Raw genomic sequence first — 71,535 nt, 5'->3', positions numbered from 1 at the left:
GCCATCCCCTGCCCACGGGGACTTAACCCTGGATGAGGCAGCCCACTGTGGCTGGGCTCTGAGGTCAGAGGGTCTGGTGGCTGCAGAGGCTCAGCGTATTCTGAATATGCGTGAAGGGAGGGACCTCAGGTGGGCAGTGCCAACCCAGGCGCACCTCAGGGACGGAAGGATCCTCTGCAGAAGTTCAGGATTTCACACCTCACCCCAGAATCTGGCTTTTGTGCTGGGTGGCCTGGTTGTCCCTACTTATAATCTCACAAGAGTGATGATCCACCAATCAGCTCACGTGCACAGACTAATGCTTACACGTAGAACAGAATATAGAAAAGGTCCCCATGCAGTCAGAGTTGGCTTGGGATTTCAAGGGCTTTTCTGACGCAATCAAGATGAGAGCTGCCCCTCTGCCCCCGCCTCCCCTCCTTACCTGCCCTGCCAGTACCAGGGCTGCGGAGTGCCAGCTGCCAAAGGAAGGACCATCCCCCACCACGTGCTCCACCCACTGGAGAAGCCAAGCCCAGGGTCCCTCTGTGGCTTGGGCCACTTGGCTCTCAACTATGCCAGGAGGGCACTTTGCCAGGTCACTGAGATGGCTGGCCACCAGCCTGGAGTAGCCGAAAGGTAAGGAGTAAAGGGGTCCATTACCTTCTAGAACGGTAGTATCTCTGTTCCTGACTCTGGTGGAATGGCCAGGAAAACCTGTGATGGGGGCCCTTAGGTCCCAGCTTCTGTTACTGCACTCTCGCAGATGCCACTGTGGAAGTTGGCGTGGGAACAGGCCCTGCGAGGTGCTGTCTGTGGAGTCCTCAGTCACTGCTCAGAGAAAACCCAAGGGGCAGGAGCTCCTTCCCATCTGCTCTTCAGGGAGACTGGTGGTTTGGCACGATGCCCCATGCAGCAGAGCCAACAGTCACAGCCCCGTGCTCAGCCTCAGGACCACACACCGCAGAACCAGATCCCCAAGTCCAGCCACCTCAAGCCCACACAAGGGGGTACCTGAAATCCTGATGAAGATCTTTCCCAAGTTACGCTTTGGGTCTGGGATGTCCCCCAAGAGCTCACATGTTGAAGGATTGGTCCCCAGTGAAAGAGTGTCCAGAGGCATGCTTTTCAGAAATGATTGAATTATGAAGACTCTGACCTCATGATTCATTTGATAGATTAATCCATTTGCTGGATTAATAATCTGAATGGACTAGAAGGTGGTAGAGACCACAGGCAGGTGGGGCAGGGCTAGAGGAAGTAGCTCACTGTGTGTGTGCCTTTGGGGACTCTATCTTGTCCCTGGTTCTCCTCTCCTCCCCTCTCCCCCCCACCCCGTCCCTCTCTCTGCCCACAGCTGGTCTCTCTTTGTATGATGTGGGCAGGCTGTTCCCTAACCCTGAGCCCCTGATCCGTGGTGCTTAGTGAGAAGGCCTCTCCTTGCCATGACTGCCAGTGCCACTGTCTCCTCCCAGACGCACTGTCTCTCTGCTCTCTGTCCTGGCTACCATGAAGTGAACTGTGTTCCTTAGCCACACCCTTCCACCACGATGTTCTGCCTCACCGCAGGTCAGAGCAATGGAGTTGGCTGACCATGGACGAACCTCTGAAACTGTGAGCCAGACCTTTTCCTCCTCCTCTTTGTGTCAGGCGTTTGGTCACAGCAGTGAAATCTGACTAGCACACAGGTAACTCTCGTGTGAACAAGACACACTGTGAAGAGCTCATCTCGTCCCTGTCTATCCCCGTACACCACACCTCCTTTTGCATTTGTATTTGCATGTCGACTTCAGGTTTGCAACCAGAGTGACTTGGTCAAGTTGGGAGTCTGATTTCCTTGAGAAATGCAGGTACCTGAACAATACGTGTGTGATTTCTACGGGGATCTGTTACTCCAAATAAAAGCTATAAAGTGAAATGAACGAGTTCTGCTCATTGGAGTTACAGCCCTGCACTCCAGGGAGAGGACAATGTGACCATGTGGCCCCCTTGAGCTGGGACCTGGATGGTCCCATCGCGGACTCTGGACCTGCCTCTTCTGGGCCCCCCAAACCCTCACAATTGGACTGTTTGATTTCGAGGCCTTTCCCCTGCCCACCCTTAAAGCTCCTGCGGCTTCCGTCCATTCTGCAGTCTACAACCACAACGTACTGCTCATTAGGTACTAGAATTGTTCCTGTGAAAGGACAAACCCCCAGCTCCGTAAGTCAAGCCCTTTGGGACCTCTCCAGGGATTAGATGGCTCTTTTGGGGTTTTCCCAAGTCAGAGAGCTTGAAGGTCACAGTGGGTGTGGTAACTGAAACACAAAACAGGCGTTGTTCCCCCAGTGAAGTGGAGGTACCCAAGCGGTCACTCCTGGCCTCCACGACGGCTGGCACTGCGCCACAGCATGACCTGCAGACCCTCATCATGATGGATGGAGGCCTCAGGTCCTTGGCACCATGGCCTGAGTCCACCTGGAGCCTGTGGACCATTTCCATCAGAGACCAGCTGGAAGTTCCAGCACCAGCCAACCCGTGAGGCCAAGCCAAGGCTGCCCCAGGCTTCCTACCCCTTCCTACTCTCCAGAAACAACCAGACCGAGGGAAGTGGGAGGGGCTGAGCACAGTCCCCACGGGCTCTCTGGCAGCCCAAGGGGGTCGTGGCTGTCATGGCAAGGATAGGCCCTCTCCCAGGGCAGGGAATGGGGCACTCAGGGCAGAGCATGGCCTGCCCAGGTCATCCAGAGAGAGACCAGCTGGATGACCTGTGAGAGGGACTTAGGACCAGCAGGCCAGACACTTGCGCCCTTCAGAAGGTACTGCAGATGGGAGAAAATGGAGATTTGGTCACGGAGAGAGGCACAAGTCCACCAAAGCTCAGCCCTTCTGTGCTCAGCTTCCACAAGACTGGGTGGGTGTCTGATGTGCTTTAGGTCCCTCTTGAGAATGCCAGTCTGCAGTCCGGGAATCCGTGGAAGCACAGAGGTCTGGGGTGGCCCAGGGAGGCCAGAGGGGGTGGCAGACAGGCCAGGCTCTCCCAGGACTGTGCTGCGTCAGGGCTCCTGACAGCTGGCCCCCAAGCCTTCCCTAACACTGTGGGCTCCAAGCTGTTGGTGGAAGGCCCGGCAGGGGGCGGATTCCTCACTTCCTTGGTTACAAACGAACCATGGCACCTGGTTTATTAACTGAAGTGCTTGTGAGATCTTTGGCCAATATTTAATTGAAGACGCTGGCAAAGGGGAAATGCAAATGAAACACTGGTGAGATGGCGTTCCTATCAGACTGGGATTTCTGGAGTGGCCAAGATGAGAGTGGTGACATCTTGTCCTGCCTGTGGCCTACGCCCACATGCCCTCGGGAAAGCAGCGTGGCACCCCTGCCAGTGCCGTCAGGGCAGTGCCCCCTCTTAGGTCCAGACTGTCCACTCGAGAAGCACTCCAGAGGAGATGAACAGAATGAAGTGCAAACCCCTGAGCATGCTGGCTTCAGAGTTGTCTGCCATGTTTAGGAGCCATACTGGGGTGCAGAGGCGCACATTGCAATCCCAGCAGCCTGGGAGGCTGGGCTCCTTCAAGGCCAGCCTCGGCACTTGAGCAAGGCCCTAAGCAACTTAGTGAGACCCTGTCTCTAAAGAAACAATAAAAAGTTCTGGGGTGTGGCTCATGGTCCAGCACCCCTGGGATCAATTCCTGGTACCAAAAAAAAAGAAAAAAGAAAAGAAAGAAACCCTGAAAAACTGCACCAAGAGAACGTTTGAACACAATGTAGGCCCTGAAATTATAACCTGCACCTACACTTATTGGAGTGGGGTGATAGTGTAGAGCTGAATACAGAGAGCGGGTAGAAAGCTCCACCCACACTCGAATCTTTCTTTTGTCAAAACATATAAATAATAATCATTATGTTAAGCACTTCACATATGCAGCCACCAGGAAGTTTCACAGCATTTGGGCATTTCTTTGATTTCCCCCCCAATTCTATCCTAGATGATGAAACAGAGATGCCAGCAGGTGATTCTCGCCTAGCCTTGACAGGCCGCTGGTGCACCTTATGTCTGGGACCCACAGAGGCCTGAGTGAGCACCACTGGAGGCCAGATCGTCCAAGCCAGGGCCGCCCCCTAGTGGTGGGAGCAAACATATCCTTTCTTTCTTTTTTAATTCAACAATGACTCTGCACAGGATGTTAAAAGAGAAAGGGGCTGGCACATGCTGCAGCCCCTCCCCCACCTAAGGCTTATGGGGCCCTCCCTCCCCACCTAAGGCTCAGGGACTCTCCCTCCCTCCCCATGTAAGGCTCAAGGGCTGTCCCTCCCTCCTCACCTAAGGCCCCAGGCTCAATAAATGTTGGTCCTGGCCTCCTTCCAGCCAAGTGGACCTGCCCCTTCTTCCTAGGCAAGGATGTGGACGGCATTGAGTGACTCAAGCTCCAGACACTGAGGACACCTGCCCGTTTCCTTTGCATCAGCCCCTGCTCAAGGAGGTCAAGTTTATAGAGAAGGGCATTGGTGTTCGACATCAGAGGAAGGGCACCCTGTGGACAGAGCCCAGCTCCCATGTGGGAGAGTCTGGTTGGCCTGGATAATGAATGATACTGCAGGAGGCTAAGGGTGCAGCCTCCGCACCCCCAGGGGCAGCCAGTCACATGCCTGGCATGGGCTCAGGGTGCTGAGTCTCCGCTGCCTCCTGCAACACTCTGCCACTGCCTTAAACCAGAAGGACCTTGTAAAGAAAAACTGCTAGTCTCCCTGGAGGGAAGGAAGGCCTGCAGGAGGCACAGCAGGGGAGCCAAGCTAGAGGGGGAGGGGAGGGGGAGGGAGGGGGAGGAGGGAAAGGGGGAAGTGGGGAGGGGAGGGAGGAAGAGGAGGGAAGAGAGGAGGGGAAGAGGAAGAAGGGGGGATGGGGGAAGAGGGAAGGGGAGGAAGGGGAGGAGAGGAGGAAGAGGAGGGAAGGGGGAAGGAGGAGGGGAGGGGGCAGAAGGGAAGGGTAGAGGAGGGGAGAGGGAGGAGTGGGGAAGATGGGGAGGAGGAGGGAAGAGGGAGGAGGGAAGAGGGAGGAGGGAAGAGGGGTGGGAGAGGAGGAAAGAGGGGGAAGGAAAGAGGAGGAGGGGAAGGAGGGAAGAGGGGAGGGAGGAGGAAAGAGGGGAGGGAAGGAGGGAAGAGGGGAGGAGAGGAGCAGGTGGAAGGCAGAAGGTGCTGTGGGGAGACCAGCCTGGAGCCCACCAAGCCAAGCCCTGGGCACTCTGCAGGGGCCTATTCCTCTGGCAGTTCTGGCTGGCCTTTTGGAGAAGACTCAAGAGTTAGAGACCAAGAAGGCTTTTTCTAAAGCCAAATAAAACCGAATCATTAATGCATATATTTCCAAGACTGGAAAATAGACACATAAAAACCTCACTAAATACAAGTGGCCTTTGTCTACTGGCTCTTTCGCTGTTCACTCATCTCCTGGCATTTGGTACCATCTGGATCACAGTGATTTAGTAAGTGCATTCCATCCCCACAGAGGAAGGCGGCACAAAAACAGGCACCTGGAGCTGTGGCCAGCCCTGGGCAGCTCCCTCTGTGTTTCTTGGCCAGGGTTGGCCTGCTGCGGCCAGCACATTCTCCTCCCCGCCCAGGGGCTGCCCAGAGCCTGACCTCCCTGTGGAGGCCGCCAGCACATGTGCAGGGAGGCCCTGGCCTCCCTACAACACTCGCCATGCGGTGGGGGACACAGGACAGCAGTGTTAAACTGTGGGTCCTGCTACCTCAGGCACCCAGCCTCCTGCAGAGCAGTGAGCCCTGCAGGGGGCAGCTCCTCAGCCCCCCCCCCTCTCTCTAGAGGCCACAGCAGGTCAGAGCAAGCAGGTTCTGTCCCCTACTGCACTCAGAGGACCTGGGGTTTGCAGGGGGCAGGGACACAGAGGAAAGCCCTCTGGGGCCAGTGTGCAGGTATGGTCCAGCTGAGCTCAAGAGAGGCCCTTGGGGACAGCAGTTGCCCAAGAGCCTAACCACATCCCTGCCCCAGCCAGAGCCCAGGGCAGAAAGCTAGGTGGAGCTAGGTGGCTCCACAGAGGCACCAGGGGGAATGTGGCCATAGGATTCCAAGGAAGAAAGGGGACTCTCAGAGCCTCCCGAGAGCCACCTGGGGTCATCCCCAGGGAGGGAACAGGCATTGCTGCTGCACTAGCAGCTGCTTCCTGCTTGGCCCGAGGGGCTCTCTCCCAGCACGTGCAGGACCTCACGCACTCTGGGGAGGAGAGAAGTGGCTGCCTGTTCTCTGAGGGAAGGAGAGCTTCACAGGGAACTTCCAGTACAAGAATTTGCACCACAGAAGTCCACCAGAGCTGTGGGGACAGTGTCTTGTATTTTTCTGAAGACAGCATGGTCAGGAGGGAGTCCAGGTCTGGAGGTGGGGCTTGGGAAGGGCAGGTGTGGTTCGTCCTCCTGGGTCTCCATGCACTCCGGAGTATAGGAAGGACATGACTGCAGTCGTCCAGGGACATAAAGGACAGGATGGTCACGTGCGGTGACCACCAGTGTCAGGTCCAGCCAGTGTGGGAGCTCGCACACTCTCCCATCAAGGCCAGGACCACTCCTGACAGAGAGCAGGCCTGTGTTCTCACAAACTGGAGCCCAGCTCTCGCTTCCACGCCCACTGCAGGGTGAAGGCCACAGGAGCAGAGCATGGCCCTGAGGGAAGGTCACAGTCAGTGCCAGTCAAGGGAAAGCAGGAGAGACCCAGCAGCCCAGTCAGAGTCGCTGGCAGGTTATTCATAGATCTCAACCCCCTGCAGATAGAAAGTGTATAAACTCTTCAAAGATACAGGGACGACTGCAGAAACTGGCCAGGAATGGCTGAGCTCTGGTGCCCGCTGTAGAGCGCTGGGTTGGCCCATGCACACCCTGATCCATCCCCAGCACGGGGAAAGGCAGCTAGAACTGATGTCATCATACGAGCTGGCCCAAGCTGCCTCCGTTCTCCACTCCACCGCACCTTGCGTGTGACTGTGACAACCTGGCCCACCATCGGTGGATTAATCAGTGGATTAATCCGCCGATTAGGTTAGTTCTCCAGAAACTAGTTCTGGCCTGTAGCACTTCCTGTTCCAGGGGACCCTCCCTCCCTTGCCTGACCTGGCTCTGGCAATGTTTGATGACTGCTCCATCAGCCTGGTCTCTAAGCAACAACCCTAGCAGTCCCCACCCGCCTGTGAGAGCCTGTAAGACGCCAATGTTGTTTTAAGCCGCAGACATGTGGGGGTTGCTTATTATTGAAGCATGTTCTAACCAATCCTGACTAACAAGTTCTTTAACCAATATCAAATTAAATTATAAATGACTAACCAAAAATAATTTTTAACTTATGGTAATAACATATAAATTCCTAAATAATTTATGAGTTTAAAAAAGTGACATGCAAAAATTCTAAACTCATCAAAAATGGAACTGCTCATCTATGTCTTGGTCAGTTTGAGCAGCTGTAATAAAGTCCCCTGGATTGGGTGCCTTTTAAACAACAGAAATTGGCTTCTCCCTTCTGTAAACTGGAAGCCAGAGCTCAGGCACCTTCAGAGCCAGCTCCTGGACAGAGCCCTCTGCCCAAGCTGGGCGGTCAGCCTCCCCTTCAGCCTCACATGAGAGGGCCCCAGGCTCCCTTGAGGACCCCACCCCATTGCTGAAGGCAGAGCCCTTAGGACCTCATTGATGCCTGCTCACCTCTGTAGCCCCCTCCTAACACCAGCACACTGATGGGGGAGCTGCCCACATTCAACCTTGGGGAGGCAGCAAACACCAGGTCCATCCGGTAGCCACATCTGTAGAAGGTCAGAACAGCTGTGATTCTAAGTGCATGCCCTCACCCTCAGGCTGAAGGTTGATAAGTTGAGCACTCAATTGAAGACAGAATACATATGAGAGAGAACTAGAACAGAGAATCAGTAAAGCAAGAAAGGAGAAATACACGAAGCACAAAACCTCCAAAGGGTAACACTAATGTCAAGTTTATTCTTTTTTTCTGTTTTACTTTTTGGTACTGGGATTGAGCCCAGGGGTGTATAACCACTAAGCCACATCCCCAGCCAAGTTTTTTTTTTATTCCTTTATTAAGAGACAGGTTTCACTGAGTTGCTTAGGGCCTCACTAAGTTTCTAAGACTGGCTTTGAACTTGTGATCCTCTTGCCACAGCCTCCTGAGCCACTGGGATGACAGGTGTGTGCCACTGTGCCCGGTTCAAGGTTATTCTTGAAGATAATAAAATAAAAAACAGAGCTCCTCTAACTGCTCAAAAACTTTTTTTTAAAAAAAAGGAAAAGCATAAATAAAAAGCAATCATAAAGAAATATTGTCAATTAGTGTATGTCTAATACATGTGTAATCTTACACCAAATTTTAAAAGTTTCTAAAATGTCTGTGTGAATATCAAAATCATTCTATCCAACTCAAGAAGAAATTGAAGAGTAGAACCAGAATAGAGCATTGGCCATTTGTTCAAGTCAGCCTTTTCATCACTGTGACCCAATGACCTGACAAGCAGAGTTGATCTGGGCTGATGATTTCAGAGGTGAAGTCTGTGGTCATTGGACTCCATAGCTCTGGGCCCAGGTGAGGCAGAGCACCATGGTGGAAGGTTGGGGGAGGAAAGCAGCTCACAATGTGGAACCAGGAAGCAGAGAAAGCTCCATTCACCAGGGAGAATATAAGCCCCAAAGGTGTCCCCCCCCCCGCCGCCCCCTCCAGCCATAGCCCACCTGCCTACAGTCACCACCCAGTCAATCCATGTGAGTGGATTAATCCACCGATTAGGTTAGTTCTCTCATAATCGAATCATTTTGGTTCTTAACACTCTTGCATTGTCTCAGACATGACTTTTGGGGAGTCACGTCCTATCTAAACCATAACACCATTTATTAAATAGTCAAATTTATCTGATAATCAAAACCCCTCCCCCCAAAACAGAAAATAAATCAGTTTCGTGAAGCTTTACCAGTGAGCCCTGCCAAAGCCCCGAGACCTGATCTGCTTACACCAAACAATTCCTGATACAAAACAAAGATCAGCTCTGTAATCCACACAATGAGGCTAATATGGTCCAAACTGTTTTCAAAGAACAAAACCAGCTCAAGAAGATCATGAAATTTTATTTATAATAAATGGAGAGATTGCAACAGAACATAAAACGGAGTGCCTGTATGTCTTAAAGGGACAGTGTGCTGTGACCAGAAGGGTGTCCCCCAGGAACTCCAGGACCATCCCACTTCGCCTAAGAGCAGAGAGCCGTCTGCAGAAGAGAGGCTCTAAATAAAACTCAGCCCTGCTCGTTACTCGTAAAGCTGTCTTCTAAACAGGAGCAGAAAGGAAGTTCCTTCAGAGGACAAAGGTTCTCTAACAAACCTGGCAGAACTGGGGAGACAATCCAGCCAGGGCAAGGGCGGGACCTGGATAGCACAGCTGGACACCCCAGGGATCCCTGCCCTGCAGGACGAAGGAAGGTGGTGAGCCAGAGCAGCCAAAGGCAAGGAAGCCTGATGTGAAAGGTGGTGCTGTGACCATGGCAGGTCTGCCTGGAGGACGCTCGAGGACCTGCCAGAAAACCAGCCCAGTCAGAGCAGAACCTGGGCAGGGAAGGAAGCAGTACCTGCCGACGTCGGCAATGTCCTGTCACACAGAAGTCACCGGCTGGGAGACGCCAAGGGAAGAAAGGATGACACGCAGATCCCACCATACGGGGCGAACCTGCAGCAGGAGGAGGCCAGCGGCCATCGCAGAGGTGGGAGTCCACCCACGAATGAAGTGCGACACCCGCTTCAGACCTGGAGTGAGGTCAGAGGGAGGCGGGCGCTGGCCGCCCTATCAACTCACAATCGCAAGCGCTCATTCTTACACGATGGGTTTACAAAATAGACTCCTTTTGTAAGCACCGTAGGCCAACAGAACCAAATAAAGGCAGAATTTTAAATGAGTGAACTGGAGGCAGATAAATAGAAACTATCAATGGGGTGGGGGGCGGACAACAGGGTTGGAGAAACAGAGACACCCAGAAGCCTATGGCACAAAGTCCAGCGGTCAACATAGTCCCAGCAGTCCTGGAGGGCGGGAGGACACTCGAGGACAGAATGGCTCAGCGATCACCAGAGCTGATGAAAAATGCTAACTTCTAGGTCCAGGAGGCTGAAGGTCTGAAATGGGCCAGCCACCAAGGAAGACTTGGCTGGGCATGTGATAGGGAAACTTCTGGAAGCCAAACTTAAAGTAGAATCACCTAAGGAGCCAGAGGGGAAAGGATTCAGTACAGAGAACCACCATAGAGTTAACAGCTGGCCTCGCCTCAGAGAAGCCAGAGGGAATCTCCAGGGTGTTAGGAAAAGTCGTCCAACAAGAACCTGATCCCACTCCAGGTGCAGTGGTGCTCAGTGCTCGTCTACAAACACAGCAGATCGGAGGCAGAGGCTGGAGGGCTGCAAGTTTGAGGCCAGCCTCAACAGCTTAGCAAGACCCTCTCTCAAAATACAAATTACAAGAAAGGGCTGGAGATGTGGCTCAGTGGTTGAGCACCCTGGGAATGATCCCCAGTACCAAAAAAATAAAAATAAAAAGAAGAAGAATTCTGTCCTTTGTCCCTGGCTGGGCTGTTGTGGAAACATGGAACATGTCTTCAGTGACATTCTGGAAAATCATAAAATAAAAATAAAGCACCAATAAAATGCTGAAACAAGGAAAATATATTTATATGATTTATCGTTTTATGGGAATAAGTGATCGAGTCCTATGGTCATTTCAACAGATGCAGAGACGTTTTAAACTGTCCAGCTTCCCTACAGGGTCAAGAACCCCTTAGTGAACGAGAAAGAAAAAAAGGTTTTCCCAACCTCAGGAAAGTCCAGAGGATCACACCCTGCCCTTCAGTCCTACCTGGCAGTGGAAGACCCACCTTCCCTGGGGACAGCGCCAGGCAGGAAGCTCAGCCAGCTGGCCCTTTCTATTCACACACTGGAGTCCTCCCTGAGGAGCAAGGGGACAGAGCTGTGCAGAGGGGAAGCCCTGTCTCCGTTTGCTGGGAATCTCATTTTGTACATAGGGAAATCCCAAGTCCTCTGTCTTGAAAGCTGCCAGAGCTAATGAGGAACTAACAGGGTTCCGGATACAGCTCCATAAACAGACTCGATTCCATTCCCATGCGCCAGGAGTCTGCAACTGAAGATGGAAACTCAAGCACTCAAAAGCCCAGTCTTGAGGGGAAATGCGAGGTCTGGCCTCTGCAGCAGCTTCTGCAGGGAGAGGCTGGGCAGTGGGGAGGCCGGAGCATGGGGAGGCCTGGGTGCGGAGCTGGCCTTTGCTCCTGCAGGGTCTTCGGGGTGCCTGCACTCTGCTGGGCCACAGGCCCCCGCTGCTCAGCCAAATCCTCCTCTGGGACATCACCGTGCCGTCCTCCCTACGCATGCGCACGATCCTCAATGAGCTGCCTGAGCGTGGACACTGAGGTAACCCACCAGCCTGTCGGCCCTGAGAAAGGCCTCAAAGGAGCTGAGGCTGCCTGGCGGCCGGGCACAGCTGCCCTGCCGCCCTCCTGCCCAGGCTCCCTGTGCCCAGGGCTGGCTCTGCTCCCCTGCTGAGCCCGGAACCACCACCCTCACTGGCACCTCCCCTTGGTGGTGGGCGCGGTGTCCCTGCTGATGGGTGGCGGGGGGGGGGGGCTCCATCACCCTCGTCCCCGACAGCCTCTTCTTACCAGGATCTGCTGCAGGAGCCCCTGCTGTGCCACCCAGAGGCGCTCTCACGTGCCCTGCTGTGCCACCCAGAGGCGCTCTCACGTCACACGCTTCCTGAGACAGCCTTCCTTCACCAGGGCAGCCCTGGACCAACCCAGAAGCAAACGTGGCCCTTGAACTAGGCCCAGCGTGCCAGAGAGAGGGGTTTCGTCCCTTTACTTGACACAGCCATTTGGAGACTTTGTTCACAACCTAAACTGTAATTTCGATTTCTTTAGCCTCATCCCCAAAAGGAAAAAACAACATGGTCACTCTGTAAGGGACAAAAGGTCTCCTTTTCTGGCCCATCCAGCTCCACCACAGTCTCTCCCAGGGTGGTTGGGCTCTCACGAGGCTGGCCAGCCTCCCCAGTCGGGGTGTTCCCAGCATCCCCACTCCCTGGACCCCGATGCTCACAGCCCTGGCTCCTGGCTCCTGGGTGGAGGCACAGTGGTCTGGAGGCCCCTGGACTCTCCTTCTGCTACGTGGGAACCACTGGGCAGCCATCCTGTGCCAACACACAGCACAGAGCAGACCTCTGCTTCTGTGTGGTGGCCACAGGCTGCACTTCACCCTGTCCCTAGGACCAGGAGAGCAGCCAGGAGAGGCAGGGCCTCGTATTCTCCTAGAATTGCCCTCCGTCTGGGGAGAGGCCAGTGAGCTCCCACCCTCTGCAGGAAACCGCAACTCACTGGGGAAAACATAGGGCAAGGGACGAAGAGGAAGAAAAGGGGGACACGTCCCAGAGGCACCAGCCAGGGGACAAACTCAGGCAAGTTCAGGACAAGGAAAGGCACCCTGCAAGCCGTCGCCCTAGGGACTTCAGAAACCACCATCCTCTGGCCTGGAGAAGGGTCTCCAGCCAGGAGGAGGACGCTGTAAAGACAGTGGAGAAGGCGAGTCACGGGGTCAGCATGCAAATGACCTGCGCAGGGCCACTCAGCCCTGGCACAGGCAGAGCAAGCCCAGTCCAAGACGGAGGACTGACCGGAGGGCAGGACGGCTGTGCTGGAGACAGGGTTGAGGTCAGGGTGGTCAGCCATACCCCACACTCGCGAGGAAGGGGCCGGAGCCTGAGGACTCACAGCAGAACACTCGCTGCCATCACCAGGGCACAAGTAAAATTCCTTCATGTACACAGGAGTTGGAAAGTGTGTGAGCAAAGGACACTAAGGACCTCCTGGCAGTGACACCCAGGTCAGAAGCATCTGGAAGGACTTAAAGGAAGCTCAGGTGACTTCCTAGGTGGATACTAAATCGCTAATGAAGGACTCGACGACTGTCTCAAGCAGCCCAGGCAGGTGACCGTCAGGCAGAGAGCAGACAGACACCGTGGTACCCTACAACAGGACACTAGGGACAGGTGTCAAGTGACAGGCAAAGAGGGGTCTCAGACAGACACAGCGGGAAGGACCCGAGTCTCCCGAGGCAGACAGGAGGGGAGCAGGCCGTGCCTGAGCCCCGTGGAGCATGGAGCACGCCTCCAGGGGACATCCCCTCAACCTCCTGAGCCAGAGGTTGTCCCCCTCACTGGCTCCCCGACAGGCAGGCCCTGCAGTGGCAGGCCCAGCCTCTCTGCCCAGGACCCGCTATTTCCATTAACGGGGTGACCTCTGCCCCCCGAGACCACAGGAGACCCTGCTTCCTAAGGACAATCCCAGTGGGACCCTTGGCACAGGCTCATGGCCTGAGTGTGCAGACGCTGCGCTTCCATTTCCTCTCATCAAGACTCTCCCCAGCCTGGGGCGAGGGTGAGGAGGCTACTGGGGAAGGGACGTCTGGGGGTGCTGTGTAGGACTGGGTGCTGCGTAGGACGGGGTGCTATGTAGGACGGGGTGCTGCCCAGGATGGGGAGCTGCGTAGGACAGGGTGCCGTCTAGGACGGGGTGCTGCGGTACCCTGTCATGCTCCCAGCAGGACGCCACCTGCCCACAGATGCCCCAGGGCAGCAGGTGCAGTGACCAGGAACGTGCTGCTTAATGTCATAGGCGGAGATGACCTAGGGGCTCAGCCACTGCCCTGGGGCCTGCTGTCCACCTGCCCCACAGAAGCCCCTGGTGAAAGCCATGGCCACTGCCGCTCGCTCCTCATCTGCCTGTTTCCCAGCACACACTGAGTGCCTGCTGTGTGCCAGACACAGTGTGGGAGCAGAGCGGTGAGATGGTGCTGTCCCCAGTGTCACAGTCTGCTGGGGCACAGGGGCACAAAGAGCTGTGCCGTAGTTTGAGGTGGTCAGTGGTCCCTGACCTTCACAGGAGGCCCCCAGGGAAGGACGGTGCTCCAGCAGCTCAGGTCTCCTCTCCGGGAGACCCCAGCCCTGCTGCTCCACTACCCCAAAGATGCCCACTCAGCCTCAGTCTGGTGTGCGTGGGTCCTGGGGCCTCTCTGACCAGCTTATGTCCTTGGAACCTGAGGTTCCCGAGTTCTTCTGGGTTCCCCAACATCTCCAGGATGAATGAGGACGGATGAGTGGAAGGCACCAGGCCCACTCAGCTGTGGGGGAGCCCTGGGCTGTGGGGTCACTGTAGGAGGAGGTGGTGACCCTGGGGTCACGGAGGTAACTCTAGGCTGATGGAGTCAGCTGCCATCACTGTAACGAATGCCCCAGGTGACCATCGACGGGGACAAAAGTCACTCCTGCCCTCCAACTGGAAGACTCTGGTCCACAATTAGTTGGCGCTGTTGCCCCGGGTCTCTGGCAACAGGGTACATAGGGCAGAACTGTGTGGCAGAGGAGACCTGTCCCATCACAGTGGCCAGGAAATCAAAGAAAGGGAAAAGTCGGCACCCAGTCCCCTAAGGCCACACCCCAACACCCCCAAAGACCTGACACAAGGCTCTGCCTCTTAAAGGGCCCACCATCTCCTAGTGGCACCATCCTGAGGACCACGCCTGTAAAATGTGGGCCTTTGGGGACAGTCGAGATCCAGACAGGAGCAGGGTAGCTCTGTGGACTGGTGGCACTCTGAATGTGGTGACACGGCGTGAAAGAGGAGGAGACAACCGTGAGGAAGCTCTCCGCGCGTTTCTCCACCTTGGCCCCCAGCTAGGGCTGTCAGGCGTGCAGGGACCTTTCCTCACGTCACAGGGTGCCCAGACCAGAAGGCTGGTGTAAGGTCACCACTCGTCTTTATTCTAGAAGACAGAGCTGCATTCCAAAGTTCCTGGGGACCCCCTGTCCCCAGTGATCAAGCACAAAGATGACCAGCATTAGTGGCAGGCTGTACAGAAACACCAATTTTGCTTCAGTTGGTTGTTTTGTTCATTTGGTAGTTTTTTCGCACCGACCCGAGTGTCATCTGACAAGCATGAAGAGAAATAGAGGAGGCAGAAAAGGGATGAAGGGGAACAATGGAGGGAAGACTGAAGGAAGGGGGAAAGGAAAGATCAGAAGACGGTGAACGTTGCCAACAAAATTGGGATCATCTAAACAGAGTCCAGCTGTCTAAATCTAAATATACTTTCTTTTTCCAAAAAAAAAAAGAAGACGGTAAGAAGCAGCGGAGGGCCAAGGGAGGCAGAAGGTGGAGGCAGGAGGAGGACGGAGCCAGGAGGGGCTGGGAGAACCAGGCTTGGTCACTCCTGCGGGTGTCCAGGCCACCGGCCTGGGAGGGGCTCTGCAGGTGACCTGCACCCTCCCAGGCCTCTGTACCTGTGAGTCGAGGCCTCTGAGCGCCCATGACTCACAGCCCTGTCAGCTTGTTTCTGATGCCAAACTCGGATTTGCCCTGAGGAACTTTCTAGAAGGAAAGGAAGACACCTAGCTCGTGCTGGTGTGGTCCACATCGCCCTGCTGACTGGCACCTGGGGGCCGCATAGCCTCAGGCTTGAAGATCATAGTGCATCTGTATTTTCCAAATTACCCAAAGGAACGTCATGATCAGGGGAGCTGACATCCTGGTCACCATCCCAGGATGTCCAGGAGAACCCCAGAGTGATGGCCAGAGGCAGCAGAAGGCCCCTCCCGACCTGGCCATGCTCCCGCCCTGCGGCTGGCTTTCCACCCTGGTCTCCAGGCCAGGTCCTCCCAGGAACAGGTAGCGTCCTTCCTCCCTGACCAGCCTCAGGAGACCCCCAAGGGCAGCCCCAGGTCTGCTAGGAAAAAGAAGTCACCCTGCCTTCCAAGGACACCAGGGAGACCAAGCCCAGAGCTGTATGCCAAGCGTGCATTTGGCGCTTCTTGTGGGAGCTGTTTAGTCCCACAAGGCTCTCAGTGTTGGGGTGGGGGACACTTAAGGACGCTTCCTCTGATCTTGGAAGACAGAATCCACAGTGTCCTCCCATGGCTGCCATGACCAGGAGGACATCAGGGAGGACCTGGCTGTTCTGCATGCCGACCTCAGCTCACCCCTCTCCCCGGCGGTCACTCCGGCCGGACTTCGCATTGGACACAGTGAGGGAAAGTGGCCTGGGGACCTCTGAGCTTAGGTTACACTGGCTTCAAACCTCCGGCTGGGTCCCCTGGAAAGACGGCTCTGGGGACATGCCTGTTGAACACGGCTGACATGACGTGGGCAGGCCAAGCCACGCAGGGAGGCCCCGTGGGGATTACAGCCCTAGGGAGGCCTCTGGGCTTTTGCCCAGTTAAGCTTGTCCTTGACTGCCACATTGTCCTCCCTCCCCTGCGCCCCAGGGGATCCTGAGGGGGAGCCCTGGCCGAGACCAGCCAGTCCATGGGGTCAGGAGAGACGAGGTGTGATGCAGGGTGTCCCGGTCAGTCCCACGATCAGTCCCACACCTCTGTGATGCCGCACAGAGGCTGGGGCTCTGAGGAAGGCGGTCTTGTTCGCGGCTCGGAGGCACGAGGGCAGGGCTGCCCGGGCAGCAGCTTCTTGCGCAGTCCTGAGGCTGTGAGTGGCACCCTGTGAGCGTCCTGGTCTCTCCCTCTTAGGACACCACCGTGGCTCATGGGCTGCAGCTGAACCCCGATCTCACCCCAACCTCCTCCCAAGGCCACCTGCGAACCCGAGTGGCCCCAGAGTCTACCTCCTAACCTCAGCAGGGGTCAGTCTTCATATATGACCGTCGGGGCCACTCAGGCCTCTTCCAAACCACAGCCTGGTGTAGCAATCCAAATGCTCTGTGGCCAGTATGGTGGCCAGTAGCCACAAGGGGCTAGTGAGCACTGCAATGTGACTAATGTGACCAAATAAAGCGAATGTTTTATTTTTATGTGACTTTAGTGGACTTCAGTGGCTGCTGGCTGTCCTGTAGGTGGCACAGATCTCAGTCCACATTGATACTGCCACATTTAGAAGATAGGGCAGAGGGAACGGGAGAGGTGCACGGTGTGCTCACATCTACCTGTGGTCCCCAGTAAGGGACACTACCCCTGCTCTTCATATTTGAGGACATCTTGGGTCCATCAGTTCTTGAGGGACACTATTGGCATTTCCTGGGCAAGGGCCAGGATGCTGAATGACTCCAGAAGCACTGACCAGTGCAGAGCCTGAGATCGGACAGCAAAAGCAGGAAATATACCCATGTGTTTGCCCTCAGTGGTGTGTGCAGAGGTGTGTGTGTGCACACACACACCTGTGACTCTGACACTGCCACGTGCTCACCTGAGTGGGCGTGTAAATCACATCCACCCTCCAACAGTCGGCCCTAAGTCTCTCCTGGGAAGCAACACAGCACCTGCTCAGGGGCAGCCAAGGGCTCCGTACTGACCCTGCGGCGCCACCAGGTGGCGAGAAAGTTCTGGCCCTTGAGTCCTGGAGAAGCTGGTTCTCCAACAATGCCTTCTGCCAAAGAAAGGGAGGGCAGAGATAAAGGACACAGGTCTGTCCACTCCTACACGCCTTCTGGTTGGAGGAGGCCCAGGAGCTGGGGAGGCCTCAGACACGGGAGGGCACTAGGAGGTCCAACCAGACCATCCCTGCCCGCGCACTGCCCCTCAAGGGCCCAGCCTGCCTGGCCCCAGGAGAGCCTGCAACAGGGCTGGGGATGGTCCTGACCTGGCCCCTCCCACTCCTCACCCTGCTCAGGACCTTCTGTCCCTGCATGTCCTGTGTCCCTCACCTCTATCCCTCACAGCTCTCTCTGGAGCTTGCATGTGCTCTCTGCCTGGTCCTTTGGTATCACCCAAGCAAGAGGCCCCTGTCCCTTCTGGCCACTCAGTGTGGGTCATTAGACCTGGGCAAGGACACCTGCCTTAATGATATGACCAATGGCCAGAACCTGGAAAGAAAACTCACATAAACCACAGCCGTGCACCCCCCAGAGAGGGCAAAGTGCGGGCGGGCTCTACCTCCCTCAGAAGCGTGAGTTGCCCGTGGGCCTGGGACAGGCAGACGTGCTCCTGGCACCCAGCTGAGGCCTGGTGAGGGCTGAGGTAAAAGGGAAACTACTGTGGTTTGAGATGCGGAAGTCCTCAAGATAGCTGGCCCAACTAGGGCGATTCATGGTCTTCCTCCCCAGAGCCTACTGTCCCCATCCCCTGAGTAGTACTCATGGAGAGCCCACTGCCTCCTGCCTCTCCCGCAGGTGCCCTTCTCTGTGACCAGGGCTCACAGTGCCCTCAGGCGGTGCTGCTGTCAGAGGAGGCCAGGGGCCCAGGACGTCCCTGCAGGTGGTCTCCCGGACCCCAGCTCTGCAGCATTGCTCCTCTGGGTTCCATGGCAGGGCCAGGTGCACTTATTAAAGGGCAGTGAGACAAGCTGACCATAGGAGGAGGGTGGGGACGTCACACCAGGGTGCGCGCACAGCCGGGCAAGAGGAATAGGTGCTCATGTCCCACAGAACACTGCAGCTGTAGCTGTAGCCAAGGACAAATGGAACGCTTCAAGACTGCAGGAGGAGCGTTGGGCTGGGGCACGCACTGTGCGAGGCCCTGGGCTCGAGCCTCAGCACCACATAAAAATAAACAAAAAAAGGTTTCCTATCCATCTACAACAGAAGCAGAAAACAAAAATCCACCAGTGGAGACAGGAACGATGTGTGTCTAAGTGACGGTCATACCGTGCTGTGTATGAACAATCACTGTGTCAATAAAAACAAATTGCATTCTCAAACGCTTACGATAAAAGGTGCCTCACTCCAGGTCTGAAACCTCAAAGGCAATGGAAACTCCTTTAGTGAGTAACAGGCAGATGGTGTCCCAATCCTGGGGCCACCTGCACGGCTACACTGCACTGAAACCCTCCCCTTAGGACGCCCACTCCCCAGGCAGCCGAAGCTCCGCGCCCTTGTGCGCCAGACCAGGGGCCTTGACTACCTGGGCTGGGATCCAGAACAATGCTGAGACGTGACAGGAAAAAGCCTTAAATATGAGACATTAAAAAGGAGAGGGAGGAAGAAATCCTAACGATGACAGGGACACTGCTTCTACTCTTCACAGAAGCTCTGGTGCCCACGCAGGTACACGCAGGCTGCACAACCCCCCCCCCCCCCCCCGTGAAAGCCACACCCCCACCTGAGCACTTCCTGCTCTCAGCACCTGGCCACCCACCTCCTGCCCTCAGCACCTGGCCACCCACCTCCTGCCCTTAGCACCTGGCCGCTCACCTCCTGCCCTCAGCAACTGGCTGCTCACCTCCTGTTCAAGCATCAGGCTGAAAGCTGGACCCCAGGTTGGCCCAGGGAAAATGCAAGGCCAGTGCAGGCAGCACCCCCTGCAGTGGCCTTAACACTGAAACTCTCCAGACAATGACTATCTAGATTTGCTCATCAACCTGGAGACAGAGACAGCGGAGGACCAGCGGAGGATGGCACACATGTGAACCCCCGAACACACGTAACAGGGCAAATCCTATGAGGACGAGGGGCGCTCACCACTGCAGCCCCTGACCTCTGTGCCTGCAGACACAGTGGACTGTGCAGTCCCTGCTGACTGGTGGTCTGGCCCCATAAGACAGGCGGGTGAGTACATGAAGCATGTAGCCAGCTGCTGGTGTGAGGCCTCTCAGGTTCCGGTCCCTGCCACGGGATCCACACCGCCCCCATCCTGCCCTGGCAGTGGAGGTCACATGCAGAGCCTCAGCTGACCTGGGACAGGCACATAGCAAGAGTGAACATGAACTTGTGTTTTTGAGGGTTTTTTTTTTTATATTTATTTTTTAGCTGTAGTTGGACACAACACCTTTGTTTTATTTATTCATTTTTATGTGGTGCTGAGCATCAAACCCAGGGCCTTGCACGCACTAGGCGAGAGCGCTACGTTCAGCCCCAGCCCCATGGACCTGTGGTTTTAAAGCAGAGATCTGGAGGCAATGACTGCAGCCTACCACGGCCCTGCTGTTGGCCAAGTTTACAAACCCTCCCCGGACCTGCAACCCAGACCCCCGTCTGCCCTGCGGGTTGGTTGGGACCACATAATGCCTGCTGAATTATGAGTATCAATAGGACTACGGAGTCTGGCCCAAAACCCACAAAGTACGAAAAGATGCCGAAACCAATGGAGCAACAAGGACACTTTCAGTCAAGCAGGGAAAGACGGTGACTTCAACCTCATTCTAGGTGCAGACTCCTTCCACCAAACTCTGACTACAAAGTGCTGGAAGGGGATACCCAACAAACAGAAGACCCTCCCCAGGAGGGGATCTTCAGAAGGTCACAGTCCACTGCTCTGTGCCTAGAATCCACACTCCTGGTGGGGTCTCATATCCCCCTGACACAGCACTCACCTGCAGGTGGGCACCAGACAGAACCAGTGCACGCCTTCAGCCCCAGGCCACGTCCTCAACTCTCTGGGCCCAACACAGAGAACCTGTCCCCTGAGGTGGCTGAATTCAATGGCTTACTGGTAACAGGTAAAGAAATAAGCATTTCGTATCAACAAAGGAGTTCAACTTTAGTGATAATTTAGTTTTAGCAATGAGCTTCATAGGATTTTGATAAACTGGTCTGTTTATTCAAACACTTATCAGAATTTGACATACTAACCTGTTTTTATTCTACCTGATAGTGACTGAGAGTTTGAATCCACAATATTTGAGTACTCTATGTCCAAGTTGGACTTGTTAGCTTTGTTAGTTATGTGCTTAGGAGAATTCTGAGTGTTAAGTTTTATGAGTGCCCAAATGAGGTTCCTTGAAAGTTGAGGGGAATCAAATATATAGAATCTGTAAATGTGATCTAAAACGTTTAAGTCTCAAGCTCTGTGGGGATTTAATTCACCAGCTGCACACAGAAACAGTTATGTAAGGAGATTTAATATTCCTGAATATTAATTAAAAATCATGTAGGTATTCTATGCAGGAAGGTCACCTGGCGATAAAACCACACACCGAAAGGGAGGTTCACGCTCCTTGATAAAAGTGATGTCTGCTCAGTGCTGTGTTCTCCCAAGGCACTGCGTGTACTTCAGCTGGACTCACCATATTAAAGTAGTGAGAGGCTGTTACTCCTATGAAGACAATGGGGGGCGGGGGGTGGCTTTTCTTTGTCCCTTCCAGCGTGGCATCTTCCACCTCCTCTAAGGTCCCGAGAGAAACACAACTGCCTTGTCTAGGAGTCACTGTCTGGTCACCGACTCACTCCAACTCCTCCTGCACCTAGATACCCACTCCCATGATGCACTTCCCCTCCATGTACACAGTAAGTGTCAACACATTTAAACTACTTGAAGTGAATCTAATGGTGATCACTGTGGTGCTAGTCACACGTGACTGCAAAACAATCTCATCCCATCAGCTTCCTCAGTCTCCTAATCACAAGGTCTTACCTCATTTAACCCTATGGAAAACCATCTTCTGGAAGATGCGTTAATTAGTCTTCTAGCTCACCAGGTAGCAGATTTCACAGGAGTGTCACAGTAACTGAATGGCATTTTTAAAAAGTCAAATAGTTTAAAGTAACTTCCAAAAGGTGCCCGACTCTTAAAGAGCAGAACATATAATTTAAGATAAAGTATTATTCTTATAAAACATAGCTGACTTCAAATAATTAAGAGAATGTGTCCTCAGAGAAAAGAAAATGATCAGACAAAAAAAAATCGCATATAAACATATAGTTTCATTTTATTTTCATAATTATCTTCCTATAGAAGCAATAATCTGTATTTCTATAACAACACATTTAATATTTTACTTGTCAAAGAGCTGGAAAAAATAGGAATAAAGCACAGATTCCATTCACAAATACCATACTCTGCATATGTATAAGTAAATTCAATATATTAACTATATCCTGCAGACCGACTTCACTTGCTGCATTAACAGAAATTGAACACTGGGTTCTGAGCATCTCATGCAGACCCTCATTTGGTGGAGGGAGGACGCTGAAGCCGGGGAAATTATGTTTATTGTAAACACCAAATTTTCCACTTGTGACCACCTCAGGATGAAGGGCTTTATGCAGGTGGAAAGAAAAAGTGAACCAATGCTCTTCCCTGGATTCCAGGAAGAACAGCCCTGGCATCCAAAGACTCTCTCTGTCCTGCACACCTGTTCCTAAGGGCAGCCGGGGGGCTCTCTGTCTCAAGCCCTGCATGCTGGTCCAAGCCCAGCTGCATGCAGCCACAGGATCCACTGACTCATTCCTTTTCTCTTCAAGTTCTCAGTATGAGGGAAAAGTCAAATTAATTTCCCCCTGCAAGGGGATAATGAGTAATATGGTCTAGAGATAGACAGTCTAAAATATCTTTGAGTACCACCAATCTGTCTAACACAGCTAACTCGCTCAAATGAGCATTAATATAGGACTCCAGAAGTTTCTGACTGGATCTTAGAGTACACACAGCAATAATAGGACCTTGGAAACATTGATTTCTCTTTAAATAAAAATGCCTAGCACAACTTCATTTTGATTGCTCATACTCTCAATACTTAATGAAAATGAGCATCAAATTCATGGGTGTTCTGCGTCAGCCCCACAAAACAGAGGATACATTGACCTGTACCCACTCGAGCACACCTGCCCAAGGGTGCTCTTCCAGCTGAGCTCTCCCCAGAACTGTGGCCAGTCACTCCGATACTTCTCCTAGTGCTTCCGGAAGTCCACACTAAGCACACTACAGCAAACAAGGGGTGCCCTCCAGGACAGGGTGTGAGTGAAAGGAACCTGCTCTGGGCATATGGCCTGCGGAGTGTGCCCTGCTGCTGCTGCTCTTCCTCCTCCTAGCCTCTTTCCAATTAACAGATTATGAGATGGGTCTAAGCCACCCGGGGTGCAAAAGGAATGCTTCAAAAATAATATTTTAGTAAAACACTATGAAGTATGAAAATATCGGCAGCCCTGGGCTTTAAATACGTGTCACTCAGGAACAACTCTTCTCTCTCAGCCACATTTTTGCAGTACACAGCATTTCCCACGTCAGGAAGAGCTGGTCAAGTGGCAACTCTAAATGAGCAAGAGATCATCCCTTCAGGGAGAAGCAGCCATGGGTGCAGACTGATGGAAACAGGGCCTCTGTCTTAATGCACGGAAAGGTCTCCACTGGCTGCTCCTGGTCAAGACTCAGGTAGGGTTACAGACAATCACACTGTATTGATTTTTTCTTTTTTGATGGAAGAAACACTCACACTTCAGAAAGAACTAGAGACATTTACAGTATCATTTTAACAGGCTACCTTTAGAATTTGGTAAAATCACATTTAAAAGCTTAAATGCATCTTTTACTGGGCTAAATAATATTGTGAGCCTCAAAATCATTTCAGTATCAACCTTGTCTCTTAAAAGATTTAACAATTAAAGATATCTAATATCATGGGAGAAAAATTTCCTCTTCTGCAAAACAAAACAAAAAAGGTTTCAAAATAATCATTTCTACCAGTAAACATCACTTTTAGCAGCAATATTAAATAAAATGCCAAGAAAATGTTCTAACAATAAATTATAAAAACCCAAGAAAGAATAATATGCCTATTTCTCCTTTGGTTTAGGATAATTTGTCTAGAATTTAGCTTGAAAACTTTGAAATCAACTGTATTAATGTGTGACAGTATAGTTTCAGCTAATTTTTGCTCTTACAATGCTTCACAGGGGAATTAGCTGATTCAGGAAAATGGTAACTAAAATTTCACCTTTGTTAGCATTCAATATCCTGACTTCACTGGAGTACAGGTGCCCCCAAGCCAGCCCCAGGTCCATGAACATGCGTGCCAGGGATTCTCCTCCTCCTCCTCCTCCCCGCTCCTTCCGCAGGTGCAGAGCTAGCAGAGTCCTCCTGAATACTCATCCTCCTCCTCCTCGGCAGCTGCCGTGCTGACGCCGTCAGGCTTGGCCTGTGGAGTTGCTGGCGCTTTCTTCTTGATCCCCCCTCCTGGAACTACCAAGCTCAGGCCCAGCTTAGCGTACTGTTAATGGCAAAGCATGATCTTAGAGCTGGAAAACCAGAATCCCGACACACGCTGTCTCAACAACAGTTAACTCCCCTCCAGAACACCAAGGCCACCATGAGATAGAAAGCACACGATGCTGCCATCAGATGTTTCATGATCAAGATGTGACAGCTGCAAAAATATCAGCTCCCTGTCACACTTGGAAATCTGAGATAATGTGGACATGCAGAGTTAGGTACTCCTCCTAGTACCTATGAAGTACAGCTCGCCTGAATAAATCAGAGTGTGAGCTGGGGGCAAACTGTGTTAAATATTATAAATTTATAAAAGCACACATAAGAATTTACCTAGAAAAAACTGGCTTCTCCACATTTATCATTTTTTAAAAAAATTAAAGGTCTTTAAATGATTGAATTCCAAAGTTATCAGATCAAATAAATGGGTGCTCACAAACCTACTGAAGAAGGGAAACAAGAACAAGCCACGGATAGCCACAGCTCGTGTGTGAAAGGTGTCACGTGAGGCTGTCCCCATAGTGACTGGAGCATTCTTCACAGCTGTTTGATAGCTGAGATCCCTGAGGCTTAGATATGGCCCATTAACAACCTGCTTCACACAGCTGGCCTCAAAGATGTCCATGGGCTGCAAGAGCCATTTCATGATGGGCCTCTTCTGACAGGGCACCTAAAAGCAGCTTATTACATTGGGAAACCGACAGAGGACAGCAGATGGAAGGACAAGGTGAGAAGCGAGGCTGGGTTACAAAGTGTGCACGTGGTTAACATGGTTAGATGGGTATTAAACGGCCGTAACCCAGGCAGCTGACCTCCAGACTCCCCAGACCTATGGGGAAATGCAAAGGCATGGGCCAGCTCCTCTGAGTGCGATGAGGCAGGAGACCGCTGCCTCCCAAGAGCAGAGGGGCAGGCTGGCCCAGGGTCCCCCGGGAGCAGAGGGGCAGGCTGGCCCAGGGCCCCCTGGGAGCAGAGGGGCAGGCTGGCCCGGGGCCCCCAGGAGTAGAGGGGCAGGCTGGCCTAGGTGCCCCCAGGAGCGCAGGGGCAGGCCGGCCAGGGCACTCACGTCATTGTCCATGTACTTGAAGAGCGGAGAGCTGCAGACCTCCGACACCTGGTCCTGGTCCTGCTGATCGTAGCCCTCCAGCAGCTGCTCCAGGGCGGCACAGTCCTCGCTGCCGCTGAAGCCAGGTATGCTAGAGCAGGACAGGGCACACGTCAGTTTCCCTGGGGGCATTGCGCCCCAGCACAAGCCCGCAGTCTGCAGCCACAGGGACTGTCACCAGGGTGAGGGAAGCTACTGGTGCCCGCTAGGTGGGAACAAGCATGCTGCTCACACCCTGTAGGGCACAGGCACAGCCTGCTCAAGGAACCAGTGAGCCCAGACCTTACTACTGAGCAGATACCAGCACAAGAACCTCCTTCTAACCTTGCAACACACAATCTGAGCACTTTCCTTTCTTCTTCTTTTTTTTTTTTTTTGGTTGTTGTGTCCCTTATTTCTTTGAAGTTGAATATAACAAAATGACAAGTCATTCACTCCATGCAGACCCACAGGGGGCGGGCGGGGGGACGACAGGCAAGAAAACACCTTGTAAACCAAAATCTTTAAAAACCAAAATTGAGTGCTCCTATTCCATTTATAAAAAACGGTTCATGGCCAAGCAGCAAGCCTGGCTTAAGGAACAGAAATAGCAGCACTGTAGGTAAGAGGAGTGAGCCTGTGCCTTACCTGTAGCTCTCCCTGACACACCTCTCTGCAGCCACATAGTCGTTTCTGTGCAGGTGAACCAAGACTTGAGCAATTGTTTTCTAAAATGAAAGAAAATCATGGACCAAATTGACACCTACTTCATTAATTTCCTGGAAGCATTTAAAACACCTGGAATTTAAGAGTTTTGGTTTATATACAGATGTATAAATTTTGCAGTAGTTTCTACAGGACATCTGAGAAAAGATACCCTACAACAGTAACTCTCCAACACTGATGTGTGCATAAACCACCCAGGGACTGTGCTGAGCAGGCCCAAGACCAGCCTGAGATGCTGCTGCCATTCCCAACCTGCTCCCAGGTCTGGGGACCATAAAATCTGAGAACATAATCAGCACATGCTTGAAACAGAGTTTCTTTCAAATACCTCTATGATCTTAAAAAGGGAATCAAAAAGAAGAGGAAGGACCCATAGCTCTATAAGTACCCTCTGAAATTCTTAACAAGATACCTGTAAAGAGTATGAATGGAAACTTGAAGTAACAGGAACAATGACGTGAATCAACAACAGAAAGAGTGGTGAGACCAGGACGCGGCTGACAGGAGTGGGAACAGCTCTCCGTAGAGTGCTTTCAGGTCTTCACCATCTCCACTCTTTTACTATTCTATCTTCAAACTGATGAGTCTTTCTTTTGTCATCTCCATTATAAGATTAAGCTCACCTAGTATTTCATTCAGTCCTAAAATTCCCACTTACTTCATTTCTATAGTTTTCTATGATATTAAATTTTTTTCTATAAAAAATAACAGGTCCTCTTTTCCATTCCTTCCCACTATGTTCACCCTTTCTTCGTGGAGCAGGTGTAACCAAGTGTGTATGTGGGAATTCCACCAGCTGGGTCACGCTAGGGTTGGTGCAATTCTCTTTTCTTAAAGCTACTCTTTTTCCTGGTTTTATATGATGAGTAATTCTGGACTGTACCCTGGGTGCTTGAAAAGGTCACACTGCATAGACTGACGGATTTCTCAGGAGTGTGGATGTTTTTAGCGGGCAATCAGTCATCTCAAGCTCAGACTACAAATGGGACTGGCTTCGGTGGGCAGCAGTTCCAGTCATAGCTCTGATCCTTTGCTGTCCTTCAGCTGCTTCTGGACTGTCCCACAAATGAGCTCTTCACGGGCAGGGGAGACCTGGACAGTGCTGAAGCTGTCCTGCAGTTCTAGACTGGGCACCACTGCTCTGGAGACGAGGGGGGCTGCGTGTGCGGGGAATCCCTTCCCATGCTCTCTCTCGGCTCCTCTGAACCATCCCAGCTTAGCTCTACAACTAGAGCTCAACCCTAAGCCAGGCCAAGGGGGAAGAGGGAAACAGCAGGGCCTCTCTCCCAGCTCCTCTGCCCAGAAGGATGGGGTTTCCTTTGAGCTTTCTGCTGCTGCAGCCTGAGCCCTGCCGTGACGGGGATTCTCTGGGAAACACTCCAACAGGCAACAGAAACCCTACACTGCTTGCTACTCCCTCCACCTGCTCTTCTTCACTTTCAGGGTCCATGGGTGGTGGCTTTCTGTATTTTATTTGGCAGTTTTAGTTGTAATCAGCAAGACAGGTCAGAGAAATAGCCCATGAAGTATTATTTTACAGAAACACAAATATCCACAGAACCCTTGCTTATTCTTACTTATACCAATATGGAAAATTAACTAATGTAAAGCCAAAAACAAGCCATTTCAAGAATACCTTATAACAAGTTGGGTAATTCTCAATTTCCTTATAAATATTTTTTTCTTTCTGAATAGAGAGTGCCGCCTCATCAAACCTGAAGACAAAACGAAGAAATGTCAAGGCAGGGTTGAGTGATCTGTAGCAGAGGTCACCAGAGATGTATCTGATGTCACAGACTGTAGAGAAACAACAAAGACAGGTGTTTCACCAAGTGCTCCGTAGGCTGTTCGCAGCAGCTCTGCTCACCTGGCCTCAGGGCCTGCTCTCCCCTCCTAGGCATCAAGCTGACACCCCAGGCAAAGGAACTGAGTCAGCTCAAACTGAGAGCTCTAGTTTGGCAGGGATCATCGTCAGTGTCTGACAAATCCCACCAACTGCTCCGAGAAAGGTATGAGACAAACCCCGACTTCTGCACCTGACTCCTTTCCCTGGGTGCGCCCTCCTCCCTCCCAGGCATCCCTGCTACGCCACGGCCCCCGTGAGCCAAACCCTGCACCTTTCACCTTCAACACTCGTCTTTTCTATCTACCTTCACCCATTCTCTTTTCTTCATCCCACTAAGGTCAGAGTAGAAAGATAAGAGGAAGGGGATTGGTTGAAACATCTTCCCACCCCTTTCTCACTCCCCAGCCTTAACTCCATCACACCCCGACTGGCTGCCCATCTCCCTGTGAAGTTCCTTCACACTCTGAATCTCAGGCCTCCCTGACTAGCACCTCACTCATGTCTGGCACCACCTGCAGTCTTCCTATTTCTCTCAACCCCACCAACAGTCTGGATATGGCCCAGGGACGTGGTCTTGGGAGCTGACACAACCCAGTAACCAAACAGCACAAGATGCTGCACTGTTAGAACACAGAGGGAGAAGAGGTGCTGTGACCCAGAGTAAAGTAATGCCACATGGAACAAGTTGCACGATGTGCTCTGTTTCTCTGCATGTTTATCATCTTTAAAAAATAGTTGCATACAAGTCTTAGCAAATAAAAAATCAGTATTTTCCATACATTTTATTAGATAATAGATTGAAATTAGAAATCAACAGTAAGAAAATATATAGAAATCACATAAACAAATGGAGATTAAACAATACTCTTTCAAATGATGAATGGATCATTGAAGAAATGAGAGAAGAAATATTTAAAAAGCCCTAGAATCAAACAAGAATAATGATCCAATACACGAAAACCTTGGGGACACTATTAAGATGTTACTCATAGAAAGTGGCTTCATTAAAAACACAGAAAGGTCCCAAATAAACAATCTAATGCTATATCTCAAGGCCCTAGAAGAACAGGAACAAACTAATTCCAAAATCAGTAGAAGACGGGAAAAAATTAAGATGAGAGCTAAAATTAATGAAATAAGAGTATTTAAAAAATACAAAAGATCTTTGAAAGATAAACAAGATTGGGAGATTGGGTTGGGGTTGTGGCTCAGTGGCAGAGCCCTTATCTAGCATGTGTGAGGCCCTGGGTTCAATCATCAGCACCATATAAAAATGAATAGATACAATAAAGGTATTGTGTCCAACTGCAACTAAAAAATAAATATTAAAAGAAAAGAAACAAGACTGATAAATAACTAGCCAAACTAACTAAAAGAATGAAAGAGAAGACCCAAATCAACAAAATTAGAGATAAAAAAGGAGATCACCAGAGACATTTCTGAAATCATTAGGAGATACTTTGAAAATTTATATCTTACCAAATAGGCAAACTAGAAGATACTGACAAATTCCATATAACCTTACCCAAACCGAACCAAGATACAGAAAACACAAATAGACCAGTACCAAGCAATGAGATGACAGCAGTGATAAAAGGCCTCCCAACAGAGAAAAGCACAGGAGGCCAGACAGAACCTCAGCAGAATCTACCAGATCTGCAAAGAACTAGTATGAATCCTCCTCAAACAATTCCATGAACTAGAAAAGGAAGAGACACTTCTAAACTCAATTCTATAAAGCCAGCATCAGCCTGATACCAAAACCACACAAAGACACAGCAAGAAAGAAAACTATAGACCCAAATCCATGATGAATAGAGATAGAAAAATCCTTAATACAATAATTAGAAAAAAACACCTTGATCAAGTGGGTTTCACCCCAGAGATGCACGCATGGCTGGTTCAACACATGCAAATCAATAAATGTAATTCATCACTTAAATAGGACCAAGAACAAGAATCATGTGACCATCTCAATAGATGCAGAAAGAGCCACTGACAAAATCCAGAATTCACTCATGTTAAAAACTCTGGAGAAACTAGGGGCAGAAGGAATTTACTTCAATGTTACAAAGGTTGTACATGAAAAACCCAAAGCCAGCGTCATTCTGAAAAGACAAAAACTGAAAGCATTTCCTTTAAAATCAGGACAAAGATGTCCACTCTCACCACTTCTACTCAGTATAGATCTCAAAACTCTACCCAGAACATCAAACAAAAGGAAATTAAAGGGATACTATTTAGGAAAAAGAAGTCAAACGATGTCTATTTGCTGATGAAATGACTCTATAGTTGGGAGACCCCAAAAACTCCACCAGAAGACTTGCAGAGCTAAAACAGATTCAGCAAAGTAGCAGGATACAAGATCAACATACATAAATCAATAACTTTCCTGTTCTCCACTGATGAATCTGCAGAGACATAAAGAAAAAACAAAAAAAAACTCCATCTTCAATAACCTAAAAAAAAAAAACAGAAACAAACAACACACCCCACAAAAACAACTCAACTTTAGAATAAAATCTGGAGGTGCAAGATCCATACAATGAAAATTACAGAACACTGCTGAAGAAAGAAATTAAAGACGATCTTAGAAGATAAAAAGACCTACCATGTTTATTTATGGCTTGACAGTAAATCAATATCATCAAAATGACCATATTAACAGTGACATTCTTCACAGAACTGGAAGAATAAAAGACCCAGAACAGCTGAGCAATCTGAGCAACACGAGTGAGGCTGGAGGAATCAGTCGTAACACCTGGTCTTCAAGTGTACCATGGAGCACAGTAACAAGAACAGCACAGTGTGGCATAAAGACAGATGTGAAAACCAGTGGGAAGAGAAGACACGCAGACAGATCCACAGTCATCTGATCCTTGACAAACACGTCAGAAACATATGTTGAAGAAAAAAATAGCCTTTCTGACAAATGGTGCTGTGAAACCTGGCTATCCATACACAGAAGAAAACTAAGTCCCTGTCACTCACCCCGCACAAAAATCAGCCCAAAGTGAGTCAGAGACCTAGGAATTACACCACACACAGTGAAACTGCTCAGAGAAACTATAGGGGCAACAATCCTGACACATGCACCAACTTCCTTAATAAGACTCCTTAAGTTCAAGAAATAAAACCAAGCACCACTAGGTGGGACAGCATTAAATTAGAAAGCTTCTGCACAGCAAAGGAAACAAGGCTGTGAAAAGAGGACCCACAGAATGGCAGAAAGTCTTTGCTAGCTACTCTTACCACAGGACATTAGTGATCAGAATATATAAAGAACTTAAAAAAATGAAACACCAAAATATCTTAAGAATCAATCAATGGGAAAAAGATCCAAAAGAAAACATTTCTCAAAAGGTAAAAATGCAATTAGCCAACAAATATATTTAAAAATGTTTTAACACCCTTAGCAATCAGAGAGATGCAAACCAAGCCTACACTGAGATTTCATCTTACTCCAGTTAGAATGGCAACCTCAAGAACACAAATAACAATACTGCTGGTGAGGATGTGGCAGGAAAAGGTACACTGACAGATTGTTGATGGGACTACAAACCAGTACGTCCCTTTGGGAAGCAGTACGGACAGTCATCTGAGAGAGCTAAAATCAGCATACTATAGTGTCACATGCACACCAATGTTTATAGCTGGCAAGTCAAGTAAACTAGTTATGGAACCAGCCCAGGTGCCCATCAATAGACTGTGGATAAGGAAAACGTGGTATATATAAACTCTGCAGTTCTACTCAGCCATAAAGAATGAAATTTATGTCATCTGCTGGTAATTGGATAGAACTGGAGAACATCATGCCAAGTAAAATAAGCCAGACTCAGAAAGTCAAGGGCTAAATGTGTTCTCTCACATGCAGAAGCTGAAGAGAAAAAAGAATTTATAGATATATGTGTGTGTGTGTATGTATGTATGTGTATGTATATGTGTGTGTGTGTGTGTGTGTGTATATATATATATATATATATATATATAAAAAATTAGAATAAATAAATAATTATATATACATGTTTATCTATATATGTATAGATCGATAGGTACGTATATATATTTATATACATAATATTCAATTGTGTATATACATATATATATATATACGTACCTATCGATCTATACATATAAACACATATGTATATATAATTATTTATTTATTCTAATTAGTTATACACAATGGCAGATTGCAATTCATTTCATATTACACATATACAGCACAATTTTTCAAGTCACTGATTGTACACAAAGTATTCTCACGCCATTCGTGTCTTCATACATGTACTTAGGGTAATGATGGTAACTCATTCTACCGTCATTCCTACCCCCTGCCCCCTTCCTTCCCTCCCTCTTCTTTGCCCTGAAGTTCCTCCATTCCTCCCATGCTCCCTCTCCATTGCTATTATGAGTCAGCATCCTCTCCTCATATCAAAGAAAATATTTGACCTTTGGTTTTTTGGGATTGGCTAACTTAGCATTATCTTCTCCAACTCCATCCATTTACCTGCAAATGCCATGATTTTATTCTCTTTTAATGCTGAGTAATATTCAATTGTGTATATATGCCAAAGTTTCTTTATCTACTCATCTACTGAAGGGCATCTGGGTTGGTTCCTCAGTTTAGCTATTATGAATTGTGCTCTATAAACATTGATGTGGCTGTGTCCCTGTAGTATGCTGTTGTTAAGCCCTTTGGGTATAAGCCAAGGAGTGGGATAGCTGGGTCACATGGTAGTTCCATTCCCAGTTTTCCAAGGAATCTCCCTTCTGCTTTCCATATTGGCTGCACCAATTTGCAGTCCCACCAGCAGTGTATGAGTGTACCTTTCCCCCCACATTCTCACCAACACTTATTGTTTGTATTCTTAATAGCTGCCATTCTGACTGGTATGAGATGAAATCTTGGAGAAGTTTCGATTTGCATCTCTCTAATTGCTAGAGATGTTGAACAATTTTCATATGTGTTGATTGATTGTATATCCTCTTCTGAGAAGTGTCTGTTCAGTTCCTTAGCCCATTTATTGATTGGGTCATTTTTTTTTTTTGTTTGGAGTTAAGGTTTTTGAGTACTTTATATATCCTAGAGATTAGTGCTCTGTCTGATATGCTTGTGGTAAAGATTTGCTCCCATTCTGTAGACTCTCTATTCACCTCACTGATTGTTCCTTTTGCTGAGAAGAAGCTTTTGAGTTTGAATTCATCCCATTTATTGATTCTTGGTTTTAATTCTTGCACTATAGGAATTTATAAAAGGGGTTCTCATGAAAACAGAATGAATCAGTAGAGTAGGAGCAGGGGAGCAAGGAGAAAAGAGGAAGGGACAGAAAGGGGAAGAACTGGGGACTGAAACTGACCAAAGTATATCAGGTGCATGTATGAATATACCACGACGCATTCCAACTTTATATATAACTATAAGCATCAATTAAAAAAATAAATAAATAGAAAGAAGATCAACAGAGTAGAGGAAGGGTATGTGGAAGAAGGGGAGAGGCTGAAAAGGAGAAAACTATGTTATATACATCTATGAATATATCAAGATGAACCCCACTATTCTGTGTAACCACAATGCACTGAAAAAAACACAACTGCATATACACATAGTGGCTTGGATGCTGGCATTACTGCTCTACATGATATGAGTCACCCCAAATTTCTGTGAGCTACGACCTGGCTACCAGTACCTTATAATACAATGCTAGAGAAACGCATTTTGAATTGATGACTTTTTGGAAATAGGCCTGTTTATAAGTTAGCGTGGGTGGGGGTGAACATCAGAATGCTACGACGGCCCCCAGGACTTTTGCTCCTCATACATATTCCCTGAGTGATCCCTCTTGGGTGTGCACATGGCCTCTGAATATGAGGGGGCCTCAGTCCTGTTATGTGAGACTGACTGGCTAACAGAGTGAGTGGTCTGTCTGCAGGCCTGAGCTTGCTGGGTGAGCCCTAGAGGGCCTGGGCCCTACCGGAAGGAAGGATCAGCAGCAAACTACACAATGCAAACTGTCTATGGGGGACAAACCAAGGCACTGAAGGTGGACTCGAGTCCAGAGTAGTCCCTGGTCAACAGGTGACTAGAGAACAGGGAACATGATGCAAAGGAAGGAATCCTGCCAACAACCAGTGAGCATGGAAGGACCTGAGCCTCAAATGAGGTAAAGGCCATACCTGCCTCCAGCCTGGTGGAATGCATAGTACAGACCCCCCAGGGATCCAGACTGCTGGCCCACAGACTCAGTGAGCACAGCTCTGCCGTCCTAAGTCTGGGCAATATGTCAAGCAAACAGAAAATGCCAGGGAGACCACACGGATCTGTGTCATCTGTAACTGTGAGCATGAGCTTATCACAGTCTATGTGATTAATTAAATAAATAACCTCAAAATAGTCTGTGGCCACAGTGTCCAGATTCTATCAAAGGATCGGGAGCGTCTCACACATTTAACTACAAAAGCCACATTTTTCACTAGGGATTATTTATTTCTTGGCACAAAAATAGCATTTCTGTGTTCTTATAACTACTTAGCAAAAGAGGCAAGAGAAATACTGTGCATTTATTTAAGTTCTTAGTCAAAAAAGTTGATCAACTTCACTAAAAGTTCATGGAACTGTCATATAAAGCCATATATTTTCATGTATATCTAAAAAATATTCACAACTTATAATAAAACACAGATGACTTCAACTTTCCCATCAGGTAATTCTTACTACTCCTAAAAAAAAAAAAAAAAAAAAAAAACGTATCTAGCTTTGCTGGATAATTATTTTTGTAATTAAAAAAACTTTTTTTTTAATGGTCAACAGACATTTACTTAATTAATTTATTTGTTTAAATGCACTGCTGAGACTTGAACTCAGTGCCTCACCCATGCTAGGCAAGTGCTCTACCACTGAGCCACAACCCCAGCCTGAGAGTGTTTTTATCTTCTTGTAATTCCAAAAAACAAAAAACAAAACAAAACAAAAAAAAAAACAGTGAGATCCAAACAAAACAAAATGTAATGCTGAGGGCCATTGCTAAGTAAGAATGACGCATGGCATGACCCAGGTCATTTGCAGTGACATTGCATGTAAGGTGACCTTGCTCAAGGACCAGGGCGGATCCGGGTTTAGGGCGGATCGGGGGTTTAGGGCGTTCCGGTTTAGGACAATCTGGGTTTAGGGCGGTTCCAGGTTTAAGGTGTACCTTGCTGGGAATAGGGCGTATCCTGCTACCTCAGGCGCGCCCGCTCCTTGAGTTCCCGTTGAGTTCTCGCGGGATTGAGAGAGTATTTGGGATTTTGCCCAGAATGTGGAGCCCCCCAGAACGTGTGTAGAGTGTCGGTGTGAGTTCGGGAATGAAGAATTGCTGTTTGAATCTACAAGGCTGTGAGTGGCTCGTGATTTTGTGCCCAGCCAGACTGCGGCAATGTAAACTCCACAGAAATTATTTGTACATGATAGGAAACTGCCCCGACACCTTGTTCATCTCCAGGAGTCTGTGCCCCAGGTCTTACGTTTAGGAAATAATGACACAACCTGACAATCAAGAAACTACTTTTGTGGGTTAGCATTTAAGGAACTTTTGTCATTTATGGAATATACATATTTTTTCTCAAGAGAAAAACATAAAATACAACCAAATAATAGACCAAGAGCCACCCCATAGCTATGCAGAGCGCAGTGAATGACAAACCTGGCATTACGCTTCAGCAACACAGGTCTTTTAAGACTGAATTCAAAGGGCCTAGATAACTTAGATGTCAGGTTTTCTACTTGGCAATCTGGTGTGTCTTTGCCCTAAATCATGCACAGTCCCAAGTGCAGATTCAAAGCACAAACAGACACGGAATAATTTTCAAAGATGTACCTGCGTCCTCGTACCAGCAGTCTTGAGGCTTTTCCCAACAGTTCAACAGCCTGCCGGAGGCGCTCCTCATTCTGAAGATAGATATCAAAGACAAGGGAGATTTGTGGCTTTGATGTAGAAATTTACCCCTCAATAACAATTTCCTAAAGTACCAGCACTGGATTGAGGGTACCAAAGTGGGTAGTCTACTTCACTACTCTCTAACAGAGAAAGGGAACAGAGTTTGGTTATAGGCTTGGAAAAGCTTTAAATGGCAGCCACTTCATTTTCGTTTTCCTATGTTATAAATCTAAACATTCTAATTAATGAAAAATAAAAGTCAAACTTACTTCAAACACGTTAGCTGTCTGCTGATATAACTGTACAGCCTTTTCTGGATCTACATTTTCTATAAGCCTAAATGAGACAAGAGAATTTGACTTATATGAGAAAAATAGAATTTGTTTTCCAATGGACTTTAGTAAAACAGAAGAGTCTCTGCAGAGCTATGTTTCCCACGAGAGCTCTGCACACTCACTTGCCAGCTCGCTCCAGGGCCATGGCTGCGGTGTCCGGCGTGCCGTTCTCCAGGTACATCATGCTGGCCTTCTCAATCAGATGGACTGCCTCTGGAAGCTTCTGCATTTCCTGTGGGCAAAGCACGCAGCACAGTCAGAAAACAGCCACTGAAGGAACTCAGAGTTAACCATCAAATTCAGTTATCTTATCCCTATTTCATGAAAGTAAATGACTCAAAAACTACAATAAGCATATTGGAAATGGAGGGTCTTTATGTGGTTATATCCCATGAAGCTTCAGTTAACCAAGCCAAAAACGTACCAGTTAAGTTCTACATTTAGTTCATCAAAACATCACAGACTTTCAGTAAAACTATACAAACTGTAGAAACAAAAAAACTTGCTCTCTATTCTTTTCTAGACATCACAAGTCTTTAAACTTTTACTGAGTAACTCTATAAGTAAGCCCTATGCCAAAGATCACAAACTGATAGCTCATTTCCAAGTGTGTTTTATTTGAACCATGAAGTATTTTAAAATCAGATATGTTCATAAAAATTTTGTTTTTATGGCTTCCTTAAAAAAATATTAAAGGCAATGGCAATGGCATGTTTGCTGTCCCACATGGCAATAAAAAGCCAGGGCTGGGCAGCAGGTGTCCCTGTTAGAGGAACAAGCCCCCTCCTCCTGCCTCGAGGCCCAGGCTACCACATCCATTTCAGTTATTCCCCTGTGTCCATTCACCACAAGTAGCCAGTTTTCAGTGGCTCATGTGACTTAGCAACTTTACTGCCCACTATGGAGCAGCAGGATATGAAATCTAACAATAACAAAATGACGGAACCAGAGGGCCTCTGTCCACAAACTGTCATTCCCTTAGCCTTGCTGGAGGATAAGTGAGAAGGTGCGCAACACACTGGTGGATATGACAGCCCATAGGATCAACTGTGGACTCTGTACATCAGGCCTCCTAATGCTGCCCAGTGATGTCCAAAGACATTTAATTCAAGCACAAGACCCTGCCAGAGAGCATCTTCACTCATCTGTTGTCCTATCCATTAACCTTTTCTTCAAAGTAGCACCTTTCCAGTCCTCGAATTAAAAAGACACCTGAACATCAGAAACAATGCTTGAACAGCGTGGACACAGAGGGCAGCTCAGCACAGTTGTGCTGTGAGAACACAGTGCTCCACCACTGCTGCACCAGGACAGGACACCCTAACAGTAGGCACAGTGCACCCACATTGCAGACCGCCACCTGGGAGCTTCCTCGTTCTCGGGGAAACAAATGGGAGGTCACAACAGGTCCCTGGCTGCTGTGGCTGTAAGAGAAATTCTAGTTGCTAAGTCTAATAACCTGACTTCCATCACCAAATAGCAACTAGTTGCATGTTTAGTAAGAAAAACTTTATTTCTATGGCCAAAGAACAATTTATAATGAGGAAGCAGCATAATTTAAACACTTTCCTATTATTAAAAACCTACATAATTACCAATTTTTTCAATAAAATGCTTGGGCCTACATATTTGATATTTCTTTATAATAGATGCACAGTACTGGAATTTCTGGGCCAAAGAGTATAAAAAACTTTAAACTAAACATGTTAACAGTTTTTATTAACATTCTTTATTCTTTCCAATGTTTCTAATGTTCTAGAATCAGCAAGCATTCACTGAAAAAAATCAGTAAGTTAACACTATAAACGTTAGAGAAAACAAAAGCTTTATTAAAGTGTAAGTTTTTAAAACAAAGTTTTAGGAACATTAAATAATTCAAAATAACTCTACCATATTTGAAAACACATAAAACTGGAAAGAAAAACATTTCATCTCACTTGCTACCTGGCATACCTTGAGAGTCACACTTCCTGCCCAACCACAACAGGATATTAATTCCTAACCTGCTTTTAAGCAGCAAAAATATGTACATTAGTCAAAATATTTCATCCCAAAAGAATCAGTGAAAGCAGCAACTGCTGAGTCTGTGGCTCTCTCTGTTGCCAACTGACATTTATAAAATAAGCAAATATCTCTTCTTTCTATAGCCCAGGAGAAATCAGAAAACAAATACTTGTAAATTTTTATTACATTAAGATGTCCTTAAGTTCTCCAATGTAGGCAGACTTCTCGCACTGCTGCTTTCTGAGCAATACGGAGCTCAGGACCTGACCATCCAGCTCCTGCCAACACACATTCCCTTGCATTTCACACTGCCTACCTTATGATACACAAGCATGCCCTGTGGGTCCAGTTAGTGCTGTCCTGGACAAGAAATCTTAACTTGGCATCTGTGCTTTACAGTAAGAAACCTTCTCTACCTCCACATAAGTTCCACTTTAACACCCTCTGAATGATTCACTTCACCCACACAACAGTTTGACACATTACTGACCTTTAGCATCATGCCAGCTTGCTCATAAGCTCTGCAAAGAGAACACAGTTTCTCTGATGAGACCTTGGTATAAGGAGGGCAAGGAGAAGCTCTGTAGGGAGGTACAGCTGGTGGGGAAGTGACTCCAGGGAAGCTGGCCCTGGTGGAGGCATGACCTATCACTCGAGGTGAGGGTTATAGTTACATACACTGCACCACCATTTTCTTCTTCTTTTTAATTTTTTTAATTTTCAGGGGCAATAATGCCTTACATTTGAGTTGCAGAAATTTTATTTTGTAGATGCAAAATTAAGTAAGGCTTGAAGAGGCTAAATGTTAAACTTAATCAGACAAACTTAAACCTAAGTTTAAAAAAAAAACACTAAATACTCTCCACAAAAGCAGGAATATATGTGTGTGTGTGTGTATATATATACATACACACACACACACACACACAACCAATACCTTCCATTGGTACTATAACCTGTCAGGAAAGGGGAGGAGGATCCTAATTCACTTGTTTTTTCATAGGCTAACAAAACAAACTTGAAGATACAATGCTGAATTTCATTTCAACACCTTTAGTTAGGGGTGACTTCATTTTTAGATCAAGTCGAACACTGAAGCAAAAGCATTAATTATTAAAATTTAAATTAGTTAAATTAATTCAAAATAATTCACTATTTACAATATAACATGGCAAAACTTTGCTGGTCTATTATATAAATAGCAACATTTAAAACAAAATTAGCAAATATACAAAAATGTGGAAAATTTACTTACTTGGCAGCATGAAAAAGACTGAATAGATGTAACAATGTCAAAATTAAGGAAAAAAAGAGGCAATCAATAGTTTCAAGGACCTCCTATATAAAAGTTAACCAAATCACTGCCAGTTGGCTCCAAAAGACAAATCCTACAAACAAGTAAGAACAAACAAGACAATGACTGCTGCTGTCTCCTAAAATTACATGATTCACAAAAACTCTGGCAGAACACCCCATAGATTTTAAACTATTTCTATTATATGTTAATCTAGATTTTTACCAAAATGCAAAATTATTATGACTCTAATTTGCAAGTAAAACAAACACGTTTTAATTGGTAGATTTAAAAATACCTTAGGAAGAGTTATTGTTTTAAACTACTTTACAACTCTTACCATAAATGCTGACCAAAGATTGCATTTAAAATATTTGTATAAAGAGTTTACGCATTTTCAATGATATTTCTTTATAATAGATGCTTCACTCATCAGCACATGCCTACAGAGTTCCCTCCCCTGTCACAAGGAAAGCCATCAAGCAAAACCAGTTTCCAATGAAGATCCCTGAAAAGTGTATCTTACAATGAAACATTACCACAATGCAACAGGAAATAAGTTTCTGTCAAAATCACCAAAGTCGTTTAATTCTTTTAAAGGCTGAAAAAGATACGCCCTGTTATTTTCATGGGCAACAGCTTCCCTCAGGCAGGCATCTTTTGCTTGTTCAAACTGTTTGGCATTTTTAAAAGCAACAGCTGAAACAGAGAGAGAGAAAAAAAAAGACTTTCTACTTCCATTATTAAAAAAAAAAAAAAAACTCAAATCATTACTAAAATCTGCATTTTATAAATATCATTAAATATTCTGATTTCAAATACTTAGGAAGTTTCATAAACCTTTAATTACTTTATTGTAAAGCAATTTCCTTACAACTTTTCTAATTATAAATATTTTAGAAGAATTTTCTAAACATTTTCTTTAACTTGTTGACTACTGACAATGTTATCAAGTGCTACAGCAGTGCTCCTATCGGTGCCAGGTAACAACAGCCTGTTCTTCAGTCTTGAGGACAGCACCTTACTTCAGCCTCAGACTTCATGAGAAAAACACTCTTTCATTATAGCTCAATCAGCCATCTAAATGGAATACTAATAAACACATTAGTTTTATAATAAACCTTCCCTTTTGGCACAATTTTTAAATAAATATCTAAATATGTGTGTGTATAATACATAATTACATGTTGACCTATTAATGTAATATATACATGTATATTAACATACATGTAATATATATATATATTTTGTTTGTTTGTTTGTTTTAAAAGATCCTTTATACGTGTTTAGGTCCCTTTCAAAAAGACAGCTCACTGATCAAAGAGCTGAAGTATGCTGACAACTGTTTTAAAAGTGTACTCATCAGTGCAAAAGAATTAGGAGAGTTCCTAAAATGCAATTTAGCAAATGTTGAAAACTTATCAAGAGTTGCTCACAAAGTAAAAGCATACAGATTTAAGAAAAGTGTTATGTATTAAGTGTTATTTCTTAAAAATACTCTTGAAATTTTTTAATAAAATTCTGAAAACTAGATCTTGAAACTACTCCCATCCCTCATTTTCCATTTTAAAAATTTTACTGATTAAATGTATTTTGCATAAACCCTTCAAGTTAAAGGGGTTATGCAAAATACATAACATGAACATGAAAATCCGACTGAGATTTATTTCTGAAAGCAGTGTGTGGGGCATAAAAAATAAATCTGTTAGACTCCCTCAAAGAGAAGGCTGGCCTCAATTTCAGAAGCCTCCTGCATTAGGTATCCATGAACTTCATATGAAGCTGGAGCTTTGAATAAAGCAAAGTGCTGAACACTCATTTGCTGGCTTTTATTTTACACAAAAAATAAACTCTAGGGTATAGTTGCTAGTTTCCTTGTACCTGATTTCTCTTCTTTGGTGATAAACCAAAGCTTGCCCACAAGCACTTGACCTAGGTGGTCTCTATGCCAGGCTCACAGATGTGATCAGACTATCACTAAGATGCAATGAAAATGTGTTTGAGGAACTTTAAAATTTTATTTATATGTAAAATAACAGAGATGCTGAAAGCCAGCCTACCATTCCATAACTAAAATCACTAACTTCTAGCAAATTCCTGTTGCATATTTCAGACTTTTTATATCTTAGTGTCTGTATGTAGCTTAACACTTCATGAATATATTAAGTGTATCTCAAAGTGAGGCTCATTAAAAAAACATAACAGGGAAAAATTCGATTTGCAGACCGCTTCCAATGAGGCTGTTACAAAAAAAAAAAAAAAAACTTTAAAAAGAAAATTCTTTATTCAATAATAGGAAGCATAATAGAGGAATACGGCAAAACATGGTAAAACTATGGACACAATACTGTATACAAATAACTGAAGTTGGATATAAAAAGAAGGCTAAAAAACTGCAGCTGGTACCACCAACCCTACCCACCTCTGCTGTCATGAAGAACAGGCCTGGGACCCTAACTCAGCGCTCAACACACATGAACAGAAAAAAATACTATGGCTTGTTAAGTTGGTCTGTTGGTTTTTTTTGTTTGTTTGTTTGTTTTTAACTACTAAAGCCTTATAGGAAGCACGAAGTAAGTATATGCTGAAACAAGGTGACTGGACGCTGCAGCCAAGGGATGACAGGCACCAATACCTGCTTTTCCATATTCAGAAGCAGCACTGTCATAGTCTGGCTTCCACTTTAAAAAACCAGTTTTCAGGCTAGAATGAAAGAAAAACACATTAAACAGAAGTTTACAACTGTACTTGTAGGTTAGAATTCTGCTTACAACAACCCTGCGCACCACTAAAAAGAACAATAAAGGGAGGCCATCAGGTACAAACCCTCCATCTTGCTCACCTCCATCCAAACTTACCACAACAAACAGACCTCACCTCTCTACCTCCCACTGTGGCAGAAATGGTGAGCCTGTATTTGAAATGTCTATAGAACACCCAAATACAGAAGGGTTTCTTAACGCATGGTCCCCAGTCCAGAAACATAAGCATAACCTTGAAACTGGCTAAGAACACAAATTACTGATCTCACCCCAAATCCACAGAATCAGAAACCCTGAGGGTGAGTGCAGCCATCCTCTGTCTAACAAGCTGCAAGGTGCTCAATTATTGAGCCTGAAGCAGTGTACCAGCAGCATAGCGACCTGAGCAGCTCAGCAGCCAGCACAGAACACACGTAAATCAAGCATATGCTACACAAGGGCACAGAGAGATCCCCCAGGAGACTGAGAGGAAGACAGAAAAAGGTATATGCCCATTCAGAGAAACAACAGGGAGTTAGCCAAAAGGCTGAAGAGCAGCTGTCAAAAAAGAGGAAGGATAATCAGAAAAAGCAGGACATCATGATGACCAAGAGAAGTTTCCTTCCATTCTGGTAATTGGCTTCACAGGCCAAATCAAAAGAAAATAAATTTTGAGTTCTTATCTTACCTTTTTAAAATAGTTTGGTTTTTTTTTTTTATTGGTTGCTCAAAACATTACAATGGTCTTGACATATCATATTTCATACATAAAGTATTTTCAGACTTAAATTTTAAACTACCTCAGAGCTGTCACACTGGGGTGTGTATGATTGCTGAACACCATCTCAAATTCTAAGTTTCATTGAAATTCTAAACCTTACATATAAACAGTGCCAGCTTCACATGATCAGGGGAGTAAAATAACCAAAAGGAGACTCTCAGGCCCCTCAGAAGTACAGCCTTCATTTAGTGACAGCTGCACCAAAGGCTTAGAGAATCTAACTTTTAAGTGCCATTTATTTACCTGGTAAATACTTATTTAACATACTTAAAACTTATTTGACTCTATGCTGTAACAAGATTAAAATTTATAAGCAATTTTTCAAGCTTACAAATAATTTCATTGCTCAGAAAAATAAAATCCTTAAATTGCATGCAGTATGTCTACTCTAATTCACAAAATTGAGGAAATAGGCAATACAGCAAAATCCCAACCTTCCATCTCTACCCCAAAGCACTCATTACATTCAGTATTAATGTAAGCCCCACAAACAAGATACAATCATTCAAATGTCTAGTGTACTATGCATGCAAAGTACTGAAGACCCTCTGCATTTCGCTGAGCACCACTAATTAGAAAAAAAGAAAGCCCTATGGTTAATTTAGTGAAAGGAAAGTGACCACAACACTCGGAGCAACCAAGAGATCTTTTTGCAGCAGTGCAACAGAGGAGAAAAGAGAGAAAGAGAAAGAGAGAGAGAGAGAGAGGAGAACATGTATGCAAGGGAGACAGAGAGATCAAGAGAGAGAGATAGAACAAGAGAACAAGAGAGCAAGAGAGAGAGAGGGGCCCAGCAGGAGGGAGTTTTTATAGCCCAAATCTAAGGGGGCCTCTGGGTCTGCAAGCTGCCTTGTTGGCACAAGGTGGGGGTTGAGTGTTCAGCCTTGAGTGGGGGTTGAATGTTCAACTTTAACGCAAACAGGTGATAAAGGACCAGACAGAGGGGGCTTTGAGTGCGTGGGCCATCCTGCAGCTAACATTTGTTCAGCCTGCCCTGCAGATAACATAGTTCAGCCTGTTCTGCACCTAAAATTTATTGTGACAGTTAACCTGTTACAATTAATGGGTACTAATACTAATCTAACCAGATCCACTGGTTATTCCATGCCTAGAAAAGCTAAAGCTCAGGGTCATTCTTTAGCCTGGCCCCAACTACTCTCTGCTCCATTTCATCCCCTGGCACTGCAACCAGACTACCTGTGGTGCTTCCTGAACATGTGTTCAGGCTGGTGGACACAGTACATCCTGTGCACACAGTCATTATCACAGCGCTTTCTAAAGACTTTCTTACTTTCCAAGGCTTGCTCAGAAACCATCTCTATGAAACCTCCTGGAGTTTCCCCAGGCAGAATAAATCTCTCCCTGTTCCCCAAGCACAGCTAACAGCTTTATCATGATCCTCTCCACATACAGCACTCTCATTACACTTTGTGGTCGGTTCCCACTGCCATGCGATACTACTGTGACCGACCACCTCTGCACCTAGAGACTCCCCATCCCCACACACTGCCCTGCAGCAATGCTTGAATTTTCCACAGTTTAAAAACTGTCTCTGCCTCTTTCATCTGTGCAGCCCTGGGGCAAGTCACTAGGAGGCTTTTCTGTAGGTGTTTCCTCTTCTGCAAAACAAGAATCTCTATCTGGAAAGTTGTGTAAATCTCAGACTGTGAAATTATGTATGTGAAGCACCTAGCACGATGCACAAGGCAGACCCTTCATTATCGGTGGTTGCTAGATAAACCAAAGTGCAGGGGGGAGCATAAGGGGCCAAAAGGATTTGAGGACCAGGTGACAGAACAAGCTTAGGAAAGGACCCAGGAGCACAGTTCTGGATCCATGAGCAGCGTGCCCATGCCAGCGACTACAGGGTTCACTAGGGCAGCCCAGGGTTAACCCACAGCCCGGCCCCACCCTAAAGGACTGTCAGAGCAATAGCTCTCGCTGGGTGACGCTGTTCTCCCAAGGATACTGTCTACTGTCATCGTTGGGGAGAGGCGGGAGGTGCAGACCAGGGACGCCACCGCACACCCAGAAACACACATGCGGATGACAGCTCTCTGCCACCCAGACAGACCGACAGGGCCCAATGCCACTCGGACAGACCGACACGGCCCTCCCTCCCCGACAGACGGACAGGTCTCCCTGCCACCCGGACGGACCCACAAGGCCTCCTCCCACCCAGACACACAGGAACTCCTGTCATCCGGGCGGACAGACGGGCCCCTGTCACCAGGACGGACAGATGGGCCCCTGTCACCGGGACGGACAGACGGACCCCCCCCCGTCACCCGGGCGGACAGACGGGCCCCTGTCACTGGGACGGACGGACGGACGGACCCTCCCTCCCGACCGGGAAGGCCGCGTCCTTCCACCCCGCGGAGGCCCCGCGGGAGCCCGGGCGGCGCTGGCCGGCGGCGTCTCCGCTAGCCGCGGGCTGGGCGGGAGCGGCGGGGCCCCGCGGAGGGCCACTCACTACTTCTCCGCCTTGGCCAGGTGCTCCAGCCCCTCGTTTATCTTCTGAGCCGCCATCTCCACAGCACGAATCCCCCGACGCCCACAGAGACGCCGCAGCTTCCGGAGCCGGAGGAGCCGCGAGGGCAGCCGGGACTGTGCGCAGCCAGCACTACGGCGGCCGCGGAGCTCAAACCCGCCGCCGCGGAGGGCGTTGCGCGCAGGCGCACAGCAGCAGGGCGGGACTGAGCGCACTCGCGGGGGTTCAGCGAGCTCCTGTGGCGTGTCGGACGCTGCTCGACGCCCCGGAAAACCCGGGGTGCGACCGACACACTCCGGGCCTCGGGGAGCCTGACTTCTAGTGGGGTGGAAATGCTGGGGTCCCCTACAGAGCTGGAGGCCTTGCGGTGTCCCACGACTGCAGTGGGTAGCCCAGCTAGAATAGCATTTGTTCAGTGGCCCGTTTGCCCATGAGCGCCAATTCTGTGTCAGCCAGTAGCAGAACAGGCTGTGACCCTGCTACTGTCCCTCACTCAGGTGTTTCAAATTGAGAGGGTCAGGGTCACTTGCAGTGGTCTAGAGAAATGATAGTGTCGTGAGCAAGTTTGTCGTTAACAGACCAAATGGTGATTTTGATACCCACATAGGTACGTCCTGTGATGCCTATGCAGTCTGTTTCCCAGCCCTGGTGACCCTTCCTTACACCGACTCGTTGCTGCCATAGTTTGGATCCATGGAAGTTTGAAACCTCAGACACACCCTGTCCAAGCCTGCCTCCCTGTCTCACCCTCGTGGGTGCCAGCACGCCATCCTCCCCATCTTCCTTTCACACATCTCCTGCTGAGTCTGTCTTCCCAAGGGCCCTGGGGGCTGAGTCACCTGCCTGTCACCTGAGTCACCCCTGTCCTCACAGGTCTTCCAACTTTGCAACTAGCTGACCCTTTCTGAACACACCGGATCACTCACTTGTGGCTCCAGTGAGTTCCAAGTTGTCATCTCAGAGTAAAAGCCAGAAGCTGGCCTCCAGACCCAGCTCCTCAGGCCTCCCACGGGCCCCACCCTGTCCTTGTCTTGGCCCTGTCCCCTCCTGCCCTGGCCGCACTGGCCCTGCTATTTCTCAAGCATGCCCTTTGTCCTGGAGCACCTTCCTAGCAGCCTCTCTCTCTTGGCTGCCTGGGGTCTGTGTTCAAACCCAGCTTCCCACGTGCTGACATTCACTGCCCTGCGGTCTTCACCCTCTGCCTGGCTCCTGGAGGACCTGGCACCTTCTCCAGTGAGCTCATTTGTGTTTCAGTGGTCCCAGTCTCCTGGCTGGCTGCAGCTCTAGCACAGGCATGCCTGAATGCCTCCTTAGCAGGTGTCTAGGGCAAGGCCTTGAGCAGGTCAGCACAGTGACCAGCAGTGGGAGAAGCCGTGTCTGGCCTTTTCCACAGAGGATCTGCATTTTGGGCCAGGCCTGCCAGCAGCCAGCCTCTGCACCCCCCATGGGAGCCGTGGAGGAACGACCTGCACCCTCTTCACCTTTCATTCTCAGCAGCTGGCAAGGGTGGACCCAGGCAGAGCCAGCCATGTCGGCCTGAGAGTCCAGCAGGGAAGAAGAGGCAAGAGGCCCCAAGCCTGGCGGGACTTCCTGGAGGCCACCTCCCCAGTTTTAGGCAATGAGGACATTCTCCATGCTTCCTTCAGCCTCTTCCGTTCCAACCTTTCAAGAAACATTGTTGATAACTTCTTTTTATTTTCAAGTGCATTCAAAAAACAAGGCAAGAGAGTGAGTGTGTGAGAAAGACCAGCTGGGCCCACCACACATGCCCAGCCCCTTCCCTCAGCAGAGAACAGCATGGGCCTGCCTAGCCTGAGCCCAGGATAGCTTCCAGGGCAGCCTGAGCCCACCTCAGGGCTTCCCCACCCTCCAGGCACCTGAGGGCGCAGGCCCCAGGTCACACACACCATGAGCCAGAAACTCTGGTTAGTGCTTTCTTATGTAAAGAAATAATAATAATAAAGGGCGACACAGAGACAAGGTGCAGAGGCAGGGAAGGTGGCAGAGCAGGTGGCAGAGCGGCCCTTTGTCCAAGTGGCCATGTTTATTTACACCAATAGGTCACATTAGGTCATTAGTACCACACCACATTATTGTTTAGAGTATCAGTAAGGGCGCTTGTTCTGCAGTTACATTTCACAGTTACAATAGGCAACTCAGGAGCTTTGTGCAGCTCTCAAGAAGGTCCAGTGTCTGAAGTTACTGTGAGGCGGGCGGCTCCAGGAGCACCTGAGTTTGGTGAAACATTGTGGTTATCTGGCAAGCAAGTTCCTCTATTCCCAGGAGCTATGTGCCTGCCTTCAAGGTGGAGGCTGATGAGGCTCTAGCACAGAGGCATCTCAGGGCAGGACACTGCCATACCAGCTACACATGGCACATACATTAGCTCTGTTACTGGATCCTAAGAGAGACTGCAGGGCATTCTAAGGGTGGGAAACAGGGTGCCTGTTACGCCCCGGGAGTTTGCTCACCAGGGAAATGCTTCCCTGTACATTTCCATGGTCAGAATCCCTACATCTCCCCTTTCTTGTTGTTTAAGACCTTTCAGATGAATAATATTTGTTTTTTTTAATGTCAGTGGAGACAAAAAATAGGGTAAAATTGGCAACAGCAAGCACAACATAATAATCCCAATATTAATAAAATGCACCTATGAATAATTGACCCATGTAAAGTTGGGTAACCAAGAAGTTAGACTATCCAATAAGTCTAAACCTCCATCATCTTGCCAGACCTTTTTAATGATATCTTTAAGGTAGTCTAACTCCTTTCAGATAGAACATCTATTGTCACTTAAATTGAAGCAATATCATTAAACTCCTGACATCCTTTATAATGTAATAATTACAATCAATTGCGGCCCGATTGTCAAGAATAGCTTGATGATGTTGTTTTTGTTCTACATTAAGCATATTAATTGTCATAGAGGTATGATTAATATTTTTACCATAGCACAGGCCAGTTTCATAGTGGTTTTGTAAGTCCCAACAGCTAGTCCAGGGATACCCACTAAGGAAAATGTTGAAGAGTTAAATTTTGTCTTAGAAGGCTCACTGAATCATCACAGTTTTCATCAAGGGGAATAGACCTTAAAGGATATGTTGCACAGGATGGTGTTCTATTAAATCCTGTGGGGAAGGTAAGAACACAGTCTGCTAAGACAACAGTGGGTACCATGAGACATGTTTTGCAAGTACGTAACAATTTCAGCCAAGCGAACCCAGATATTATAATGGGTTTTAGAAGTCAAGGAGTCTGATTGTACTGAATTTCCACAGCTGGCGTACAAATGCATTGAACATTTTGATGAAAAAGTCCATGGGATCTGAAAAATAAAGGACAAAAGGATTTCATAGTTCCATCTGTGTGAGTGTCACCACCCATCAAAGGTCCAGGAATCGTGGTGTGGCTGTGCATATGAGCAAAGAGGATAGGACACACAGACCCTGCAAAAGGTCTGAAGGGTTAAAAAACTCCAGTAAATTGGAATCCAAACAAGGGAATAACACAGCTATGAAAATAGAAGGAACAGTTTAGTTAAATATTGAGAATCTGTAATAATGTTTAAAGTAGTAGAAAACAGTCTTAGCGCCAGGACAATGGCAGCTGACTCAACTTGTTGTGGAGAGACTTGAGGTAGGGTATAATGTCAGTCCATCTATCATTATTAAGAACAGATATTATTTCTCTTTATTTACTTTTATCTGTATACATCTTTAATCCATCTATAAGAGGAATGGTAGAAATAATATTTCTACCATTAAAATTGTTAAATATAATAAGGAGAATTGTCCATCATGAGGCATGTGAAAATCAATTGGTGCTAAAATATCTGTTAATACAACTTGATAGTAGAGGAAAACTGTAAGTATTGGAGATATGAAGTTTTTTTTATAAGTAAGGTATAAGACATGAATGTCCATGTCTGTGAAGGATAAAATTTCAATGTGATCATCAGTAAGTAACTGAGCATGCATAACAGTAAAATGCAAAATATCATAGCCTGAAAAATGAGGGCAATATAATTATTTCAACATATATAATTTTTTATTGTAATTAGCAACTAATGTTGTAAAAGTATAAGGTATTTTAACAAAAACTATCAATGACAATGACACATTAGATATTGAAAGTTGATCCACTGTTATTATTGATGATTCTTTTTAATTTTCCTTAAAGCCTGTTTTAAAGAAGGAGTTAAATAAAAAAGGATGCAGCATCCTGTTTCTTAAACAACTGGAAAAAATGAGAGTTCAGTTTGGCATCAGCTGTAATTTTTGATTTATGTATTTAAGAAACTATACTTAGGAAGATTAATCCCATTTATGTTAAATCTAATTTACTTATTTTAATTGTAACATAAAAACATAAGGAAAACATGATTAATAGCATTAATCATCCCTGTTTTGTTGAAAAAATTTAGAAGTAATGAGCATTATATTATATTTTGGATATTTTTAAGAAATTAAGACTTTATTGTTTGGTCACCTAGAAAAACCCATAAGTCAGAACTTTAGAGACATCCATATATTTAATTATTTGATTTGAATTAAATTATTTGGATTCACTTAATTATTTAAATTTTTATTTATGAGTGCTCATTTGTCTAAATGTCAATTTTGATATTAAGTACATAATATATAGACAGAAGACAGCCCTGTACAATTGGAAATGCCAGGTATATAAGTCTAACAGCTATCATGGACACTGAAATCAAGAGTTTCAGGGTAGCAGACATTTTTGTCCTTGATACTTATCAGACCCATTCCCATCATAACCATATTTATATCCTCCTGAGGATTTATTAAAAGAAATTTTTGAATGTATTTGAGAGTTAACTCTGGAGAAATTGGCCTTTGGATAAAGACAGTATGTAAAAACCTTTATAGTTAGATAAAACAGACTGATCAGAAAAATACATCAACTTATATGAATATTTAAAAACTTATATCGCCGTAATACTAACTTTTTTTTTATCAGGTCAGAGTGTGCTTTTAGCTCAGATAAGAGCCAGTTGGAAGTCTGTGAAAGTTTTAAGAAAAAAACTTATTTCAAAAAGAAAGCTTTTCATTTAGAATGTTTCTACTTTTCTCTTTCTGTGCTGTAACATTAGGGAGGATCTGGTCAAGAAATCCAGCTGAACACAAATAAGGCAGCCAGCCAAGCAGTTTGGATTTTAAAGAGACACTTTTTTCCTTTTGTCTTAACTGGTTTTTCATAAGCCTAGTAAATTTTGTAGGTCCTGTAATTTACATTTTAAATATAAGATTAGGAAAGTTAGAGACCCAGCAGAAGTTAAAAGGTGAGTAAAGCTGTTGTAACCATTTTTCTTTTCTTGTATAAGATAATGCTCTTGAAGCATGATGTTGCAGTTTACATTTTTTTTTTTGTGGAGAGTTATTTTTTCTTTTCTGTTTTTGTTTTAAATCTTGCAAATCTTGTAACAGTTTCCACATATAGTTGAGTATAAGTAATGATTTCTTGTGGATTGGAAAGGACAGAGCATGGTAGCCACAGGGAGCTTTTGGATCCTTTTTATTTTTTTTTCCTTTGCCCCAGACCAGGCTGGCCTCTTGAGGCCATGCATAAAGCCATACCATAAAAGTATTTATCACCATGACATTAGTATTTGTGTCCAATAACCCTGTAATTGACTGCTCATTTAAACAAAGAGCTAATTTAGGCTTATTTACAGTAACTAATAAACATGTTTCAATGACAGTAGAGTCAAACCTTGTATCTTCCTTTCATTTAAAGGTTGTAACTCTTTCAATACAGCAAAAGGTAACTGTTCATATTTTGGTTGGTTAGCAGAATTTATCTTAATAGGACAGACAGGTAAGTTATGAGACTCCCTCCTCCTCCACAGCTTGTCCCAACATTCAGTTAACTGGGATCTAGTTGGGGGCGGGGCGGCTTCCACAGCTGGCCACGGAGGCAATGGCAGTGAGTTAGAGGAGTCATGCGTGGAGGGCTCTGGGCAGAGTATAGTGGCCAGCGTTGTGCCGCCACTTCAGGGGGAGCAGAGGGGACTTAAAGGGGCCAAATAGCCAGACACAGAAGGAGAAGAGCAGGCAGGTTGATAAATAGAGGGTTTCTCAATTGCATCTGTACACAGGAATAGAAGTTCGTGTGTCTCACCTATTTTCTCCCAGTCTTCAAATTTAGTGTCCCACTTTCTGGATAAAAAGGACAATAAGAGCTTATCTCTCTCAGCAAGGCAGCAAGATCAGCACTATTTACAGTACGTTCAGCCTTGCTGAGTAGGACAGAAAGCTCAACCTAATGACATTGTTGTTGAGCGTCAGACAGAGATAGAGAATTACCCATAGCCTACTGATTAGGGACCAGTACCAGCCAATGAAAGAGACACACGTCCGAAGTCTGTTCCAGGCATAAAAAAGCTACTCCCTTCCCTTGTTACCTGTCGAAGTCCAGAAGGGTCTCTATTAAGGTGGATTCTGTTGTCCCAAATTCTCTGTGGACTGGGAGTCCTTTGGGGAGAGAACTCTTCTCATGCCCCAACATTGGTCATCACCAGTTGTAAAGAATAATAAATAAAGGGTGACACAGAAACAAGGTGCAGAGGCAGGGAAGGTGGCAGAGGGGCCCTTTGTCCAAGCAGCCACGTTTGTTTATTTACACCAATAGGTCACATTAGGTCATTAGTACCACACCACATTATTGTTTAGAGTATCAGTAAGGGCGCTTGTTCTGCAGTTACATTTCACAGTTACAATAGGCAACTCAGGAGTTTTGTGCAGCTCTCAAGAAGGTCCAGTGTCTGAAGTCACTGTGAGGTGGGTGGCTCCAGGAGCATCTGAACTTGGAGAAACACTGTAGTTATCTGGCAAGCAAGTTCCTCTATTCCTAGGAGCTATGTGCCTGCCTTCAAGGTGGAGGTGGATGAGGCTCTAGCACAGAGGCATCTCAGGGCAGGACACTGCCATACCAGCTAGACATGGCACGTACACTAGCTCTGTTACTAGATCCTAAGAGAGACTGCAGGGCATTCTAAGGGTAGGAAATGGGGTGAGGGGGATTGCTCACCAGGGGAATGCTTCCCTGTACATTTCTATGGTCAGAAGGCCCTACACCGGTATCCCATTTCACAAATGAGGAGACTGAGGCTCAGAGAAGCCAAGTAGCTTGCCAACATCACTCAGCCAGTGCAGTGAAGGTGAGGACTTGAAATCAGAAATCAGGACTCAATATGTGGCCCTCTGTGATGGACTAAGAGCAATCTCTTTACAGTAGATCAACAGCAACTTAGGTAACATTTCTATTTAGTTGTGTTGATCAACTACAAATTTTCAAAATTCTTCCAAAGGAAAAAAAATCCGCTATTTCTACACAATAGTTTGAAATTTACATGATGATTGAAGATGCAGTTGGGCGCTTATTAGCTGTAACCGAGGAAAGCCGCCAAGAGACTGAGGGCAGCACCTCAGGGCTGGGTTTGAGTTTGAGGCCAGCATCAGCAACTTAGGGAGATGCTCTTTCAAAATAAAATAAAAAGGGCTGGGAATTTAGCTCAGTGGTAGAGAGTGCCTGGGTTAAATCCCCACTACCAAAAAAAAAAAAAAGTTAAAAAAAAAAAACCAAAACAGCCCTAGTTCTATGTGGCACATGTTCTCTTTGTAAAAATAGGTCCCATAGATATGCCTGTGAGAAGGACTTTAACCTTAATTGTAACCATTCCCTTTTATTTCAAGATTATATTCATGTGGTTACCTTTTGTGCGAATGTGAATTATGCAAAGTTGAAATTAACACAACAGGAACTATTACTCATGCTTAGGTTCATTAGTGACATTTTAAAAATAACATCTATCTTCCAAATTAAAAATTCCTCAAGAACCACACACTTTGAAGCTGCCAGGAGCAAAGAACTGTGACTGTGTTGACACTGTTCACGAGACACAGCAGCCTCTCTGTGCAGGGCCCTCCAGGCCCTGGGGTAAGTTGGGAACACACAGCCGATCCCAGCACCCCTGGAGTCTCCCTCCAGCTGATGGAGGTGTGAGGTGGGGGCACGAGCAGGGAACAGGTGGGGTGCGGTACAGAGTGCAGGGGCAGGAGGGGAGAGCAGGAAGGGGGGTGCCACCATGCACCCTGTCCTCACCCTGCCCACACCCAGCAAAGATCTGAAGGAAGAGGATGAGGCCAAGAGTGCCCTGGACCATTCCAGGAGATGGCTGAGAACCAGTGAGGCCACAGGGGACAGAGGGAGCTCTGGGCCACTTGGCACATGAACCAACGCCACTTCCTTTGTCAAGATTGGCCTCAAAGCAGGCAGCCTGTGGATTCCGTGGGGAAATCTTCCAGAACACATTTCTCGCAACTTCCCTCCACATGCGTAATGAGAATTAACACACGTTAATGAGGAAGCTGGACAGGCACTCTTGGTCTGCGCAAAGCCACCAAACACCAGGGTTGCACATGTCACCACGGGGTCCTTTTCTTCAGGACCCTCGGGTAGCTGAGCAAATAGAGACCCCTGTGTGCAGGAGAGACCGAGAAGGGCACCAGAGTCTGGGGGCTGTGTGCTGGTTTCAGAGGGTTGAGTGACTATAGCTACTAAGGGGCCTCAGTTGAGGGCAGAAGACCAGGGCAGCCCTCACCACACGCCACCTCCCTCGGCTGTGCCTCCCAATATGCCCACTGGGGGGCGCTCTTGGCCCGCAGTTAGGGCCAGAGGAGGGCATATTTGGAATGGCAGCCCAGGAAGACTTAACATTGTCACAAATGAAAGGAAAACTTCCAGATCTGAAGATAAGAAAAAAAAATACCCTCTTCTCCCAGCCCTCAATGAAATCAGAGATGAAAGAAGACAGTTTTAGCCTGGCAAATAAGAAAATAAACAAGTGCTTGAAACGGAGAAGTTTTTTCTTTTAAATGTGTTTTTGCAAAGGGATTCTCTTCCCTGAAAAACAAAATACTAAAATAGCAGGTTGTGTATTTATTTATACATCCTTCTCCAGAGGAAATCTAATAATAACGAAGGGCTCCCATTGGACCCCAGCTTATTTCATACTGTAAACATATTTGTGTCCTCTGGGGAAAGCAGTCAACGTACCCTGAGCCAGGTAGTGAGTTTGCATTTGAATTTATGATTAGATTCACTTGCATTTCCCCCTTTTCTGTCTTGAACTAAAGAGAAGTTTTATTAGAGTCTACGTCTGTGTGTTGATTGGAGCAGGGCTCTTCAGCTAGTGATATACGTCACAGACAGAAGGGAAGACATTGTCTGCCGAGCGTGCCCTGTCCTGGGCCCCTCAGGAGAGAACTGTGCCCCTAACAAGCCATGTCCTTGTCCTGGGAGCCAGGCTGTATCCCAGAGGGAGAAAAGGGTCAGGATTAGTCACACTTTCAAACCTCAGCTGTGTTGGTTGCAATATTCGTATTATTTGGGTTCTTTGAGCTTCAGTTTCTTCCTCCAGGAAGGAAGAGTAATAATGTGGTAGAGTAAACATGGCGGCGGCTACAGTCTGGATTTGGAATGGCCCCAGCCATGGCTCTATTGGGAGGCGGTGGAGGCTGGGCCTCCTGGGAGGAAGAGAAGCCACAGGGGTGTGCCTTGAAGGGTCAGCGGGACTCCAGCCCCTTCCTCGACCACTCCTTTTGTTTTCTGGCCAGGATGCAGTGATGGGCTCCCACCTTGATATGCTGCATCGCCAAAGAAACAGGCCAATGGGCCATATACGGAAACCTCCGGAACTGTGAGCCACAAGTAACCCTCTCCTCCTCCCCCTCCTCCTCCCCCTCCTCCCCCTCCTCCTCCCCCTCCTCCCCCTCCTCCTCCCCCTCCCCCTCCCCCTCCTCCCCCTCCTCCTCCCCTCCCCCTCCTCCCCCTCCTCCCCCTCCCCTCCTCCTCCTCCCCCTCCCCCTCCTCCTCCCCCTCCTCCCCCTCCTCCTCCCCTCATCCCCCTCCCCCTCCTCCCCCCCTCCCCCTCCTCCCCCTCCTCCTCCCCCTCCCCCTCCTCCCCCTCCCCTCCTCCTCCTCCTCCTCCTCCTCCTCCTCCTTTCAGTTGAACTGGGAACTCTGCAGAATTTTTTTTTAATTCTAATCTGTTATGTGTGACAGCGGAATATGTCACAATTCTCATCACCCACACAGAGCATGATTTTTCACGTCTCTGGTGTACAGCAGGCGTATTCACACCACTCGTGTCTTCATTCAGGAACTTTCCTTCTGATAAGTTGGTCAGTGGGTCTTTTATCATAGTCACAGCCCCACCTCCAACCCTCCTCCGGCTGGGAGGTGGGCCCACATCTGTTCCTTTGGGACCTGGGTGGACTCTGGGGCTGTTTCACCAATAGAAACTGGAGGAAGTGATGCTGGGCCCTTCTCGGGCCCCAGCCTCAGGACGCAGTGCTCCTACTTCCCATCTGGAAACAGAGCGCATGCCTGAGCCTGCCCAGCTTCTCACCCCGAGGGATGAGGTGGCAGCAGGGAGCCTCAGCCCAGAGCTGGAAGGTGTGCGGGGAGAAGGACGCCTCGTACCCAGCTGCTCCCGCCTGGCCGGGACAAGCTGGTGGTGCTCTTGCCCTGCTCTCTGAAATCCCCTCCTCACTGTCATGAGATATGGTGACAAACTGCTGCCAAAGCCACTGGGTGTGGCCTGCTGTGCTACACCGCTGCCTGCACACACTAAAGGCCCATCACGAGGGTCTGTGTCAGTTTTGCACACAACACCTCCAAGGCACCTGTCCCCTGGGCTGCACAGAACCTCCCCCAAGCTCACAGAGGACACTGAAATCCTCACAGCTGACCCTCTGGCCATCCAGGGGCTCTGGAATCACAAATCCTTCCCAGTCCCAGCAAGTCAGGTGCAGGAGAGCCTCTAAGTCGCCCGCTGCCCTCAGGGCTACTAAACCCGCGTGCTCTCAGGGACAACGTGCCTCTGGGCGCTCCAGGGACCTGGCAGAGCGGACAGGGCAGCACATGCTGGGCTTGGCTTTCTCCCCTGCAAACCTCCCCAGGCAGTCACTTTGGGCTCGTGAAGTTCGGGGGCCTGGGAGAGTGCAGATGCAGCCCTTGACGCCAGGCTGTGTGGGAGGGCGGGCTCGCCAGGCCACCAGAGCCCCATGGCCCCAGAACCTCACACCCCATCCCACGGCCCCAGGTAGCCTTATCTTTTGGGCATAGGTGTTTCAGGGACACTTCTAGTGATGACACTCTTGGGCTTCTTGAATCACGGGTAACCTCAGGAAATTGTCTCCCCAGTGTAGTGGACCTGCAGAACTCAGAATCCCAAGAAAGAGAGTGTGCTGACTCCTGCGTCTCCCCTGTGTGGTCCACTGCCCGCCACACCTTGTCCCTCCTGGCTCGATGGCAACCTACTCTGACCTCCTAGTCTCTATCCATCCATTGTCCCCACCGTGGCACAAGCTTCTGAAGGCACAAATGGCCCCGTGTGGCTATACCCCTCTGGTTTCGTCGTCCCTCATGGAGGGAAGACCAGGTTCCAGGTGCACAGGGCTGAGACCTGGCTGGGGTCCTGCCCCTGCCTGCTGCCCTGCCTGGCCTGGATGATGGTTCATGGCAGTGCCAGGGAGGTGCAGGGACTGGGGGTGGGGACACAGCACCGGTGATGGCCACAGACAGGGGCAGCCTGGAGGGCAGGCGGGGTTCTCCAGAGCACTTGTACACCTCTGTCTGCCACGGGGTCCTACCTGGGACTCTCCGCAGCAGCCAGAATCAGAGGACTGGACGACTACCTTCCCTGTTGATCCTCTGGAGCTGTTGGAGGAAGAAGAAAAAAGGAAAAGCTAAAAACAAAACGTAGGGAGAGGGGAGACATCAGCTAGGACTCACAGGTGCCCAGCAGGGCTGGTCCAGGCTCCTGACCGCTGTACCAGCGCTTCCTGTTGGCTCTGTCCCCGAGGACACCTGGCCCTGAGGGTTCCCAGAGGGCCATGGTGACACACCTCAGACTCCCACTCAGGAACCAGGCTTCCCTGGCGCCCTCTGCTCCTCTGTTCTTGTCTCCCTGCTGGGTCTCTCCGTGCCAGCGGCCCCACGGGTCCTCAACTTCTCCTTTGGACACCAGACACAGTGTTCCCACAGCCACAGCTCTGCCCAGTGTAAGCAGACCGCAGCTCACTTCTCTTCTCCCCATGGGCCTCCTCTCTAGAGGGTCTTGTTGCCCTTGGTTGGGTTCCTGCCGCCCGCCATGCTTAATTCTCAGGACAGAATGGCAAGGCAGCACCTGGCAGGTGCCAGGTGTGTCAAGGGGCCATGCAGGCTCAGTATGAGGACGTGGTGCTTGAGGAAGGTTCTAGAAGAGGCTTTGCCTTGACAGTGGCTCACCCTCACTCCTCACTTGTGGGGATTAGCATGAATCCTGGAGACGCGCAGCCCCGGTGCTGTGTGAGGCTACAGGAGTGACACACCTGTCTCCTCCAGCCTCCGGCCTGAGCAGGTGCCAAGCTGCGGCACTTGTGACTTCAATTTTACGATTCTGGCTTTGGAGTCCAAATCTGGAGCTGTAATTTAGAAGAGCATCAACCAAGCCGACTTCCAGGGTGGACGAGTATGTCTCTGATATTCCCTGCAGGCTTCTAAGACAACCTTCTTCTGTGGCTTGGTCAAGTCTCTTTGCTGTTTGATGCTCATGGCGCCGGGACCCACAGCTTCCTGGCTCGAGGCACGTGCTGCTGGGACCCTCGTATGGAGTTTCCCCCAGTGGGCTTCCCCCCTCCCCGGAGGCAAGGATTCCCTTTCCAATTCTTAGGAAATATTGGATTGATTTTGTTTTCTTCTTTTGTCACAGAGGAGAATTTACAAAGAACTTTGCTTCTGACAATAGTAGTTTTAGATCAAAAATTAAACTAACATTCATATTCGGATAGCAGTTGATACATTTTCACAAAACGGAATGTTCTGAGCTGACGCACAGTGTGGTGTTTGAAGCTGAAGTTCGGCTGATTTTACTGCCAGAGCAGAGCCCTGATGCACTCTGTTTGCGCACTGGTCAGATTTTGTAATATTCTGGAATCCTGGATTCTGTCCACAGCAGTCTTGATGAAACTAGGCTCTCAGGCTGGGGGGACAGAGGGCCAGCTGTGTTCACCTGCTCGTCCAGATCTCTTAGCCAAAAGCCTTCATGTGCCAGGGGCGGGATCCACAGGGGTCTCTGGAGGGAGTTGCTTTTTAACAGGAGAGACGCACAGTGAATAACACTTTCTAAAATTACCAGCATGAAGAGCTGCTGCCCACGGGGCCGCCCCACCTGAGGCTGCGTTGTGGGTGCCCGAGGGAGGGAGGGAGGGGCAGGAGCAGGATCACCAGGGCTGGCCAGGCCATTCAGGTGGGGTCTGAGGGAGGCACCTCGGTTGATAATGAGCCCTGGAGAGGGCCTGGCTCAGACGCCACCTGCCCTGGAGCAGACGTGAGTCTCTGAGCAACCAGCACAGAGCCTTCCAAGCTGGACTATCAGGCTGTCCACTGGACAAGGGCGTCTTTGCCAAGGTCACTGTGGCATCTCCAATGTTGAAAAAGTGGCAACGGCTAAAGATTAATAACACAGAAACAAACAGAAAAGATGGATTTAGCCAAGGGGTACTCTCACATTGGAGTCCATTCTTTCCAGGGATCCATTTTCGAAAGTATTTGTGTGGCTATTGTGATTATCTGAGGACAACAGAGAAGACATTCTTATTTGAGGAGGGAACACAGGACGGGAGAGGATTAAAGAGTGTATTTGGGTTGATGCTTGTATTGTAAGCAGCTCCAGGGAAGGGGAGAGGAGGGTGCGGAGGGGACCAGGGCTGACCTTGGTGGGGTGTGACCGCTCCTGCAGATGACCCCAGACAAGCCCATGCACTCAGACACAAATAGGCCATGCACACACACACACCCTCTTGGGGACAGCAGGGGATCATTCCAGAGGTGACACTGGCCTGGGTGAAGTCCATGGGGGGCCCGAGGAGGGAGGTGCAGCACAGGGGTCCCAGCTGGAACGCTGTCACCCTGGGCAGCACAGGGGAAGGTCTGTCCCCAGTGTTCCAATGTCATCCACAGGCCGAGGTCTTCCTGACCTAAGCCCCCCTGTCTGGTCCACGGTCCTGGTTGGGCAGAGTGGCCAGGCAGGAAGAACCTGGAAGAGGGGGCTCTCCACTCTGCGAGAGGGCAGCTTAGCCCCAGGGCAGAGGGAGACCCCAGAGGTGGCTGCAGCAGACCCCTTGGGGAGAGGATAGCAAGGTCAAGGCCTGTGGCTCCCCTCCCATTCTCCCCATAGAAGTCCAGCTGAGAACATCCTTGCCTACGTTTTAAAAACCAGTTCCCTTTCATGTGGAGATTACACAATAATTGACATTGCTATAAAGAAATACAGCAATTTAGAGCATTAAACCTGAGTAAGCCTAACAGAGACCATCCAGACTCTGTTCAGGGGGACATGCTGCTTGCATTTACTGACACCTAATAACAGCCTCCTGGGATCACGTGAATTCTGGAGAGGGTAATTAAAATGGGCATGAGGCCTTTGATGGGCATGAGGCCTCCGGTGAATGACTGTTACCCAGGAGACTCACCGGCTTCAGTCTGCCTTTCATTAGCACATAATAATATCTCACTTTTATGGGAAGTTGCTTCAGTTGGTTTTCTTAATTAGGTTTAACTGAAGGATGAAAGTCCAAAGCCCTGAGAGGCACCCTGGGCTGAACAGTCATCCCACATGAAAATCACATGCGTCACATGTGCAAGTCACAGAGAGTCGTATCTTCTAGAGATCCTGGGACCGGCAAAGACTCATCTCAGATGCTCCTGGGGTTGTGCATTTAACTGCAAGCCACCGAGCTTGGGCTGAATGTGGGGAAGAGCCAGGGTATGTGACCCAGGTATCCTGCTCCATCTTCCAAAGATACAGAAACCTGCCGGGGTCAGTAGGTAGCTGGTGAAGGTCATCTGTACTCCCGGCCAGAAACGAGGCCTGGGGATAGACAAGTGGATTCTCCCTCTAGGAATAAGTTCGCCAAAGGAGAAATCTCTCTGCTATCAGGAATATTTGCTCTTTTTTCCTGAGCAATTAATTTGTTCAAATCACATGAAATTTTCAGTCATGTTACCATTTAGCTTCTAGAAAGCCTAGCATTAAATACGACTCACCTTTTGCTGGGTTTCATATTTGACAGCATTTCCTGGGCCTCCCAAGGCCACATGGAGATTGTTCCTAGTTTCAGAGCCCCACATGCTGGTCGTCCAGATGTTCTCAGCTATTTTTATATTCTGTTTGGTCTTGTTGAGCTGTAGGTGTTTCCATCAGCTGTCTTGAATCATTTCTGGAACAAAGTGTCGTATGAATAAGTAAATAAAGAAAAGCTGATTGCAAATTTAAAAAACTCAAGCAATTTAACCACACACTCCAAACTAATGCAGTAAGATCAAAGCCAAGAAGGGAGAGCACCCGTCCAAAAGCACGTGCAATAAGCACTAAGATAAGCAAAATTAAATCTTAACAGCTGCCCCTCCCTCTACGTAGAAATACCATCAGCCCAGGTGATGTCCCCCTTTATGGGTGTCTGGCTGCCAGAGCTCTTTCATCCTTGGCAGGAGTGAAACCCGGTGGCCCTGGCTCCAGGGACTCCCTGGACCTGCCCCGCATCTTGCCCTGTGGCTGAGCTGGTTCTGTCCTGGCACTTACGTCTCTTCTGTGAGCTTTGATAAGCACTGAACCTGCTAAAGGTGAAGTATTTGAACAGGCACCTCATGCAGTTTTGTGGATCCAGTGAGAGGCATTCCATCCATGCCAGGCACACAGGGGTGGAGCGGGCATTGCCTTTGAATAGCTTTCAAATAGACACAAATACAAATTATTTCTCTATGAAAAACTTTGAATCTTCTCAAGTTCTTCCACTGATGGTTGGTTGAAGGCTTACCTTTTTAACATTATGTAACACACGGGGGACAACTTTAGCTTCTCAGTCTTTAAGGATTCCAATACCAAAAGAGATTGTTGAGACTTAAAAGGATCACTTATTTATTCCCCCAGCACTGATCCGGGAGAGGGGAAGGGGTTAGCCAGCTTTCCATTGCTGCAACAGATACCTGAGTTTATCCACTTATCAAGGGAAAAGGTGGATTCGGGCTCACGGTTTTAGAGGTTTTAGCTCATTGTCAGCTGGAGCTGTGGCTTGGGGCCTGTGGCAGCAGGTCACGACAAAAGAGTGTGGCAGAACCAGAGAACCAGCCTGCTCCCCTGGTGGCTGGGAAGCAGAGAGAGGGAGGCCAGGGTCCCACTTCTCCTTGGAAAGCCCACCCCCAATGACTGGAACACCTACCTGCAGGCCCCACCATGGAAGCTTCCTCCTCCCCCCACAGCTCCACACTGGGGACCAAGGCTTTGCCCCATGAACCTTGGGGACACTGAAAGTCTACTAACCAGCAGGCAAGGACTAGTACTGAGATGGTTTTCGCTGGTCCATGTATGCATATTTTACTCAGCATTTCGGAGAAGCATCAGTTTATCAAGCTGGGGCTTGGCCAAGAGAGCCAGCACGGAGCAGCGAGCGGTTCACCCCACCCAGGTGGGACAAGGCCGGTGCCGAGAGCTTGCCCCTAGAAGAACAGCATTAGCAGCAGCGGTTCTTCAGAAGCTTGCCATGCGAAAGGAGCATCTGAATTACTGGGACAGAACGAGAGATGGGGAAACAGACTGACTCTGCCCAGCATGAGACACTCTCTTAAGAACAGCAGTGTCCCCACATGGAGCAAGGTGCTTGCAGAGTCCCTAGAAGTGTTCCAGTGACACTGGACATCCTCTGCCAGCTACGGAGGCCCGGAGCACTGCCGTGGTGGGAGAGGGGCTGGATGGAGAGCAGGGCTGGGCGGAGAGCCAGGGTCCTGTGCACATGAGGTCCTGATATGGCTTTTTTGCTTCTTGGGCAGCAGAAGGGAGGGCACAGCCTCACTGCGTGACCTACGTAATGTCAGTCCTGTAACAACTGGCGAGTACCAGACAGATATGAGAACTTTAGAATGACGACTTAGGTCACACTATCTTGGCCAGACTAACCGATACACGCCGCGTCTTAGCATGACTGTTAGCATGAAGAAGGAAGTTGGGGCTTTGCAGAGTCCATAAGAGCAGCTGAAACACCGTCCTCATTCCTTGGTGGAGGGATGTTTTGCAGGCAGTGCAATCTTGCACGCGAGTGGACCTACTTTATCAGAGGGTCTGGTTGTGAAGACACAGGTCACCCAAAGGCACCAGAAACGATCTGCTAACTATAAAGAGCCACGTTCCCTTGCCATCAGCTGTTCCTGGGCCGTCTGGGTCAGTTCCTAGTGTGTTGTTCATGAACGATATTGTAAAGATCCTGAAATTTGTTACAAGAAAAGATTGTTCCTAGTTTCAGGATTTCGTTTCAAGGCAATCAAGGTTTCATAAAATCATAGAGTAGACCCTGCTTCAGTGACCAGGAAAATATGTAAAGAACATTCGATTTAGAGGTGTGGCCAGACCATGGGCTTTCAGCACGGGGTCAGTCGGCTTCCGGGATCTCTTGGGGACCAGTGGGGGACGTTCTAGGAAGCGCAAAGCAGGAGTGGCAAACAGTTCCAGGCAAGTTCAGGCTGAAGCTTGGTCACACAGTGCAGCATGGGATCCCCAGCCACCTCCCTCCATTAAAGCAATGACGAAGACAGAAAAACTTGCCGTATTTACCTCTTCTCAGATCTCAGTAATCGGGTGAAGAACTTACGACTATGAGGATAGTTATAATATTCAAAATGTCCCTTTAGCATAAAAGTTATGAGGTATGCAAAGAAATAAGTAGGTTTGTTTGGGGTGGGGGACAGTAAAGGAATTGTCCCTAAGGAAGTCCAGGCATTGGACTTGCCAGACAAAGACCTGAATCAACTGTCTTAAATATGCTCAAAGAGCTGAAACAAACAAACAACAACAACAACAAAGACCTAAACTAAACCAGGAGGATGACGTCTCGCGGCACAGACTAGCTACAAAGAGAAAGGAAATGACCAAAAGGAACCAACAGAAATTCTGAAGCTGAAAAGTATAGTAAATACTATTTAAAATTCACTAGATTACTTCAACAGCAGATTTGAACAGGCAGAAGAATCAGTGGTCTGGGAGTTATTTCAGTTAAAATTATCCCATCTGAGAAGTAGAAAGAAGAGGGAATAAATAAATCAACCTACAGGAACCTGTGTGGGACACGGAGCAGACCTCTGTGCCATGACAGGAGTCCCTGAGGGGGAGAGAAGGAACGGGCAGGTGGAGTGCCAAAGACCACCCGTGTTCCCACATGTGATGAGAACTGCGGATCTGCACCATCCACAGGCGCCATGGCGTCCTCCAGGAGAAGACTCAGAGACAGCCACAGAGATGCACAGGAGAGAAGTGACACACAGCAAGGGAGCAGTGACCTGGCACATAGCAGAAGATCCTCAGGAGGCCGTCAGCAACTTTCTCCACGGAAACCATAAAACAGAGGCAGCCGTGTGACACCCTGAAAAGCTGAAAGGAAGAACTGTCAACCCAAAATCATACACCAGGAAAATCCTTCCCCGTGAAGGAGAAATCAAGAATAAAGCAGGCTGAGGAGTCACCACCAGGAGACCCACCTGCCCTTGAGATGCTAGTGTGGCCCTCGAGCTGCAGCAGAGACCCCCCCACACACAGCAGCTGGAGGCCACAGGAGGAAAAGAGGAACACCACGAAGGTCACCGTCCAGGTGCCTAGGACAACCAGCATTGCCATTTGCACTCCTGAGGTCTCGCCTTCCTGTGTAATTTAAAATGTAAATACATAAGACATCGTTAAAAAGCTGTCCCTGGACACCCAGTCGTGAAAGATGTGATTTTTATGATGACAGCATAGAGGGGAAGCAAATGTAGAATAGAAGTAGAGTTTCAGAAGCTGTGTTGATATTAATTAAAACTAAACTGTTAACAGATCTAATGTGCTCACTGCAGACCCCCAGGATAACGACTAAGAAAACAATTGAAAAATAGATAAAAAGGTACACTAGAAAAAAAATAATAAACACAAAAAATGTAGCAATGAAGAAATTGAGGAATAAAAACATAACATATCAGAAATGAATGTTAAATATCAGAAGAAAGGCCTTAATTGTTGGTAATCGCTTTAAATGTAAATGAATCAAACTTTCCAATTAAAAATCAGAGGTTGGCATAATGGATGAACAAATGTACTAATTATTTTACTGTCTACAGAAGACTTGCTTTTAAAGACACAAACAGGTTCAAAAAAAGAAGGATGGAAAAAGATATTCCAAGGAATTTTTAACAAAAAGAGAGCTAGGTGTTCATACTAATACAAATCAGGAGACAGAGGGGCATTATATACTGATGAAGCTCAATCCACACAGAAGATGTTATTGTCTTTAAAACGTGCCTATGGAACATCAAAACTTCAAAATGTCGCATAAATATTGAGAGCATTGAAGGGAGGAACAGACAGTTCTACAACAATAAGTGGATATTTCAGTGCTCCACTTTCAGTAACAGCAGAACAACCATGCAAAAGTTCAGTAAGGAGAGAACTTGAGAAGCACTATAACCCAGAGGGACCCAAGAGGCACCCATGGAGACCCCTCAAGAGCAGCAGGATGTACATTCTTCTCAAGGGTACTGCCACAGTCTTTAGGACTGTCACATGTTAGGACACAACAAAGACTGAAGTCAGACAACACAAAGTATCTTCTCTGACGATGATGAATCAAGTTAGAAATCAATAACAGAATGAAAACTGGGAAACTCACAAATATGTGGAAATTGGACAACATACTCTTAAACATCAGTGTAGCAAAGAAGAAATTTCAAAGGGAAAAAAGAAAATTCATTGAGACTAATGAAAACAATAAAACATATGATATGCAGCCAAAGCAGTGCTCAGAGGGAAATTCATAGCTAATGGCTGCATTTAAAAAGAAGGACAGGCCAGGTGCCAAGGCGCACACCTGTAATCCTAGTGGCTCAGGAGGCTGAGATAGAAGGATTGCTGGGTCAAAACCAGTCTCAGTAACTTAGAGATGCCCTAAGCAACTCAGTGAGACCCTGTCTCTAATAAAATATATAAAAAAGGGCTGAAGATGTGGCTCAGTGGTTGAGCACCCCTGGGTTCATCCCTGGTACCAAAAAAATATCAAAACAACAATAAAAAAGGATAGTCCCAAATCAATAGCCTAACCGGACCCATCTAGGAACTGAAAAATGAAGGGCAAGCTACATCCAAAGTTGGCAGAAGAAACAGAAATAAAGAAACACAAGAGATGAGTATAGGGATAAATTAAATAGAGGACAGAAGGACACATAGAGTGACCTAAGCACAGGTGGCTGCTCAAAAATAAATCAACAGAGAGAAGATCCAAATTGCCAACATCAGAAATGAAAGTTAAAACCTCATGGAGATAACATATGGTACGTTACTATCCCAACAGATAGATTAGGTAAAATGAACACATTCCTAAAAAAAAAAAAAAAAAAAAAAAAAAAAAACCCACCACAACTGACTCAAGAAGAAACAGAATCTCAAGTGATTAAACAGAAAGTGAAGAAGTCTGGTCATAACCCCAAACCAGCCGAGTCAGCCAGGACCCAATCACAGCATCAGTGAACTCTACCAAACACTGAGAGAGAGTCCAGACCAGACCTCCCTTAAAACCCAGAAGAGGAGGGAACTCTTTACTCCTTCTACCCTGATGCCAAAGTCAGTCAATGACGTTACAAGAAAAGAAAACTGCATACCCAGTGTTCCTTCAAATACAGGTGCAAAAATCCCCAAGAAAAAAAATACTAGCAGACTGAATCTTACAGCATATGAAAGGTATTATACACCATGCCCAAGTGGGAATTACAAGGGTGGGCCAACGTAACCACATTCAACAATGAAAAGAAACAACGAAATGACCAACTAATAAAGAAGTATTGAGCAAAACCAAATACCATTTCCTGACTAGAGGGGAAAAAAAAGCCTCACTAAACCAGAAATGGAGGGAGTTCCTCCAGTGATAAACAGCAATCCTGAAAATCCCCATGCTAACCTCACACCTAAGAGCGAAGTGCGGCAAGCTTTCTCCCTAACATCTAGATAAAGGTTTCTTGTTCCTGGATTTCAAGGAGTCTGACACCTTATTGGGTGTTCTATCGAGGGCAATTAAGGGAGAAAAAGAAAGATGAGGCATTCAAATTATGCAGGAAGAAATGAAACCTGTGTGTGTTCACAGGTGGCAAGATCTCAAACATAGGAGATAACTACGAATCCTATGAAAACTATTAGTTAACATGTGAACCCAGCAAGATGCAGGACGGGAGACATACAGATCAGCAAGCCCAGCAGTGGATAAGCTGTAAGGGAATTAAGAAAGCAGTGGCACTTACAATAGCCTGTAAAAGAACCAAGTGCCTTAGAATAAACTTCATCAAGAAGGTGCAAGACTGGTACACAAAAGCGGTAATATATTGTTAAAGAAATTAAAGAAGGTGAAAATAAACAAAAGGCATCTTGTACTCACAGACTAAAAGATTTAATATTGTTAAGATGGCAATAATCCCAAAGTCAATTTACAGATTCAATGTATTATCTAACAAACATCCCAATAACCTTTTTTCTTTTTGCAGAAATGGAAAAGCCAATTATGGATCTCATATGGAATTGCAGGGAGCCCAGATAGCCACAATAGTACTGTAAGAAGACAAAGGTGGACAACATTCTATTACCGGTTCCAAAACTTAACTAGAAGCCTAGAGTAATCACAACAATGTGATACTAAGGATACACCATAGAAAAATGTGCAGGTGAGATTATATTTGTGTAGATCATGGAATATAATTAAGACTGCAGAAACAGATCATATGTTACCATCAAGCTAAGACCATTCAGTGGGAAGAGAGCAGTGTCTTCAACAAATAGCATTGAGATAACCATTGCCTGGGTGTCAAAGAAGGATGTTGGGCTTCAACCTCACACCATATTAAATATCAACTTAAAATACATCAAAGACATAAACACAAGAGTAAAACTTAGAAAAATTTTAGACAGGATTATGGGGTAAATCTTCATGAGCTTGGGTCTGCAAATGGTTCTTAATATACATTAACAAAACTACCAGCAACCAAAGAAAAACCAGAAAATCTAACTTCCTCCAAGTTAGAAACTTCTCTGCCTTCAAGGACACATTCAAGCTAGGTGTGAGGTGCACATCTGTAATCATGGTAGACTGAGGCAGGAGGATCACATGTTCAAGACCAGCCTGGGCAACTCAGCACGACTGTCTTAACACAAAAAAGGGCTGGGGTATTGAAATATCTACTTATTGTTGTAGAATTGCCTATTTTTCCCTTTAGCTTTAGTTCTCACAAAATTTGCATTTTATATATATATATATATATATATATATATATATATATATATATATATATATATATATATTTTTTTTGGGGGGTACCGGGGATTGAACTCAGGGGCACTCGACCACTGAGCCACATCCCCAGCCCTTTTTTATTTAGAGACAGGGTCTCACTGAGCTGCTTAGGGCGTCACCAAGTTGCTGAGGCTGGCTTTGAACTCGGGATCCTCCTGCCTCACCTCCTGGGCAGCTGGGATTACAAGCCGCACCACTGCGCCCTGCTGTGCGTCTTGAAGCTCTGTTTTCCCATGAGCACGTGTTAAAGGTGGTAACATCTTCTGTGTAGATGGAGCTTGATGAGTATATACTATTCCTCTTTGTCTTGTTTTCTGTTAGTGTGAACACCCAGGTCTCTTTTTGCTAATACCCTCCCAGGTGCCACAACACTGCAGGGCCAGCGTCTGCATTGAGGGGAACCCCCTCATCAGAGCTTCTGGGAGATTTCGCCAGTGCATTTCCTCAGGGAAATAGGGCAGCCCATTAATCTAGGGAGCCGGTGGAACCTGCCTATTGGGAAGGCTCCTGTCCCCCTTGGTTCTGATTCTCATTCTCTGAGCGAGGTCACTGAGCTGAGGGCTTGCACAAAGCGGCCAGGCAGGCAGTGGGCAGGCAGGAGTCCTCACCACTCTGTCTGGCTCCAAGCTCACGCTCTTTCTCCAGGTGCAAGAGCAGCCAGACGGGGCATCTGGGGCAAGGTGGAGGAGATGGCAACTCTGCCCAACCTGCTGCGAGGAAGGAGCAGGAGGAGAAGGCAGCACCAGGGCAGGGTCTGTGCCGCTCGGGCTCTCAGACACCACGAGGAGGTCGGCTGATGACAGGCGTCATGCTCTGCTCTTAAATTGACGCATTGTCTAGGGCTTCCAGACTTCCGATTTAGTTTCTCATTACTTTTATCACTACCATTTTCTCTAAGATCCTGGCCTTTTTCAAGTGCATTGAAGCTGAAAAGCTAACTTATCAGCTCTCTGTGGTCTGGAAAAAGGACCAGAGACAAAGTGCAAGTGAGAAACTGGGCACAGCGCAGTGCCTTGGGGTCCCAGTGTCCCAGAGGAGGGCCGCTCCGGAAAGGCAGACTCTCGCTGTGCTTTTAAGCTAGGGCTGTGCCCTGGACTTCATAGTCGCTGCTGTATTATGCTGAAAAAAATGTACATGGCTTCTTTGGATCTCGGGCTCAGTCATCGCTTTGATGTTTTATTTATTGATGCAAAAAGTTCTTGCCTTTCAAGTTTGTTATCTCTCATTTCAATGGAATTTTTCAAAGTATTAAGGAACCGGCTCTGCAGTCCCGTCCACCCGGCCTCAAGTTGGCAGGAGATTCTGAAGTGTTATTGGTGCCCCTGGGTGTTTCCTGCCTTTTGGTTTCGCGCTCACAAGGAAGCAGAGCGGCGAGCAGGCCTCTGAATTTGGCGGTGGGCTGGAGGGCCTCGAGGGAGGTTCTGTGCGGACACTTGGACCACCAGGGACCTGCTCTCTTGGCCATGGGGGGATCGTATTTGGAAATCAGAGCCACATCTTATCTGTGACCGAATCTTTCACGAAGTCTACATTTGAAATGGTTACAAATCCCACTGGTGACGTCATGAGCGGTTTCCATGGTAAAGCTGACAGCCAGCTGTCAGGCGGAGGTGGTGGGCGTCACGCGGGGAGAGCCTGTCAAGCCTTCCGTTTTGTAAAACAGAGTTATTTGGTTTGTGGCTCTTGAGGGGCTTCCTTACGTAACCCTACTGCCGTCCCCCGCCCGTCTGTGTTGGAGTTTGCTCCCTGGACTGCGTGTCCTGGGCCCTGCGGCTGCTCAATCTGCTGCTGTCCTGTCTGTTTCTGTGGTTGTCACCTGTGCTTCTGCTATCCCATCCATGATGTCATCCTCCTGACCTGCCAGGGAGCATCTCAGTTGCTCCTGTGAATCTTGGCTGCAGGTTGTACATTTGAGTCCTCGGCCTGTCTGCGTGCCCTTGGATGGGAGTCTGAGGCGGGTCTCGCTTTATCCTGTGGCCTGTGCATGTCCAGTTTCCCCAGCGCTCTCTGTGGATGGGACTCTCCTTGCCCAGGGTGGTTCTGGGTGCTTGCAGCATGTTGATTCACCACTCATGCCCAGGTCTACTTCTGGGCTCTCTGTCCCAATGGGTCTCAGAGTCTGTCTGGACACCAGGACCACCTTGTTCTGACCAATGTAGCTTTCGAATATTTTTCACGATCAAGCAGAGCGATGCCACAAGCCTTGATCTTCTTTGCAGGGATTGTTTGAGTATTCGGGGTCCTTCATTTAATTTAATATTAATTTTAGGTTTATTTTTCCTATTTCTGTGAAGCGTTTCATTTGGACTTTGATACGGATTCTATTAGATCTGTGGACTGCCTTGGGCAGAATTTTTAGTGTATAAGTCATTCACATGCTTAGTTAAATTTATTCCTACTGCAAAAAGGAAACCCACCTAAGGGGAAAAAATGATACCAACCACATATCTGATAAAAGATTAATATTAAAAATACATAAGTAACTCAAAATCAGGAAAGCAAATCACTCAACTAGCAAAATGGGTAGTGTTTGAATAGACAGTTTTCCCAAGAAGACATGCAAATGGTCAGCAAGAATACAAAAAGAGGCTCTGTGTCTAACAGCAGGGGGATGCAAGGCAGAGCCACAACCCCTGTGAGCCGTTACCCCACACCTATGGGGACAGCCGTTATCAAAGGACAGAGCAAGACAGAGCTTGGCCTCACCCCTGAGCACCTCATCCTCAAGTTGTGGAGAAGCCTGTGTACCTGACGGGATCAGCCTGTGGCCCGACTCACAGGTCACCTCACAGTGGAGTGATGGTTGATCAACCAACGGGGGTCCAGCCGCCGGGAGAGGTGATGGAGAGCCCTGGTGAGGGAGCAAGGGAGGGGGACTGGGCAATCGAGGTTTGATCCCACAGGACGATAAGCCCTGAGCTACAAGCAGAGGCTCAACAAACCTCTAAAGGACACTGGTGGCCTGAGGGTGTAGACATCCCAGTCAACACTCTCCAGTAGAGGACCCCTCCGTGCCTCAGGCTTCTAAGGAAGGTCCTTGACCACATGAAGACTCCCCTGTTTGACCTTAGGTCTCCAAACATTGGCTCTTAAAATGGAAGCCTTTGTGCAGGACGCCATCCCCAAGGTGCCTGCACTCATTGCCCGGGAGACCGGGGGCTAAGAAAGATCATTCTTGGGAAGGCCGTGACACTGAGGGTCACTCAAGCCCCCTGGGAATCTGGGGGTTGAAATTGTCCACTGTTGCAAAGAGGGCTTCCATCATTCTGCTGGGGGGCTTCTGGAGGAGAGCAGGTGCCTTTGGCTTACCCCAGTCTGGATTGAGGGAGCGAGGTCTGGTGAGTCCCATCCTGAGAGTTAAAAGCCAGTTCCTCCCTTCTCCCTCCCCCAGTCAGGGACCAGACCCAAGTTTGTACGCTTCCCTGGGTCTCCATGGTCAGTAGGGCTCAGTAACGAAGCCTATAAAATAAAATGAAGAGGTTCGACAGAGCGAGCATGGTGCAGACTGTAGCTAGGGATCTCAGTAGGAATTCAAAATCTCAAAACTCCACGCTAGGCAGCTGTGAAGACTAATGAAGCAACCTGCACCAGGAACGGCATACAATGTCACACAAGTGATGTGCTTTCAGGAAGCGGTTGTTCCTGCTGTTGCAGAGAAAGCCGGGTTCAAATTCTGGGGCAAAGAAAGGAAGAGGCACTAATCAAAGTCTCTTTGGTCCAGGGAGCTCTCTTCGCAGTCGGTCCTTCCAGCCAGCTCCCGCCAGCTCCAAGGCTGGCTGAAGTGGCCGTGGGGTCCAGAGCCTCCCTCCCTGGACTTACGTGGAGGGAGCCGCCTGGCTGTGGTTTGCCTGCCCTGCCTTACCCCACCCACAGCAATGCCTGTCCTACTCCATGAGCTCCCTGCTGCAGTAGGAGCCCTGGGGACAGCAGGCTCCCTTCAGGGACTCTCAGAAGTGCTCTTCTCAGGAGCTGTCAATCAAGGCCC

At 47.8% G+C, this 71,535-nt stretch overlaps 1 protein-coding gene and 1 long non-coding RNA gene across 2 annotated transcripts; both read right to left on the bottom strand.

Annotated features, from left to right (window-relative positions):
- Positions 1–21,619: 21,619 nt before the first annotated feature.
- On the bottom strand, positions 21,620–45,273 carry Napg (NSF attachment protein gamma). The gene is made up of 12 exons (XM_046421444.2): positions 45,121–45,273; positions 41,761–41,828; positions 39,740–39,824; positions 39,087–39,104; positions 38,322–38,352; positions 35,950–36,059; positions 35,762–35,828; positions 35,433–35,503; positions 27,367–27,445; positions 25,653–25,732; positions 24,987–25,116; positions 21,620–23,921 (listed from the first exon to the last, which is right to left on the bottom strand). Exons 1-12 carry the CDS (start codon positions 45,174–45,176, stop codon positions 23,778–23,780), a joined length of 939 nt encoding a protein of 312 aa, XP_046277400.1. The 5' UTR covers positions 45,177–45,273; the 3' UTR covers positions 21,620–23,777.
- A 9,906-nt stretch (positions 45,274–55,179) lies between these two features.
- LOC124077201 (uncharacterized) lies at positions 55,180–60,860 on the bottom strand. The gene is made up of 3 exons (XR_006846569.2): positions 60,632–60,860; positions 60,253–60,425; positions 55,180–56,883 (listed from the first exon to the last, which is right to left on the bottom strand). It is a non-coding gene; the product is annotated as an uncharacterized LOC124077201 (long non-coding RNA).
- Between the last annotated feature and the right edge of the window lie 10,675 nt (positions 60,861–71,535).

Source organism: Marmota monax, unplaced genomic scaffold, assembly GCF_021218885.2.
Source record: "Marmota monax isolate L192 unplaced genomic scaffold, Marmota_monax_Labrador192_F-V1.1 WCK01_AAM20220418_F8-fsc00254, whole genome shotgun sequence".
Taxonomy (NCBI): Eukaryota; Metazoa; Chordata; class Mammalia; order Rodentia; family Sciuridae; genus Marmota; species Marmota monax.
This window is presented reverse-complemented; position numbering and strand designations above follow the sequence as displayed.

Excerpts from the sequence above, each read along its gene's own strand:
- Napg (XM_046421444.2), bottom strand. The coding sequence starts at position 45,176 with ATGGCGGCTCAGAAGATAAACGAGGGGCTGGAGCACCTGGCCAAGGCG. Across the intron at positions 39,825-41,760 it reads TTCTGAATATGGAAAAGCAG|CTGTTGCTTTTAAAAATGCC; the intron begins GTATTGGTGCCT and ends TCTCTGTTTCAG. Across the intron at positions 23,922-24,986 it reads TCAAGTACATGGACAATGAC|TACGCTAAGCTGGGCCTGAG; the intron begins GTGAGTGCCCTG and ends TGCCATTAACAG.